The following is a 68,276-nucleotide window of genomic DNA, read 5'->3' on the forward strand; positions in this document are numbered from 1 at the left end:
AGTCTTATTGCTTCATTATAGGAGAAATGAGATAAGGGAAGTCCGCCAGAGTTCCAATATCCATCCGCTTGGCCTCGAAAGATGACGTCGGACCAAGCTCCGTTTACTCTGGGGAGTCTGATTACTCGGATTCGAAGCCATTAATTAATTTAAGAGGGGGCAGCGGGATTGACTTATCGCTCATTTTGTGCGTAAAGGACATTAAGTCTGTTTGTTCTGGTTATTCAGCTCAGGTAAAGTTGGGAGAGCGCGGAAATCTTTTCATTACCTTTGGAGACCGATCTGTGGTTCATGTTAATCTAGTAATGGATTGTCCCATCGTGACATGCCCGACCCAATTCTTTATTACAAAAAGGCTCATTGATTGCTTCCTTCTTCCAAATAAAAACTCGTATAACACAGCCGATGTATCTCTAGTGTACATACATTAATAACGCCCCCGTCAGTCAATCACTGAACGGAAAAAAAATGTCATTTTCATACAGAAATCATTATTGTTATTCGTATGTATTGCAGTGCTCCGAGGTATGTACTGCTGACTCGCCCATTCATCGAGAACAAAAAAAAATACACATATAGGCCAGTAAAAGTGAACGAAAAAAAAGCAGGCCTACACTGACTGTGGTTGATAGCAAACGACCTGTCTTGTGCATTCATATGGCACATATGCATTGCGGCAGTTGACTACTATTATGTCTGTATGTATGTACTATGTATGTATGTATGTATGTATGTATGTATGTATGCATGTATTTGTGTATGTGTGTGTATATACATAAAATTATGTATGTATACATGTGACTAGTCATGGATTGTTCATGCAATATTTAGTTGTTGATGCAATACTTTGGTGAGCTTTGGTCAAAAAGCGTTGATAGAAAGCTCAGGCAAAACATTTAAGCTGATATAAAATTGCCTGAGACCTATACGAGATCTTGATCTGATGTTATAGTCAGGTAAGGGAGTGTTCATTGTTGTAGCAGAGGTCGGCGAAAGAACAAAGGTTTTAACACTGAAATTACATTACGAAGGACGAAAATCGAAAGAACGAAACTTGTGCGATTATGGAAAAGACTGGCGGAAGCGAAATTGCAAAGATCAATAATATGAAACGAAACTGCACATTGCATTCAAGTCGAAAACTTTGCTTGCATTTATAGCGTCCACAATCCATCTCACAGAATCTATGTTGCATATTTTGTAAAGGATACCATGCACGATACAGCCATCAGAATGTTATGAAACCTATGCGCGATTACATCACATTATTCAAGACGGGGATATTGGTGGACAAAAGTGAACTTTTCACTGCTCACCTACTTCTTTCAACTCTACTTCAGTCGCCGGAATCTTGTTATTTATGTCCCGACATTCTTCAGGCATGTGCCTCGGGGACGCTTGAGAGTCGCCATGGATATATCTCGAAGATGGGAAGTATGCACTAAATAGGAATACATTGCACTAGTTTATTGACACTCTTATGCTTCTATTAAGTCTTTTTTGTCGTTGACGTTGTTACAGCTGTATCGCCATTTTTTTTTTTAACCAAAGTAACTTTACGAGGGTTTTGTTTATCGTTGCAATAGACACAGAGAAGAGTATTGTGGGCTATGACAACATTTCGCGCATCTTTTACCCATATGCTCACTTTGTAAGCACTGGCGCTACTCAGACAGATATCCATTCATGCAGGCCTTATTCGTTCCCCCAAACCATAGTACGTGTCATAATACATTACATAATGTGAAGTTCAAAACGCCAACTCATGGCGTGTAAAAGCTAAGACGTTGCAACACGCCATCTACGGCTGAAATTATTGTGAACGCCAGGGAGGATCACGGAAAGGGGCATCGAAGTACAAAATGTACACCTACCTAAGTATTCCAATCGATGTCAAATCTGCCTCTATGCATTTTGTCTGTATTAAAGCAGAGACTAAAAGAATACCTCCTTGCATCCTATGTTGATTGATGATAGTGACCTCAATTAATGGTCAATATGTGTATTTTGTATTTACAATTGCAGTTATTTCTTCCATAGCCAATTGTGTATCATTTCTATGTAATATGCCAAGGTTGCACTGTCCTCCGAATATCCTACATCCCGATTCAAAAATCACAACCGTCTCCGTTTTTCTTCCTTCCCCACCTTCCTCTAAGTTTCTCATCTCATTCCTTCCTTCCTTCTGAAATATATCATTTTCACGTACATTTGTATCTGCATTTAGTATTCTGTATATTTTTGGGATATACATGTACGTTGTTCAATAATCTGTGCTTTTGTCCCACGCAACATTCCATGTACATATAAACATGTTTCATTGTTTTAATTTGTATACATTATTTACATGTTCCAAAGACGTGTAAGTGTAAGCGATGATTATATTAACTTTTGTGAAAATTGCTTTGAATTGAATTGAATTGAATTGAATTATATTTCAGTAAAGGAAAGGGTTACAGTCGTTCACACGAAGGAAGAATTAAAATAACTCACATTATTGTACAAAAGTACCTAGAGAAGTAGCAAAAGGCACACAACCTTAGATGGCGAATTTTAGTGTTTTCATTCTGGTTTGTCATTGTACTACAGTATCAAAAAAACAAGAACAGTAAGTCAGTGGAGCAACTGTTATGTAGATTTCTGGATAATTATTGGCAGTCCTCTCTGCATACTACACATAAATAAGCATAACATTATCAAACCTCAGACACGTTTAAAGGAGATTAATATTACATTGTAATACACAACACCACGTTTTCAAAGATATAGTTTGTCCTTATTCCAAATGGTTATAACTTCGTGAGCATTCCCCTGTATAGGGGGTGTATTAAAATTTGAACGAATTTGCCATGTACATCTATTTGGTGCCCTTTTTAAACTTCTTCTGGCCAACGTTCATTCTTCAAAGATATAGCCTCATTCAATACTACGGCTGCAGACATCGAGTACAATTGGCTCTCATTTATTATTCCTGTTTTCTTTTTTTTTTCTTTTTTTAATAAATTCTTTCCACTGAAATAAATCTTTTCTCTCGACATCACCACAAGGGGGCGCAATGAGCGGCACTCATCTAATTATTTTATCCTCGGCCTCAAATCCGGCCAATCATTCGATGCTGTGTAGCATAAAATCGTTGAGAAAATCAGTTTTTCTCTCCTAACCGCGGAAGAACCCCTCCCCCCCCCCCCACACACACACACACCTCCATCCCATCTCGAGCTCTGTGTCGCAGGTCATCCACTATACAAATTGCGGAAGGAGGAATAATTATAGAGGGTGGAATCCGGCGAAAACTCACGACTGTGAGAAAATCAAATGTTTCCCCCCACCGTCTGGGGCTGCCTCGTCGATTATTCTCCCGCCGCCGCATCGCGAGATTTTCATTCCCGTTTTACACGTGGAAATCGATTCCATCACGATGGATTTACTCAAGCGAATACAGACGACGTGATGGAACCTCCATTTTTATTGCGTTCATCCATAATGATCGATATCTCGACGAAATTGTGAAATTCAATTGCACTGTCACCTTTCTTCTTTACTTTTACTTCCTTTTTTGCTCTTGTTGTTTCGGCTGAAATGTCAGCCGTGAAAACGTTTTCGAAATGGCACTGGACATAACTCTCGAATCACGCGTCTTCGAAGCGAGCTGCCAGAGATTACAATTGATGAACAACAACAACAACAACAACAACAACAACAACAACAAAGAAGTAATGATGACTTGTTTTCGATTTGTATACGAGCACAAATTTGTATTGCATACGAATACCATGCATACATGCAACACACACAGTTGATAGATGTGATAAGTTGTAAAAAGCTACGGTAGACATATCATATTCGAGATCACACGTCTATATCAAAATATCAGCGGCGAAGATGTGAATATAATTATGTCGGCCATTATAAATATGGTGGATTAAACAAAGTCAAAGGGTAAATACACACTGTATCAGAAGTTGATTACTATCGCAGAGGTACAAGTGTATATTGTACGTACAATGTACACTGTATAAGGCATACACGAACTGGCTGTACCCTTACCCTGAACAAAATTGGTGTGCCGCCCTCTCGAGACAATATACCACACAATCATTAAATCGCGTTACAATCATTGGCACGGTTTCGCTGCTACCGTACATGTACGACCCAGTTGATAACAAACTGGTGCAAGTCTCAGAGAAGCGTCAACCATGTAGAGAATCTGCCAGAGAATCTGCACACATGATACAATGTCCTATTGAATGAATAATCATGGCATCTATCGACGCATCCTCAGATAATTTTTGAGTACATGTACAACCGTATATCTATACGGCATGGAATAACCCTGTTGAACTACTGGAAAACTGAACTTTGTCAATGTATCCAGATGTGAAGATCGATATTATAATGGCTTCTGCTTCTTCACATTGTGGTTGAGAAGAGATAATATTGTTACATACACAAGTGTGCCTTTCGCAATGCACGCATACTTGAAAACCATGCTCTAATTCATTCAAGTCATACCATGACTTACACATAATATTAATTTGCCCAACTGATGTGGGTATCATCCATTTACAGTATATAATGTAGTTGTTTTTGCTGCCAGAAATTTACCAGCAACTTTCAAAGTTACCACCACTCATCACTTACGCCAATGAAAGTTCCATGTGTCCTCAATCTTCATACATTTCTGATTCTGTTCGAGCTTCAATTTCAGCTTGAAAATAATTATTTTGTGACTTACTGTCATTTGTTCTTTCAAGATCTCGATAAGATACTACTATAGTGCATGTATTTGCATAATGAGTATAAAAAAGTAAATATAACAATATATCTCTAAACCAATGAGACCAATAAATGGGTTTGATGGATGAGATTTCCAGTTTTCCTGAACTCTCCATCTACCTGAACTGAATGGATACATAATGATGGTATGGTAATTTGTATACAATGCCTCAACCATTTCCTCAAAAACATGCCCTATAACCCATGTTTTTTTTTTTCACCTAAAGTAAAGATAAAAATAGAATGCTGCATGGCTATTACAAGTCAGATGCTGGTTATTATTGCATATACACCTAGATTTATTTCTTCAATTCATTCATGATTTCAATACATTCAAAGCAGGGAAATTCTTTTCTCTTACAGGAAAAAAAAAAAGTTGCCTCAAAGATTTTGACTGACTGATGAGAATGGGATTGACACTGACAAGATTAAATCTCAGATTTAGCGCAGAGGTGAATTCACAACTAAACCCATTAAGATCATCATCATAGCGTACTTGGAGACAGAACACAATCATTTGTGTATCTCTCTTGTGAATATATGTCTCTACTGCAGCCAGTTCCATCCCGGAAAAGAAAGTCATAATTGTATCTGTAATATAATTTCAGTTGTAAAGTAATGAGTCAATGATCATTTGTGGGCTCACAGGAGCAACAAGTTTATGACTTTATAGTACATTCATTGCTTTTTGCAAGGATAAACTTCGGAAATTCTGAAGATGACTCAAGGCTGTATGGCTATAACAAATGAAACAAAACACAATAACAATGTTTCTTTTTTTCTTGTTGAATCTCTGCTGCTTAATAACAATATCATAATGATGTTTGCAGGCAACTGAAATTTACCCACGAGAGTGCACCATGCAGCTGTGTGTAACAATATCTTATATACAGCGTATACACATTTATTTGGTCTTGTCCCAGTGCAGTGTTTGTGCGAACTATAAATTGCACCAATATGGCACACATCTGTTTCTTACACACAATATACACCCTGAATATCACTGTTTGAATAAGAGGAGAAATTTCGAAACTTTGAGTGGAAGTTTTGTAAAATTCAGATGCAAAGTCTAACCTACTAAGGAAAAAGTAAAGGCATCTAACTCAGAGATACAGTTGTAGTTGACTTAAATATCAAACTGTTGAGTCAGAGTGAAGTCAGAACTTTTAAGCAAAGCCAACTTGAAAGCATGCGTGGTTGATTTGAAGTCACTTACACCACAATTGTAGAAGTGCAACCTGCCTGCAATAACATATCATCTTCATCCCTTGATACCCAACCAAAAAGCAAAACCAAAACAAAATAAAACAAAAACAGAACCAAAATGCAAACATGTACACACATATAGACAACTGGTTTGATGATGTCCTGCATATTGATTGACATCCCTCTAGATTTCCTGAACCATGATAACTCAACATCTTATGGAGAACCATTTCATCAGATGGACAAAAGTTCCACAAAATTAATTTCTAGCTCTAACAGAATCACTTTTGAAAATCATAAAAACTGCCTTCATCAAACAATGCATCTCATGGCAGGACATAGGCATTAAAAGCCCTGTTATGCTTTTTGACACACCCATAATCGAAAAGTTACAATTACACAGATAAAAAGTTTCACACTTCACCAGCATCACGTGGTATTCCTGAAGTGGCAATGAACAAAACCCTGACATGTTCTAGCAGTACCCTCAAAACAGACTTTACATCAAGAACGGACAGCATCATAATTTCCCTGTGGTTTGATTCTGTCCGTTTCCGTTGATGAGCCCCTTTTCTCTGAGTAGGGTCTGCAGCTGTCCCTCATCCTTCATCCTCTCGAGGTCCGTCCCCCCACCGAGGTACTCCTGGTCGACGAACACGCTTGGCACTGTCCTCACACCAGTCATGTCATTCAGCACATCCTTGAAATGGAGGCAAGATTGAGAGGACAAAGATGCTTTTTTTTCTCCTCCTATCTCTCTCTCTCTTTCAGACATGCATTCTAATCTTTGTTACAAGGTTAACTCAGTCTAAACAGTGCACGAAAATTCACAATGATCGTTTGAAATGACAAAGATGCTGATCTGAAACTTTTATCAAAGCCAAAGAATAACTGCAGAGCAATGATTTTTTTTTTTTATTTCATTAAGTGAAAAAATGAATTCAAGTGAAGAAGCTTAAGTCAGAAAAAAGTCCTGACCCAAGAATTTGACCATCTAATATTGACAAGAATATTTCCTAATTCAGATACAATTTGGGCCTACAGGGTTAAAAGTAAGTACATGTATATGTAATTCTACTTCATCTCAGGTAATGGAAGAACCATAGAGCACACATTACACACACACACAAAAAAATACATACAAGTGTATATATATATATATATATATATATATATATATATATTATATATATGAGAACTTATATAATAATCAACAATATTCTAAACAGAGCATATTTTCTTTCACAGTACCTTGCACTTGCCAAACATAGAATCTCTCTGCTAGAACTTTCATTTGGCATATGTTTACATTTCAGCATAGAACTCTACATACATATTATTTGTGACAGCATTAGAAAGTGTGCTCATAATATTTTGAAGTGAGCAGATGCGGAACATGACCAGTAATCACTATGTAATATTGCTAATCGTTATGTAGGACAGTCTGACAAAACCCTTGAAATAACCTGGATCTCTTGTTCATCAGACCGTTCCTCAATCTCCAAGACTTCTGCATTCTTAACTCCGACTTCTTGGAGGACTTCCTTGGCCTTGAGGCAGAATGGGCAGTACGACTTGGAGAAGACCATGATCCGATTGGCTTGAACAAGCCCTTGGACAAGGCTGAAAGAGTTTAACAGAAAACTAGTTCATCTCACAGAACGTACAATTAAAAGTCAATAGTACCACACAATCATCAATAAATTGTCATGTACATAAACAGAAATGTTTTTCACAGATACATGTACCTGGTAGACTAGATTGTGTATATAGCTTTGATTTCAGCTGTAAAGTCTTCAAATTAAAAAAAAAATTCCTTAGAGTAGTGATTTTACTGTTACATAATGTGCTTTCTTGAATATATTTGTGTTCATCATACTTCTAGTACTATCGCCGAAATAAGTGTTAATCATGATTATTTCAATTGAGACAAGGTACCTCATTTGATATCAAGCAACCAATGTCCAACTGCAAAGTAGGTTACCATCGGAAAGGGATGATCTGTGAAGTAAGACAGAACATATTCCATAGTGGTGGATCCAGGAGGGGGTTCACCGGGCGTGTCCCCCCCCCCCCCACCCCCTTATTTCATTTATTATTATTTTTGTTAAAACAAAAACAAAACAAAAAAGGTGGCATGTGCACCTCCTTTGACCTTGGCCCTTTAATTTTCCAAAATTAGAGTTACTTACTAGTAAAAGAAACTATGTGGAGGTTGCTTGTACAGTGTATTTATATGTCCGGTTTCAGCGAATATAGAGTGTCTAACTTAGGCCTAGCACTAGGCCCTACATCATACATGAATGATATTCTTGTATGTGCATATATGTCTACATCTCCACTCCCATTAAAATACATACGTGGGACTGTTATCACTACGTCGAGATCGTCAATGCAGTGTAACATAGGCACCCTAATAATGACTGCGAACAAATCATAATCTAGTTAACGAAACCGTATACATCGATCAGAAGTAGATTTAGTCACCTTTTTACAGCGGCCGTCATCCTGCAACAAAATTTAGCCTCGAGTGTGGCATCAAAGATGAACGAAACTTAGCGATGAGGCGGCGGAGCTTTCCTTTCTTCACACCGGCTTTTACTGGTTACGCAATATCTCGCCTGCCGCGCATGTGTAGTTCGCGGATCGCACTTGTGTATTGTGCATGCCCACATATTACCGTCGAACAAGGAGAGCTGGCAACTATCGCTAACTTTAGTCAAATCATGGCTCACAGAGGTCACGTCTGATGGACTAAAGATCAGAGGTAAGCACTAGAAGATCGTGGTAATGAAGAATCGGTAAGTTTTTAATTACCTCCCGGTTCACTCGACGTGTACGAGTCGCCTTTGCACCATCTTGCGCTTGTGATCTGGCAGGGCAGCTGGGTGTGTGTCGGTCTATACCCATGTGTGCTGATTTCTGCGCCAGCAGTCTGCCGACGAAAAGAAACTCGTTTCCGCTGTGGCGTTGGTCGGATGTAGCTGTTCGTTCCACTGAAGCCGTGATGCTCGTAAATAAATCATAGAAACTAATTGTTGTACTACAGTATACATGTAGTTAGGTACGCCCTATAGTTACCCTTAAAGGACAAGTTCACCTTCATAAACATAAGGATTGAGCGATTGTAGCAATATTAGTAGAACACGTACACATCATTGAAAGTTTGAGGAAAATCGGACAGTCCATTCAAAAGTTATGAATTTTTGAAGTTTTTGTGCAGTAACCGCTGGATGAGAAGACTACTGCAGCGTATGTATAACTCAGATGTCACATGCGTACAACAATATAAGGAAATTATAAAGAGACTTTCACAAAATTTCATCTTTTGAAAAAAAGTACACATTCCCTTGACTCGATCGTTACCGACATATGTTATGGGTAATATTATTCCCCCTGCCTCTAGAAAGAGACAAGTCAAGTGGTATTTTATTATGCGAAAAAAGTGAAAATATGTTGAATTTTCTTTACATTTTCTTTATACTGTTGTACGCATATGACTCACAAGCTGCAGTAGTCTCCTCATCCAGCGGTTCCAACACAAAAATTTTAAAAATTCATAACTTTTGCATCGATTGTCCAATTTCCCCCAAACTTTCACTGATGTGTTCTACTAATATTGTTGCATTCACACAATCCACATGTATATGAAGGTGGACTTGTCCTTTAAATGTTGTCCTAGATTCTACTACTGAATGTAAACTAATTTCTGTTTTTTAATCCTGATCCTGTGATATGCAGTTACTACTAATACTATGACGTAGTATGGTCATGGACATGCAGACTACACCATACAACCTTTGTATTCCAGTGGCAGGGTTATAGGCATGCACGGTTGGCGCCACGTTTTTAAAGCCGGGGGCGCCAGGGCCTAGTTTATGTTTCTGGTGCCACTTTTGGGTTTCATCAACTGACAAGCAAAAAAAAAAAAAAAAAAAAAAAAAAAAAAAAAAAAAAAAAAAAAAAAAGCCTTACCCATGCTCCCCACTTCAAGGTTTCATTGGCAAAAAACAAAACAAAAACATTGCTCTTAATACTATTATACAAATTTCATTTGGAGTGGTTTATACACCCTATGTATTCCCATGTATTGTGCAAAAAAGTACCCCCCCCCCCCCCCCCCAGTTCACCCAGCCCTGTTATGGTTCAAAGTAAAACAAGCTGCCCATGATTCGACCATGTTAAACATCACCGTCCAAAATTTGACCACCTGCTACATGTAAAACCTATGGGTTTGTGTGCGGTTGAATTTTAACACAAGGTCGAACCTTGGCATTTTTGCTTTATATGAAGGGATTGGAATGATTGTTTTCTCCATCTGTTGAAGTGAATATTCATTATGGATTTGTGGATTTAAATTTTGATATTTCATTTGTTATGAACTTATATAACTCGACTCTCTGCTGTGTGATTTTTAACCCGTTGAGGACGAGTCCCGAGTATACTCGGGCAAGCTAGTGTCTATGGGAAATGCATGTTGTAGCAAAATCAGCCCATCCTCAATGGGTTAAAAGTGAAAATGTTCTCTTGTTCATGATGGCAAAATCTTGTTCCTCCTGTACCAAGGTGAAAGATGATGTGAGCTGCCATCGTCTGCGAGATCACACCCTTGCTGGACCTTCACCGACAAATTTTCACAGAACTCACAAGTACACTGTACAGCAACAGCAACATGATTTGTATGTGGGACCATGGACTGAGGCTTTGTGGACGTCTTCTGGCCAATTCTGCACCAAGCTGGACTAGCCTTTCTCGAGAGCCTGTGTGCTCATTTGCAACAGTGGGGTCACATTGTCACCATACCCAAAAAATTCCACCTCACAGGAGAGTGCCTCACAACTTACAATATGCCAGAAAGCCTGGAAGTGAGACTATTACAGGTTCAGTGTGTGGACACATGTATTCAGATATTTTCCATGGAGGAGACTTTTTAATGCAAAGATGTTACCAGACATTATCAGTGGCATTACCTGATGCAAGGTACCCGATCTCTGGAAAGAGAGCACCCAGGACATATACAGGGCATGTACCAAGAAGGGACATCAGTCTGCGACCAGCTGCTATTGTGGAGGCAGCCCCCTCCAGAATCCAGCCGTACCTTCGTCTGATCAGACTGGACAAGCCTATTGGTAGGTAACTTGATTGCATTAACTATTACAGGGCTATAAGATTTGTGTGCTTTCTTTCAAGTTAAAGGTGATACAGTGCACTCCCGATATTACGAAAATCAAACAAACAAAATTTTCTTTACAACAAAGTACCCAAAAATGTACTTTACTGTTCAGCTATAATGAAATTTCAATATGATAGAAGAAAACTGATGATCTCAGGGACTTCATTGTAATGGGAGTCGCCTGTAATTATTATTCTTGAAAGGCCGCAATATTATTTTGATAAAAAAGGTGTAGTCTTAGTGATGTTGAATTATGAGAAGTCATAAATATCACAGACACATCCTACATTATGTATAAACAAAGACCTACAATGGTGTATCATTGAAGAGAGTGAACTGAAAAGAAACTGGTAAACAAAGAAATCAGAGAGTTTTATGCCAATCCATGGTAGAAGTTATTCCCAATTTGCCTCCCTTTTATAAGTTACACATTTGCACCAACACGTGTCATGATACATACATGTACCCCATACAGGGACGTGGCTGCTCTACCTCCCGTGTACATGGAGCATCGCCATGGCTGCCAGCCCAGGTCAGTTCCCCGATCTCTACATGCTGGGCATCTTTGGCCTTGGAGCCCTACTGATGAGAGGGGCGGGGTGCACCATCAATGACATGTGGGACAAAGACTTTGACAAGTCTGTACGTAAGCTTGTCATTCACGGTGATAATGGCTCTAGGGCAATTACCCCTGGACAATTACCCCAGACCCTTCCCCTGACCCTAACCCTAATGCTAATCCTGAACCTAATCCTTACCCTAACCCAAACTCTGACCCTAAACCTAACCCTAACCCTAATCTTTACTCTAACCTTATCACTAACCAGTATTTAACCTGGGGGTAATTATCCTCGAGGGGTAATTGTCCTGATACAATAACTGATTAGAATGTGATACTATACCAATTTGGAAAGCATTTCTTTTACTATTTTTTTTTAAGCTGCCCAATCGTGCAGATTCTGTGATCTCTGTTCAAGCTTTGTTTGCCTGATTAAAAACGTGTTTGTATAGACCAACAGAGATATTTCATTTAAGATTTATATACATGGACCTCAGATCATTTCTGAGATCTCCCCCACTATTTACTCAGATGGTACACGTATGGTACAGTACGTGCACTCTGCATATTAAATTGGTTGGTAGAGCCACATTTTCATCACTTGCTGGAAATCTGGAAAGGTAGCAAAATGGAACATACTCTTGGCTTACCTGTAAATAGCATGTGGCTTAATCTTGAGAATTGCATCCCCCTCCCCCCCCCCCCCCCCTTTTGCTATGAGCTTAATAGTTAGTTTCCCATTTTAGGAAGTAGGGAATGGCATTAATGTTGACATGAATTTGTGGTTTCCTAATGCTCACTTTTAGTTGCCACAGGTTACTGGTCAATGACTGACTTTTAGCCCCAAATTGCCATCATATGTGACCCGCTACAACAAAAAGGTCCTAAAGTCGCGCACGGTCTAAGCCGTGAAAATCGAGTTTGAAGTCAGAGCATGATAATTGGTCAAAACTTACGGTTTTCTGATTTTGACATATTATTGGACTCTGACATGACTTCTATCATCTGTCGAAATTTTGAAGGAAAATGATGAAAGGAAAGACCAAAAAATAGCGTTTTTCTGGGCCATGTTTTTGGCGTTTCAACCAAGCAGAAACCGGTTCGAAAATTTGGATTGAGCGCCACAGATAGGCTCCGCCCCTAACAACGACCGGAGTGATCTCATTGGTCAGTTTGCTGCTTGCCGCTAACTGAAGCGTGAAGCTCGCACACTGCCAAGTCGACTGGTGCGTGCGGGCGGGGTGCGCTATGCCCAGCCGCTTCTCCTGGCATCCTGGTCACTGATTGGTCGGTGAGGAGACCGCCGACGCTGTGCTTGAATGAGCATTTCGGGGGTTGCTAGGGTTTACCTTCTATTGTCCGGAGGTGCAAATTGACTAGCGTGACCCTTCATCGCGATTCTTCTTCTTCTTCTGATTAAGTCTGCCTCCTTCAATAGACTGAAGATTCTTGCAGACTGGTGCTATTTACATTATAATACAATTTATTTACAGATATTTACAAGCACATAGAAAATTTGACGAAAATACTAGCCACTGTGATCAACCGTTAGACGGTTTCGAAATGATCCCACAGATGGCGCTGAAACAATTTCTGACGACAGGGAATTCCAGTTCCTTACAGTTCTTGGGAAGAACGAATGGCGATGCGATTCAGTTCTCGAATATGGTACCTGATAGGAGTGTGGTTGCGAGGCTCTCGTTAACTGAGTAGCCTGTTTGATGATATAGTCCTGTGCTGAAAGAGGAGTGAGATTATTGTGTATTTTGTACATCATAATTAGCCTGTCATTTTCTCTGCGCTGTTCCAGAGTGGTCCAATTAAGTTCTTGTAGCATTTTGGTGACACTCGATTGCGTCGCAAGGAAAACTTTTAGGGTGCTTTTCTCGAAACAGTGATTTCTCATACGTCTCAACATGCTCTCTTTTAAACATCGATATCTCCGCAGCCGATTATTTTCATAAGATGTGTTATATATTAATTTAAAGCAGAAAGATTAGGGAATTTTGTCATGCAATTTTCAAATAATCGCCCTCATCCGACTTTAGGATCATTTTGTTGTAGCGGGTCACATATCTTATCTTTTCCTCCCTTTAATACAACACTCTCCTTCATGGGAAAACAAAAACAAAGCTGCCAATCTTTACTTTTCTTTTGTCATCTAGGTTGAAAGGACCAAAGTGCGCCCTATAGCGGCAGGGGAAATCACTCGTTTCCAGGCACTGGTGTTCTTAGGATGCCAGCTCTCTGCAGCTCTGGCCATCCTCCTCTCCTTTAACTGGTACAGGTAAGAAACTATTTCCAATCTACTGCATTACATATGTATTTTGAGAGAGAGGCAGGTATATGCATAGAGACTCCAAAGTCTTTGAAGGATGCTTAAAAGTACACAATTTAATTTCTTCTGCTACATGGCTGACAATATCGGTCCCACAGCTTTTGTGGTTACATGTTTGAAATGTGGATCAAGTGCCAGAAGTCCTCTGAAGGTAGGAGACATCTTTTTTAGTATCCCCTCACCCCACCCCAACCCCTCTGGCCACTACTATGACATTTCATCTGGAGAAGGGAATCAACAATGGTCCATCAGCTAACTACCAGCTTACACTGTAGATGCCATCTTCTTTTGTGACAAGAATTTTTAAATGTTCTATGGATTTCCTTTTTTTGTACTTGGAGAAGAGATTGCATAGATTATCATGCCAGAGAGAAATAGCCATGTCTCATGATTGTCCCACATACACTCTAAACATCATTGTTTGCTCCACTTTTAAACATCTATTTTCAGATCTGTTCATTCTGTGCCTTTATGTGCAATCGCAACTTAAATCATATTTTTCGATGTTGCAGATTATTTTATATGATACATGAGCTCATAATCAAAAATTATAACGTATTTATCAACATTATATTCATGATGAGTATTAATGTATTTATTGCTGTATACATATTTTTGAAACAGTTCACATAACATCACTTAAGTACAAGACTTTATTGTGTACTATGCTTCATTTTTTTATTTGGAGTATTCTCCTCATCTTTCCTTCACTCCTGATCTCTTCAGAAAGTGATAAACAAGTCAAGTCATATCGAATCACCTCGCATCAAATCAAATCAAATCAGTTTCTTTCCTTCCCTGTTGGTGGTATCACTGTGAGGGTACTTTGCATCTTTTGTGAAAGACTCTGCTCTTATAATCCTGCCTTGATATTTAATTTGAATTGAATCAAATTCATTTCTCTCCAACAATGCTCTCCTTCTGCTTGTTGACAGTGTTGCACTGGGAGCATCCTCCATGTTTCTGGTGGTCTCATATCCCCTCATGAAGAGAATCACATACTGGCCTCAGGCAGTCCTTGGTGAGAAATATGCTGTTGCCCTCCTATAAAGTAGCCATTAAAGCATAGGAGCACTATTACAATATCTTCATAAACCTCACTTTCATCATACATTGCAAGAAGTGTGACTGGTAAAATAGATTTGTGAGAAAACTGCAGTTTGCATATTGTAATGACAGACTTCAAACTCTTGAAAAGTCAGGTTTTTCCATGCTTTGTCAAAATTAATAGTACATTTTTCCAGTAAACAAATGATAAACACTGCTTTGGACATTTTGTATGTTGAAGTGTAACTACATAGAGACAAAATCTGTATGTCTAAATCTGTGGCAAGCGGAAATAATGCTATCATAACATTTAGGCCCACAGGGTTTCACTTTTATAGTGTTTTGGTGTATATTCATTTCATGATTACACTGAATCTTGTTGCTGAAAATAAACTGATACTTATTTCCTAATGTGCAGGAGGTGAAGCTTTTTTCTTCTGAACCCTTCCAGGACCATCACTGTAGACTGCCATCTACTTGTACAGCTTACATGTATTTATGCAGTACAGTTGCTAGTGGTAGTGACCGTGTTAAGATATGATGCAGGTTACGATTGACATAGGATATGGTATGATTGGAAGCCATGGATATTCCAGATTGTAAGAGTCCTACGATATCTGCAGAGTGTGTCTGTCCTGTTATTGCATTGCCTCATCTGCGTCTTGTGCACAGGGCTGACGTTTAACTGGGGAGCCATGCTAGGGTGGTCAGCGGTCCAGGGTTCCTGCGATTGGAGCGTGGTCTTGCCCCTCTACCTGGCGGGCGTCTCCTGGACACTGGTTTATGACACCATCTATGGACATCAGGTGATTTTCCCGTGGAACTGAACTCGGCACAATGCTTTGATAATTTTTTGTGCAACTTCCCATAAATGCCTTCTCCCCAAAAACTGCCGAGTTTACTCAAAATTTGATGTACTGTATATAGGTGACTTTTCTCTGTCTCTGAAAATGGTACAATATCTGCCTGTTTGCACTTTTTACGCATCTTCCTCTATTTCCTCTCATCAGAAAACGTCCATGTTCTTACCCACTGATGTTAATTTTCAAAAAGCAGATATTAAGAACTTTCACCTGTTGCTTAGCTCAGTGTTTTTTTTTTCTCCCTGACTGAACTCATTTGGAGACTTTTTTTAAAACTTTGTAAGACATTCAGCTTTTATTTGCATCCCATTAGGTCATGAAGCAATCTTCATTATGAGCCCTTTTAGTATGATTACAGTTTCAACTGGTAATGGTAATTTGTACCTGACTTGTAACTATAATAATTTGGACTCATTCTACCTCTAATGTTGATAGTTATCACTGTGTATCAAATATTGACTTCTTCGATCATTACCAGCCTGTCCCAGATACAGCAGACCTTGCAATTGCTAAATGCTTGTCCTGGACTTATGAACGAAGAAATTGCAGTAAGCAGCCTTAACTTTAAAAACAGTATCAGGAAAAACAGGATAGTAGTGCTGTGTCTGCAGTTTATCGTGTTTCTGATTTATGAAAAATCAACAAAATAATTAATGTGCATGCCATCTGATTGCCTAGTGATTTACGAATGATTTAAAACAATTATTTTTTTGTAGAGTGGCCTTTGTTTGGGATTGAGTAGTAGTATTACATTCAAAATTGTATGATCAGGATAAAAAAGATGACATGATCCTGGGCTTGAAGTCGACGTCCATCTACATGGGTGAGAGGACCAAGCCGTGGCTGACTGGATTCGGGGTGGCGATGATCTGTGGACTGGTGACGGCGGGGCTCAACGCAGACCAGACTCTCCCCTACTACCTGGCTGTATCTCTGGTAGCGGCGCAGCTTGGCAGTCAGGTCTGTTCTGCTCCGTTTCTTCTTATTGTGATCTGCTCGTTAGATTTGAACCACTACAGGATTGTTATGATTGTAACAATTATGAGAAAGACAAAAAATGACAACAGACTTTTTTTTTTTGGTATTAAAGAATGAGGTAATGTATTTTAACAGAAATGATTTTTAATTGTATTTGTTGGATCTGGCCCCATCATCAAGTAACTGATCACTTTCCCAGATGATCAATACCTGAAAGCAGTTTTGATCAGTAATGAATATCTCTATTAAAAGAGATCATGTGAAAGCAATGCTTCTGAACTTCTCATAGTCAATTTGACATCATCAGCTGAATTCAATTTAGTAGTTTATTTCCAGTTAGAATAAAACATCATGCTTACCACATTATAACCTGTAACACTATTATATAACAAAAGTTATACATATGTCAGGGCTCGACACTAACGGTGGCCCGGTGGCCCGGGGCCATCAAAAACGCATATCGGGCCACCAAAATTTCAGAAATGAAGACTTTGGTGGCCTGATCGGGCCACCAAAAAAGGACGGATGTTTGCCTTTGGGCCACCAAAAATAAAAGTTAGTGTGGAGCCCTGCATATGTATAAAGTAGTCATACAAAGTGTAAGATGCTTTTGTAACAGAGATACTGTGAGAAAGAACGAAAAAAAATGAAATCAATGGTAACTAATGGCAACATCATTCTACAGCCAATCAAAGCCAAGAAATCACTGATGGTTACCATACTACTGATTACAAAGTTACCCGTGATTGTAAAGGTACCGTAGTTTCATGCAATGGGCGCCAGTTGTGACACCTTCGTGATCAGGTTTTCAGTAGATCCCTCAGTAATGTCTCCTTCTAGTGTGATATCCTTCGAAACAACCAGTGACTCACCCCTGTAACATCCTCCCCTGAACTTTGAACTCTGACCTTTGTGCATCAGATCTGGACCGTTGACATCAACAACCCGGAGGACTGCTGGAACAAGTTCCGGTCGAACAAGCGTCTTGGACTGATCATTCTGGCCGGTATTGTCACTGGAACTCTTGCCAAGACAGCACACAAGCCAGATTCAGAGGAACATATAGACAATATGAGCAAATAGTACAGTTTATTTTATGTGAGGTGGATATATTTTGCAAATGCAATGAACACTGTATTGTCACACTTTGATGTACTGCAGTGTATAAGATTTTTTACTCCTTCCATCAGATGGATTTTATCTATTTTTGTGCAAGTGAAAACAAAAACATCTGAAATTTTAGACATTGATATTCTGTAGCATGTTTTTAATGCAGACACGGGCATCTGACACTCAAAGGAGAGGTGAACTGTACATTTAGGGGTACATTTTTCTTCTAAAAGGCAGAATACTGTATTGACAAAATGCATCCGATGGTATTAGTTTTTGAAGAATATTGCATCCTACCCATGACAGGGACAATGTGAGAAAAAGAAAGAAAGATATAATTGGTGTGGGATGACATAGCCCTTCCCAAATTACAATAATATCTGCAATCCAATTTAACTTATTATATTCAGGTCGCAGATTTTCTCGGAGATTTTTTTTTTTTATCGACACTGCAAAAGTGGACAATGACTTTGTCTGGAAATTGTGTCAGACCTTACTGAGTCATCATAATTATGAGAACCTGTGGTGTTTTTACATATAAAACCCATCTTTTGTATACTACATGTACTTTGTGTGAAATGCACTTATGATGCTTCTGGTGTACGCTTGTACTGTATGTGGTAAATGGTTCTGTATCTAGTGCTCTGTTTCTGTCTCGGGGGGGGGGGGGGGGGGGGGGGGGGGCCTACCAGCTACCATGGCAAAACAAGTCAATATCTACTAATCAGCCCTGCAGTCGCTACAGTGGTTGTCCTCTCATCTGCATTTAACGCACTGTGCCAAATTTGGCATTAAGTGAGCAGTGCAAAAATTCAGCATGTTTAGTGTAGACGGGGTTCCAATGACGTCATCAAGCCATAGCTCAACTTGCCGAGGGGGAAAACTGCCTATGGGGACCCTAATACGCGTTAGCAAGCGCATAAGCGTTACATCCAATGTCTTATCATCATGTGCGATAGGTACGCATACTGTGCACTAGAGCTATGCACTTGATACGCACGCGATTTCTTTTTGCCCCTTGGGCACTGCCCTTTTTTGACATCATATAACCTTGACTATACAAAAGTTGAATACCCCTGCAATTTGCACTTGCAAGTGCAATTTTGATGCAGGTTGTGATCTTTTTGGTGCATATGAACAAAACTTCCTCTTTGATAAACTGTATAGGTTGTATATCTGTGCTCATGTTCCTAATTTCATTAACCCGTTGAGGACGAGTCCAGAGTACACTTGGGCAAGCGTCTATGGGAAATGTGTGTTATAGCAAAATCAAACCGTCCTCAACAGGTTAAGTGTGGGAAGGAAACAGCAGGCACGGGAAGATTAGTTTGGCTATGTTTGTTTTTGAATGTCAACTCATGTTTGTTACATCCATGGTATATTCAGGATAGATTCTACGTACAACATGTACTGCAGCAAAATAAAATTCCCTCAAATAGATAGATGTTTCATAATGTTGAAAATGAAATGGTGTGAGGTCCATATAAGCGTATAACAGTTTGTTTGTTTGTTTGTTTATATGTTGTTGTTTGTGTTTGTAAATCATGATGCTAGGTGTGTTAGTTTATATGACTATGATTGAAGTGAAGTCTTGTATCCAGAAATGCAAAACAAGATGCCCTGTTGATATAGTGTTGAAGGATATACATGTACTTATATCTCCACACTCCACTCTGGTATGAAATACAATGTACTACTCAATACGGACACTATCCAAATTATGTTCACTGAAGAAAATACAAAGGAATTCATGAGATTAGAGTTTGATTTTCATGAATAATTTCTGTTTAATTGATGCCCTTTGCATACAATCCAGAAATCAGTTAGTACACTGATAAATGAGAGAATACACAAGCATAATTTTTCATGTTAGACACATGATGATATCGTTTGTACACAAATAAAATTTAAAAATCCATTCACGCACAAAAATACAAAATTAGACTTACAAATATTTGAATACATGATAAAAAAAAAAGAAATGATTGAAAATCTGCTTGCTCTTGTTCCATCACACCTGAATATAAACTCCATTCATTTCTTCCATCAATTCACCTTTAAGCTCATCAAAGTCAGTCACTGTAGTTATGTATGTTCGTTCTTTCTAACAAGTATTGTCAAACTCGCCACTGTCAACCTCGCACAAGTCAAAAAATTTGCTAAGTCTAAAAGAATTCTAGCCAAGATGGACATAAACATCTATTTGTTGTATTGTTTAAGTTGAAATTCATGTAAATCAAAGGATTTTCCTAGGTCCCTTCTGATTCGACTTGGGCGAGGTTGACTGTAAGTAAGCTTTCCCTTTTGTCACTGACCATCCCCTTCTGAATGGATCAAATAGAAATTAATCGTCGAAAAAGGCATGCAACATTCACAGTCACATGCAACGGTCACAATATGCAGCAAGTTAGTTACCACGGATACGCCAGGAAGAGGACAAAATCATGTTCACGTGAACACGCAAGCTCATCGTTTAAACATTTCACAAACATATGAACATGCAGTTACACACAATCCCCCATTTTATACAGTACTCTCTCTAGACAGATGGAGGATTTTACATGGATAGTATGCGTGCAGGTTAGAGATGACTATGTAAAAAAAAAATGTGAGCTTAACACATAACTGGAAAGACTGTAGATGAAAACAATTATTACAGTGGAATCTGCAGGAATTCAGTGGAAACCTACAGAAATTTACAAAATGGAAAAACAGAGAAATATTAAGATAGATACCATGTGTCACAAATTCCATGTAACAGTACACCATCACAAGTCCCAAGAGAATATAAAAAAAAAAAAATGATTCCCAGGGGATTTGGCACTCGCTGATTTGGAAAAAAAAAGAAACAAAACATCAGTACAATAATAATTTTCATGTAAAAAAACTACTCTAGCAAAGAATAAAACAAGATCAAAATTACTTGACAATAATTTTAAGAGTACAAACTAACAGTGTACAAGTTTATTATCTCTCCGATATGAAACCTAATAAAGCTTCTGGTATACACCAGCGTCTTGTTTTAGAGAACACTGGTGTGACAGACTCCCGATATACGTAATAACACAAGTATCCCTTTTCTCAAATTTCTTCAATTTACCCTGTGTTGCCTAGAGTTCAAACTTCCCTTTTATTTTACAGGGAAAACCCCTTCTAAGGGCTCGCTCATGAGGAGGTACATTATACAGTATCAATTCATGTTCAATTAGCATCTGTAAGAGAGACCTTCGGACACATTTAATGTGAGTTGTACGTACAGCATCCATACATTTTTGTTTTGGGTGTTTTTGTTTGTTTTTCTCCAATGAAACAAAAACAAGTGTGCCAAGTGCTTCATCTCAGCAGACAAGTTTTCAGGTCCCCCCCCCCCCCCCAACTCTAGATCTAATCTCGCACTTTATTCCAAGATGGGTATTCAACTTTCAGAAATATAAAACAAAACAAAACAAGCACAGTGACATAATCACAATTGGTCTACAGTGAATTTTGGAGTAAAGATCGTGCACATTTAACCTTGGTGTGCAAGTGAGAAAATGATTAACCCATTGTCTACTAAAAACTTATGGACACCAGATGACGACTTGGGGATTTCTTACCTTTGGAGGGAGTGGGTTTACCTCTCTATTAAAGCTAGATATATGTCTCACAGAATGGGGGCAGAATATACTGCTGGTGCTAGCAAAAGTGAAGCATGGATGATGCCAAATTTACCACTAAGTATCATACTGTATTTGAAACAAGACTTGCCAAATGTGACAATTAAATCCAATCACCTAAAAGCAATTAACACATACAAAACAGTCCACAGATGTAAACCCACCACCAGATACAGTTACCAGGACAGTTACAACAGTAACCACTTATAAACCACAGAAGTTATCACGCTACTCTACCAACTAGACCGATTTTCGTCACAAAAACAATAACAACATACAATACATGTACCATTACTACTTCAGCCATTATAACACTGAATAGGGGCGTTCAAAATCACATCTTGACACGCAGAAAAATGGACAGTATCGGCTGCAGTTCCAAGGAGCCTGCATTCATGACTGTTCTGAATGGCATATGCTCCACACAAACACAATTTCCCTTAAAACATTCCTACATGTTAAGTTATCCTCTAATGAAAAGGTCTTAAAACTGTTAACACAATAAACTTTTCCTTTTTTTTTAAACTATCCCTTCTGAAGTAACTGTTTGTGAATGTTTTTTTCCCTTTAGCTATAGCACTCTGCCTAATTTTACACTTCTGCTGCTCTGCTTTATCTTTGAATGTGGTTGGATTTAGCCCACACACACCAACAAATCTTGACAACTCTCAAACAAAAGTCTACCCTATTATACATATACGTGAATGGCAGTTCAAAATATTGATTTAAAAAAAAAACATTACACAGTCATACAAAAAGCAGGACAAACTGGGGGACATTAAAAAAAAAAGAAAATAAAAAACATGAGAGAAAGATGCTAAACAAGTGGCAAGAAATGCATATCACGGCGTGTTTGCATCATTCCTGAAAACATTTTACTGCTACTGCTGACGTCTGGTTCCACAGCCACTGCCCCGTACAGGTACAAACTGTAGCTGCATGCTGTGGGTGTGGAAATCCCCCAGACTATTAAAGCGTTTTTGTTTTGTTTTGTTTTTTCTTAGAGGTAGTGGATCTAACTTGCCAATCATCGTGTTGGGACTAAGGAGGCATTAAAATGCAGTGAATGAAAAATCACAATGTCGCCCAACGTCTTGCAAAGTCGCTGTATCATCACCTAACAATGTCCACAAATCTATCCCTGTGTGCAATATTTCACAATTAATATGTAATCGCTTTTTACTTCCTGCATAGGTGACATCTCTCTCTAAGACAGCTCCCTTTCACACCCTCTTGATTTCAACAATGCATCTAATTTGTGGTCAAACGACAACAAGTCAAACTTCAGCTCAAACTTTTGAAGGGTTCAGCTCTAAAGAAATGAAACCCTTCCACAAAACTGTCCTCCATGTTCTTTTGACATGTCAGATATATTGGACATATCTCCTTCTAGCAGCGTCGGGATAAGGGTATAATCATGTAATGACCAAATGCAATGTCGGGATGACCTTTCACAAAGTATTTGGAATGGTAACGCCTCGGTGGAAAACAATGTATTGCAATTTTGTGACCTGTCACTGCACTGTTCTGATGAAATTGCAGAAAAACTGCTAGATAGGGGGATTTAGTTGCAATAATATTGAGTGAAATCTTTTAAATTTCTTTGAAAATAAAAGTTTTGATATCTTTCATCCAAATGCCATGTTTCTTGATTCTTCTTTTTCTCTCATTTCTTGATTTAACTTTAGTGTTTCATTTGTGATCTGGATTTAGAATGAAATGACAGGGCAGTTTAGTTAAAAAGAAGAGAGGTTCCATAAATATTCAGTATATTTTAGCCATGTACATGGGCAGTCACAAATATATTAGTATCTGTTATCACACCTAGACCTGAATACCACGCTGCTGAATACTACAAAAAGAAAATATACCCTTTACTATAAATATTACAAAAAGAACTATATTTACACTAACTACAACTAGTGACATAAAATTTCTTTGATGGTTTGAAAGCTATAACACACTTATATTGGCATGAACTTCAGGCTGCTTTTGCCCAAGCACAGTGACTTAATTCTGATCAACAGAAAGGCATACAGATACACAAATGTATTCAACGTGTTCATGACACCATCGTCTAAGTCTGCAAAATTTCAACATCTTTCTTTCTGGATGACAGCAATATAATATCGAATGTGAATACAGAACTAACAAAGCACCGAAAAAAGCATGAGACTCAAAATACGAACAAGTCACAATCAATACGTCTCAGGTACGAAAAACACAAGAATCAAACATTGACGACGTCTCGTGAGCAAACCATGAACTGACCACGATGCAGACAGAGCAATCACACATTACAAACGTAGTATCACCAATAATTGTATCTGGTAATTCGTATGACTGAAAAATATATCAAGTGATAAAAAGGTTTCAATCATTCTCAAAGGTACTTGCAGCACAAGAAAACTGACATCGACGAATAACTGGCATGTTGCAGTCACGAGACTGATGGTACAAATAATCAAAACGGCAAATACCATCTTAACTATTTAATACATGTATTCACATTTCACACTAAACATACACACATATTCCAAGAAAAGTGTATGATGATTGACAAGGTGCCATTATTTGAATGAGGTGACATTAATTTGAATACAAACCCTCCCTACCAATAAATATTGATTAACACGCTATGGGCAAGGTGTTATTATCACGAACAATTCATTTCATGAACACCTTGAGCCACTCGTCTCGCATTGCCCGACAATAGAATATCATTATGTCCTATGAAAGGTGTGTGTGTGTGTGTGTGTGTGTGTGTGAGATAACAAAAAGGAAACACATAGAGGATATCCATGCCAGGTACATGATCATACAGAGAATGTCCCAGTTGTGAAATAAGAACGTACTGTCAGTTGATTTTGACCAGTTTATAAATTGTTCTCTTTCCTAACAGAAAATGTATCTTATTATCATTGATAATAATGATATTGATTCATAGTAGCCTTTGCAAAATCTTTATTATCATTGATAATAATGAGATAGATTCAAAGTAGCCTTTGCAAAATCTTTTAAACAGAACCATCAACTTTCCTGTAATATCACTTAATATTACATAACCCACTTGTTTTCATGACTCAACGACAAATATGGATTCAACAACAAAGACGATCACATACATGTGAACATCAAACACACGGACAACAATAGATGGGACTACAATACCCAAGTAATGCAACCAACTTTTCATCTGCATACACTTTGCAGAAACTATTCCATAGCTCTACATAAGCACTCTTCAGTTTACCCCCGGCAAGTGAATTTTGGTTCAGGCAAGTCATTTGAGGAGACCTCAAAACTTGCTGGGCTGACGAGAGCCCGCCAACTATCAAACTCCAAGAAAGAAACAGATAAACAGACCTTCATATTAGAATAAAGACCAGTTATTACAACTCTATAGCATTAGTATTTAACCAATTTTTGACGACTTGATAGCATTTAGAAATACTATTTAAACGACAAGTCTCACAGGGCATCTTTCATTTCCTATTTTGCTCAAGCCGACAGATGGTTTACATCAGTTAAAATTCACCCGCGCGAGTCCGCAAATTCTTCTTCAAGTTATGTAGAGCTATTTAATTACTTATTTACTTTTGTATTATTCCTTGCATTGTGAGATTGCCCTTCTGTTCTATACCATTTTGGGTTCCACAGTACCCTCCCATAATTTCCCAATGGAAACAAAACTCCCCTTGTTCATCCCGTCTCTGCTTGACCGAAAGTTGATTTGCACTGCCCGATAGAAGACGGGAAGAACAGCCACTACCTAGGGGACTGTACGAATATAACACTCATCACATGTATGAAACTGGTTCACATATACATGTATATATATATATATATATATATACACAACATTAAAAAGAAAAAAACAAAAACATGCATCTTTGGTGTCGTAAACACATGGTCACTGCACACATAAGTCAACCTTCGTGTATTCATGTTAAGTAGTCGCTACGGCAGCATTGAACTTGTTCGTACCTACACATTATAAATGTCACTCATCTCAAGCACAGTGACAGTATTCCTTCCATCATTTCAGAACTACTTTGAACAGACATACTGTATTTGTTTTCTATGATTGTTCACAACATACAGGCCCTCTGACCTCCAAAGGATTGATGGCAGTTTTAGTACTTGAGTTCGTATCATTTCGATGACGTCTGAGTGACACAATAGATTCTGCTGATTGTAAAAAAAAAAGAAAAAAAATGATAGGAAGACACAAGAAGGATACACTACTTTTTTATTTCCATCTGTTTTGCTGTCAGCAATAAATGCTGTCAGCAAAGTGTATTGAAAAAAAGCTGACACACACATATTGGTAAGATAGTAAATTTGCAAGGGGGTGTAGCAGTCCTTTGGTAGTCTTGCACCCTGTAATGACTAATAAACATTCAAACACCCCTGCCCTTCCTTCTCATTAGATAATTTGAGTAACAGCCAGTCGTGTATCACCAGAAAGCTGCCAAGTTAAAGATACATCTACGTCACTGGAGAAAGGAGATTACAAAGCAACATTCCAGACATACAAATGGGACTAATGGAAACAGATCTGTGGTACATTTCAATTACAAGGGGAAAATGATTTGTGGATACAAAAACCCTAAAAGGGTGAGATTGTCTGAGTTTTGGCCTTACCTCGGTTCTCGCCTGTAAACATTACCATAATTCATCTCCTGCTATCCTTATTCAATATGGTAAAGTGGGAATAAATCACTTCATTAGTACCTCGGTTCACGCCTGTAAACATTACCATAATTCATCTTCTGCTATCCTTATTCAATATGGTAAAGTGGGAATAAATCACTTCATTAGTTTTAATCTTTTTGCCCATTTCTCTCTTCTCTATTTTCAAGGGGGTTTCTTCTTTTTTTCTTATTAATAACAAAAAGCAAAACTATGCTGGTACTATAGTAAATGAACAGGGAGATACAGTGTGGCATACAACCCACAGTCCTTGAAGTGTCATAGAGCTGCAAGTCTGATTACATATTTCCATGCTCGTCCCATCTCCTACTTATCCTGGATCCATGGTATATTCCCATCTCCTATCTACAGTGTCATCAATTCAAAGTTCACCTCTTCACAAACAACTTGTCTGTATCTCCAAACGACCGCTTCCCCACTGAAACGACATAATCATGACCTTTCTCTCTTTCTGAAAATTACATCATTGGACATTGTGCATTAAGAAGATTTTTTTTTTTCCTATTGATTTGAACACATAAACAGGAACTGACAGTATTCTCATACCTACTTGAGAGGAGTAACACAGATTGGTATTTATCTAGTCCGGTACCCACACCATTACTTTGGCACTTTCATCAGCACAGCATATACAGTACAGCGTATATACTGCCAACACCACACAGGCTGAACTTTTCGACACCCTGAAAATAAAGATTGCTATAAATCGTTTCTGATTATCATGGCAAAAACAAAAAAACAAAACAAAAAAACGATAATTAAATCTGCAATGGAAAAAGTCATAACTGTCACATCAATGCAATAACGTCCCTAATCATAATTCCCACAATTGGCCAATCGGCCAATATTTTGTCCCTTGCCCACAGTCTATTAAAGATGCTTCGTTCAAGGAGTGTCTCATGAAGTATCTTTCCGTAGCATTTTATATCTTTTCAATGTGCAGTCTTGCATCATCACACTTTGGCTACGGGGGGACAAATTTTAACCCTCAAATAAATTGCCCCTTTTCCACAAACACCGCACATTCTAGCTAGTCTCTTGCAGCACAAAGACTTGAGGAGCAGTATCAGGATATCCTGTTCTTTGGTCTAACATCTTTCAGGCACAGGTCTTACCATTGCATATCGAATCGCATATTCGCAGTTGCTTTCCAAAAAAATAACTCTGCACTGCCTTGACGGAGGTAGCCTCCATCTCTAAATCAGCGACTACGCTTGCTCTACTACCAAACATCAATCTTTGATATAATCTTTTGATTCTTCCTGGTAAAATAGCATCAAATCAGCATTTCTCTATTTGTTAAGGCATTGATCGTGATGACAATAAACAGGAACCTAGAAATTGTTCAATATTGGTTTTTCCTTTTTGGTGGCATTTGTTTTGTGTGTGCGTGTGTGTTGAACATTTCTCCCTTGCCTCTCATCTACAATGCACACTTATTCTCACATGCTACGTTGTGATCCTGTGACATTGTTCTGAGATGGCACGGCTTTTTTATCCTCACTTTCCCCTACACACAATGGCAATAGAAACCATCAACCAGTTTATATCGGCTAGCATGCAAAAATGTGCTGCATTTTTCCTGCCACAGCATATTACTCAAATTCCTTCTTTCTTTTGAGATGTATGAACAAAACTTACATGATACATAACCATTATCACTTTGATGTTTTCCATGAAATAAAAAATTACAAAATTTCTCATGATTCTGTAGGAAAAAAAAACCCAACAAAAACTGTGGAGAACTTTTCCCCTGTGCACTTTCACTTTGATTTATACCACTCATTGCCATGCTCAAGTACTGTCAGTTTACTCATGAAACTGACCTGAATGCTCCAGTCACAAAATGAAATGATTATCCATAAATTGTCGATGCCACAGAAATACATACAGAGCATATGCCACTGAATAACACTCTTTTTCCAAGGTTGCAGTTGCATCGGTCAGAGTACGAAGACAAAAAAATACACATATGAAGACTTGAATGTGAGCATATTAACAATGAGTATTATAAATAACGGCTTGTCTCTACTATAAGAAACTTCTGAAAAGTTCACTGAGCACATCACATGATGTACCAATATTTCTTTGGACAAAAAAACAACAAAAACAACAACAACAACAAAACTCTTAGGTAGTGCAGTTGCCATGGTCAGAGAGGAGGTGATGCCCCATATTCGGCAAGCAGACAGTCTGCATGCGTGTGGCAGCCAAGCATTTGCAGACAGCACACAACACCTAACAACAATTTTGCACTCGGCACTTGAGTTCCTTTGCACTCGGCACAGCTTCGTTTCTGCGGTGAGCATTACATACTCCTCTTGGCAAAGAAGCAAGAAGGGATTCATCCTGTCTATCCTCGCATCTGGCAGTGCTTTGCACATAACACTAGCAATTCTCTTTTTGGACTTGGCACTCTAGATTCTTTGCACTCGGCACTGTCGAGAGCCTGCAAGGCCCACTCAGTATTTCTCAGCAAAGCTGCCTGGGAATAGTCCCGTCTTTCCCGTCCTCTGTAGCGTGCCCTTGAACCAGCCGTCTTCCCTCTTCTTGTGGACAAATACCGTGTCTCCAACTTTGAGCTCCAGTTCGGCGTCAGTCGTCGGTGGGTAAGGGACTATCACGCGATATCTGCAAAGGATGGGATAGTTCAGACACACGTGAATTGCTAATAACAAGTTTTAAAACTTGGAAAGTATATTTAGTAGACTAGACTGCTTGTTCAGTCCCGAGATCATTACTGGTTAACTGGGATGCTTTGTCGATCCTGCGTAACTTGATAAGTGATTACAGCAAAAACGTGTTGCTCTACACACAGCACATGCACCATAAGTATAAATGCATCGATTACACTAAAATACAACAAATCTGGGCCCCATATCACAAAAGATGTGAGGATGGCAACTCTTGCTGGAATGGCAACTTCCAATAGCAACAGCCAATCAGGAAGCTGGATTCTTGTCATTACTATGACAATTGCCATTCCAGCAAGAGTTGCGATCATATCAACTTTTTATGAAATGGGGCCCAGATGTCCGATGACATTGAAAACCTTACCAGTCATTAGCCAGAATGACAGACCTACCTTTCACGCAATAATGGAGTTGTTTGCGGTGGGAGCTGTTCGGCACTACTTGCATCGGGCCTTTCGCTGCCCCCGGCTGCCCTGGCTTCCCCTCCCGTTGCGTTGCTAAGAGACGCCTCCCCAAGAGGCCCCTGCTGCTGGGTCTCTGGCGACGATGACTTGGATGAGCTCGGCGACTGCGACGCGGAGACCGACGTCCGCACATTTGATGCCTGAAACTGGCTCGAGCGTGTGCTGAGCTCGGGCGCCTCGTTGGATATGTGCTTCGTGGAGGGTTTCTTAGATTTCCTCTCCTTCTTCTCTTTCTACACGAGTCAGAAAATGAGACATGTAATGCCAATTAAGACTAATGGAAAAAGTGATTAAAAAACCCCAAAATGATTCAATACTAATCTAAACAAAAATGTATCTTACTGTGTATTAAATTAAATCATCATATTTGTATGCTGGGGAGCACAATGTCTCTTGATCTCAAGAATCCATGCTGACTATCACACATGAATTTGCAGATTTATTCTTTGACTTGAAAACAAATTAAAAAAAAAAACTTCCCTTTTGTTCATTTAGAACCATATCTGACCTTCAAAACATTGTCAGATCCTTGAAAGGCATTTATAAGACACAGAATATGTCCATATATCAGCACAAAATTTGGAACTAGTTTGTAACAATTCACGCACACATTTTTGGTTTCTCAAAGACATTATAAACACAGTATACTGACACTTTGGTCATGTATTCATATACTTACCACAATCAAAACATGAATCTGCATTGTTTTGTTGGCTAATTATAAGCAATGAATGCAACCACATGGAGACTGTTAAAATTTAGCTAGAACGTGCAAAATTGTGGTAACGCTACAAGTGCAAGACACTACAAACAACACACAACACAGCACTGCAAATCAATTTCTTCACAGGTCAAAATGATAGAAAAAAACAGACAAACATAATATATAAATATATGAACTTCATACAGGATGATTTCATGGTTATGATTTTTGAGGGACTTTGAAATGAACAAATACCACCATCTGACTTTTGAAGAAGCATTTTCCAAAATGAAATACACATTAAAAAATGAATGCATTTGAAAGAGTACCACAAAGATCATTCCAAATGAAAGGGTAGAGTGCTGAGAAAAAAAAACCAAACAAACATGAAATTGTGCATATGAGAAAGTAGAGGGCAGTGTACTAAAACTTGTAAGATTTCAGATTTAAGAGTTTCTTTCTGCAGATTGTCAACAGTTATGCTGTAATTGCAATCCCCTATGCATGCAGTTAACTTTTTTTTTTAATCTTTTTTGTTGTTGGTCTAACTACCAAAGAGGTAGGACCTGCCAGAACATGGCAACCTTGATAGGGTTAGAATTTCAAGGCTCTAAACTAAAGAATATGAATGAAGGAAAATGAAAACTGATGCTACGCTAAATGTAGTTTTTTTTTCATTATTATGTTTATTGCTTGTTGCTCAGGAAAAATGAAGATTAGCTTTTTTTTGTTGCATTGTTATTCTTCATTTTTTTTTGGCTACCTAGATTTCATCTACTACAGTTAGAAGTTATTAAAGAGGTTTTACTATTCTAAGCAGCTGGAGTAAGCATTATTATTTTTTTTAGTCTTTGATTTTGTTTGCTTTTACTTAATGGTCGAGTTTGAAAGCTTCTTGTTTACATGCACTATTTACTGAAAGAGGTTCTGTAATTTCAGAAAAGGAACACCCTTGGTAGAGTTGGAAGAAATTTAAAAGAAATTGGAGTTAATTCATGGAGTTTTGATAGATCAGCGTGGGACATCCCTACATCAAACTCATATTGGTTTTTGAAGTTGACAGTAAAATGACTTGTGTCGTATCCTTACAATTTAAGGTCATGGTATTTAACATTTGTGTTCATGCACTTGGTTAGCACTCTACCTTATCTGCCTTGTGTGCTAGAGTGAATTGTGACGGCATACTGCCACTGCGCCTACGATGACCCCTGACCTGGGGAGGGCTGTGGTGGAGGGTGGGTGGTGGTGTCCGACAGCCAGTGTCGGCCCCTACCTGAGCATGCACACTGTCACTGGACATGAGGGTGGCATGCTTGGAGAAAGAGAAGGTGCTGTGCAGGAGCGGTGAGAGCGGTGACTGTGCATGCAAACCAGACTTTGAGACGTGTGCGTTCTGCAGTGCGGCATGGTTAGCGACTTGTCTGCCACTCGGGCCCGCCCTGCCGGTCGCGGGCTGGTCGCTCTCGCTGAACCGGCGGGGCTTGTCGACGGGCTGCCGGGTGGCCAGCATGGCCCCGCCCGACGGGCCCGAGTTAGGCACACGTTTGCTTTTAGCAGGTGCGGCATTGACACTGTGAAACGGATCAGCGGGATGGCTGAGGTGCCAGACTACCTGGTGGGGAACCATCTGGCTGCAGGCTTGCCTGACGGGCACCCCGGGTTGGATGGTTCCGTCTGCCGTCGTGATGACCCCTTGAGTCCTAACACCGCCCACCATCGGGGGTGAGCCTGGCACTAGCTGGGCTCCGACAGGATGGAAAGAAGCAGAAACATTTGAAGTCCGTGGACGCACCGTCTGCCCTACTTGACTGGCATTTGATGTTTGAACGGCAGTGTGCACCTGGCACGCCCTGTTGGGATTCGCCATCTGGATGGGGGCAGCGTTTCCTGGCCAGCTACCGCCCGATGCACTCCCTCCCTGAAGCACAGCGCTGGGCGGGCTTCCCCTCGGGTGCCTCTCACTGAGTCTCGCTGCGGGCGTCTGGATGGGCCTGCTGGCCGCAACCTGACCGGTGGTCTGGAGTGCCCGGTACTGCATCTGCTGCTGGGCACGCTCACTCTGCAGCTGTGCAACAGTCTTTTGTCCATCGGGCATACCAATGGCGGGTTTCCTCTCACTGCCTTGTCCGGCTGCTGCCGTAGAAGCTGCTACTAAATTTGATGTTGTCGTCGTCTGCCTTGAGGACGACGCAGACGATGTTGAAGTTGTTGATGATGCCGCCATCTTCTTCTGCTTTTCTGACCTGCAGAACAAGACATTCACAATCATTGAGGAGAGTGAAAGAAAATGAAATCATAGCTCTATTTCTAAAACTTTCTGAAGATTGCTTTCAACAAAAACAAATGTTTATGCCAGTAAATCTATGCATTAAAGATGGAAGTCCAGTAAAGATACCATGGTAATCTGAGAATACAATCTCAAAAAATTGTGTCTGGCTCTAATAGAAATCAATAAGAGATTATTTAAAACATTGCTATACATTATTGCTACAAGGAAAGATATTCTAACCTTTGAAGAACTGAGGTATGATTTTTGAAATATTCTGGTTTTGCACACAGGAATGTAGTGTGAACAGACACTTTTGCTTAAATTTGGCCCAGAGGACAACCGCTGATTCATCATTCACACACTTACATCATAGAAACAAGTCCTTAGGCTGTTCAAACCAGAAAAATTACTCCCCCCCCCCCCCCCCCGAATAATGAAAAAAAAAAAAAAAAAAATCTCCCAGTGATAAATAACTGCAGTTCTTTTAAGAATTGGACTTTCCTCATCTGTGACGCTAAACCCACCTGTACGGCTGCATGTAGTTCCCAGGGAAGACACCGATCTGACCGGTGAGGATGGACATGCCCTTGAACCAGCCGTCCTTGCACTTCTCCGTCACCGTGTAGAACTCGCCCTTGCGCAGCTCCACCTCGTCGGGGTGGGCGGGGCTGAAGTTGTACATGGCCATGAAGCTGCGGTGTGACAGGTAAGGAGGGACAGGTGAATGAGTATTGGTGCAGAAATTAAACACATGAGAAAGAGGCATAGGTATAGCAGGGCTCGACATTTGATTCTTTAACTGCTGGCCTGTATGGGCCATCAGATTTTGGTGGGCCCCCCCCCCCCAAAAAAAAAGAAATGCAGTGGCCCTAAATAAGAGAAAATACAAAAATAAATTTTGAATTTTAGCTGCCCGACTGGGCCGTGATAACCTTACTGGAATATTGGAGGCCAGACATCCGTTTTTAGCAGCCCTGGGCCATTAGGCCACTGGGCCACCACTGATGTCTGAGGAAAGAGAATGGCAGTCAGACAGGTATCAAATATATTCCAACAAAGTTGGCATGAACAATAGTTTCTACACATCAACCACTTGTTATCATACAAAACTCACAGGTATTCCCTGTGCAGTGTTTCTATTCTTTTTGAGATTGAACTGGAAGAAGAAATAACTTCAATATTTCCCTCTTCACACAACCATAAATGGTAAGCTAACAACACTTATGCTCTTTTCTGGTCAAACAAGTTACTATTTGCAGTGAAGTAAAAGTTAAGTTCCCTTTAAAAAATATAACATTATCCTCCTTGTTTTTCAAATTATATGTATATAATGTATATGTGTACAATGCATATATTGTATATTATATCTACAGTGAATTTCTACTTTTAGCAAAAAAAAAAAGAGGTAGTTTGATTGTAAATAAAATCAAATAATCAGGTCATTGTACACTATAATACATTAAACAAAATGGAAATTAATAAACACATGATCACTTTTAACATATTCATTGCAGGCAGGGATGGGAATTAGTTTAGCTTCCCACACAACCACAACTTACACTTCCACCTTGGGCTTGGGAGATGAGGGTGGGTCCTGCGTAAGGATCATATTGGGCGTGGCGGGACCCCCTGAGCCCACCACTGTGGGAGAGTGGGGTGGTAAGACTCCAGGACCAGTCTGCCAGGGAGAAGAGTCATTGAACAACATACCGTTATGCATTTAAACACTAGCATTCTCATTTTTTTTTTGTCGACACATCTAACTTGGATTGTCATCTTATGTATAATATCTCCCGCACTAGGTCAGAAACAGAAGGACACTGCTGCAATCAATTTTGCTTTTAGTATCAGCACCTTTCTGTCTGTGAAGGAATGAGAAATCTTGCAAAATAAAAATGTAGAGATACTTTGCCTTCAGGGAAGCGGATGTTTTTGTATCAGCAAATGTAAGGCATGAATACGATGGCAGTTCATGATATGGTGCAAAAAATATCTTATGACCTCATAAAATGTTAATTCAATTCAGATCGTGGCTATCATTCCACCCTTAGAAGTTACTATGCAAATAAAACAACAGAAAATACATGACATAACTAAACTAGAGATATCAATCCAGAGATACTCGCAGGCCTTCGTTACACCTTGTGAAAAGTTTTTCTACCAGCTGGTGTGGAAATGCTCAGTCAAAGTGTATCGACCTCTGCTGGGTCAAATGCCTTTTGGAAAGAGCTAAGCCCACAGCCAGGTCATGGCAAGGGAATACTTCGGAGAGATGAGCGCACCTGGTTGAGTAGCGTGAGAGGAGCCGGCTTCTTCCTGCCACTGCCACCAGCTGACCCAGCTTGAGGATTCAGGCTTGCCCCAGCAACGGGAGACGGGGAGGCAGATGGAGATGGGGAGGAGGCCGGAGACTGCCCGGCCGTCGCCATGGCACTCGCAGCTGATGCCATGGCATCGATCAGGGTGGCGGCCGCGGGGTTGCTGGACCGGACGAGGATCGGGGAAGAGATCTCCATGGAGTGGCGGTTGCCGGGGCTACTCCCGCCTCCTCCGCCGCTCCCAGCGTTCCCTTTCTCCTGTGAGTCCTTGGATCGCAGCTGCACTCCCAGCATTGATGTGAACGAGTGTCTCTTTGTGGAGGACTTGTTTCTGCTGTAGGTGAAGCGAAAAGAAAGAGCAAAACTTCACTATAAAAACAATCAATCATATGAATTATGAATGCTTGTGCCAATAAGATAAGCAGCAGACTGCTGCTAAAATGGATTACATGAAACTGCTGGTAATATACAGGGTATAAAGATGTTACACTGCTTCGTCACAGAGTGACACTCATAAGGATGGTAATTATTCTCAATATTCTGTTGTTGACCAGACCCCGTTTGCATACTAGGAGGACACTGGCCCGTCAGTATCTCACAGAAGTGAGATTGTGTCAATATGTTTTGATTGAAAAGACAGACGGTGAAATCACATTTCTGTTCAGATATCTCTAGCACAAAATTTTTAAAATAATTTTTTAAGAATTACTATTCTCTAACCGTGTTTGTCAAAAAATCGGAACGTTCATATCCAAAGTCCATGTAAATTTTACATATGTTATCTTAAATTTTACAAATTTTAGGCAGATAGAGAGGCAAACAATCATCACTATTAAACCACGTCAACCAAACCAACTAATTTCAAACTGTTGCAAGTACTACACAAATACGAGGGACAAAGGGAGAAGTGTACATCAAAGCAAGAGGTGCCTGCACCTCCAAAATCACTGTCAGCTGACTGCTCGAGTAACGTCTAATCAGAAATGAAATTATATAAACAAAAGAGGTGCCCATGAAAATTAGCTCCACTTTGGTCATCTTTGCCCATTGCTTGTTCCCTCTCATTCCCCCCCCCCCCTTCCCCCTGATTCTCTCACCTGCTGCTGGATTCATGTCCAGAGCTGGTCCCCTGGGAGGCATCTCCCCCACTGCCGCTGGCTCCCTCGCCCCCTGCCGACCTGGAGCTGTCCCCCGAGGCGCCCGCATGGGCCTCCACGAGGCTCTTTGCCGTCTCATTCAGCTGCAAAGAATGATGAAAGTTGAACACTTATTGCAGCAGGAAGAGCAGAGCAGGCAATAGTAACAGTAATTATGCTACCACAATGGTGATAATCAATTTATTCATTCCTTTGGACTACATAATGCCTTGGATTGATACCATTTCATTAGTAACTAAGAAACAGTTGGCCATCAACAATGTAGGTGAAACTTTGCAAAACAGGAGTGAAATTTGAAATTTCAATAAAACAGTATTCGGCATTGGTGCGCATCAAGCATTTATGTCATAATCCTATGAAAGAACTAAGGCACATCACACTGCCTTAAAATAAAAGTATTCATTAAATGCTAGATTTGCATATAACAGCATATTCAATTACTCACTAGCTTTCATATGTAAAAAAAAAAAAAAGAACATATGTGGTCATAGTCTTTGAAAACTCCTTCCTACACTTTTGCTGTGGTACACATCACACACATCATCTCTTGGAAGTCATTTTGACAGACATGAGCACTCATCGCGGCACAACCGTACCTCAACAAATGAGAGAGGAAAGATTCCAATCTTGTCGCCCTTCTGCCCTTCGATCCAGTTTTCATCCACTCTCCGGATTACGTTCAGTACCTCATCCTGTATAGAGTCAGTGAGACAGTGGGAGGCGAGACGTCACATTAAATGGCATGCAAACAATTTGTGTGATCAATGCCATTTTAAATGTATCAACAAAGATGTCTCGGTCACATTTCTTGTATCACATAGGAGATTCCTGGCAAAATGGAACATTCAATAAAATGATGAATTGAAACTTGTGAAGTATGTTTCCACCTTCTAAGGGGAAACATACAAGTAAATTGAATGGAGCTGCAAAAGCCAAGAAGTTACAAGAATCTATTAAAATTCTAGCTGGAAATAAATTTTCGTTATTTGTAGGACATACCAATATCAAAAACAATGTTTACCCTAGTAAAACACAGTCAACATTTTAACTCTTTTAACAAAATAGGCTGACATTGAATTTGTGATGCATTTTGTGTTCTTAAGATATCTGAAAAGCAAATTTTGACAAATCCCTGCTCAATAGGATCACAGCAAAACATAGATAATTCCTCTCACAAAAAGAAATACTTTCCATACTCTTAACAATCATGAGAACATGTGATGATTACTTGATTGCATTAACCAATGACAACATGGCTGCCTACAGCTGTACTGCAAAAACGTGCCTACCTTCAAAAACGTGAGGCAGTCCTTCTCCTCCTGCTCATTGACGTCAAAGTCGTAGAGGGCCTTGCACTGGGGCGGATCCGGTGGGAGGGGTGTCAGGACCTCCACGTAGCTGGCGGGAAAGAACCCCCGGCCGCCGTCCAGCTCCCCGTGGTACCAGTTGTCGTCGATCCTCTTGAGCAGCGTCACGATAGCACCTTTACTGAAAGACAAATCACTGAGTGCGGGGAGAGGAGGAGGAGGAGGAGAGAGAAGGGGAAGGAAAGGGTGTTAAATCCCTTGTGAGATGTGTGACGTAACCGTAAAGATTTGTACATCCAACGAATACAAATCATGTCTTGCATGGAAAAACAGGCAGAGATATGAAGGAAATGGCTGTTTTCACAAGCCACTGTCAATATGGTATACATGAAGGGCAACTCCCAGACGAGCTTTAAAAAATCTTGTGAGCAGGGATGTGATAGAATCTTGATTGACAGGTAGACGAAATCGCTACACATGAGTGAAGATTAGAGGGGAAAGGAAGTATAATGCAGTGAGAGTTGAGTGAAAGTGGATAAAGGATGAAAGTGAGCAGCAGATGATATACACTTGAAACATCCTTGTCATATATCCTAGATAACATATATATGACACATGCCAATCATTAATGTTTTCACACACACTTTATACAATCCGTGATTGTTGTGTAGGCCTTCAATAGACATACATTGTAGCAGCGGTGTACGATCATGGAGGCAGCTCCATGGTAAGGTTTGTTTGCAATAATAGAGCTCTATGATTACACTGTCTTCTCTGTACACAGTGTACACATATATCTTCTTCTGGTACGCTTGTAGTATCCTATCCCAAAGGTTGCATAATGACGTGGCTGAATTTGTATGAATTCATATTTAATTCAATCCAGAAGAGCTGTTTTTCACTGGCATTTTCCATTTGAGGGCACCCAGAAAGGCTTCAACGTTCTTGATAGGCTGACCTTCCATGTGTTAATTACTGTATACGCTATAATTTTCGCGTACATAAATTTTCGCGAATTGCCGCTGTCACACATTTTCGCGAGTGGTTAAATTCGCGATTGGGGGACCAGAGAAAATATGAAGTGGCAAAGAAAGTGTGAATTTTCAACTTACTAGCAAATAAGAATGATACTAGTTATACACTGCATGAAAAAAACTTACCAAACCCTGCGAACTAGTAAGTTAGAATTCAACATTTTTGAAGTGGTTAAGTCCATCGCGCTAGATTTCTGACGAATGGTCCCCTTGCGATAATGGATTGGCTCTCTACAGTATTCGTAAGTAGACGTGGACGTGCGTAAACAAGCTTAGCCAGTATGGTCTGTTCGGTAAGCCGTGACATGCTATACTAGTACTGAAATGTTCGTATCATCATGGCAAGGGATTCATTTTGGAAGGTATTATTTTCGCGTGTTGTTAATTTCGCGAATAGCTCCCGACTCGCGAAATTCGCGAAAATAAACCCCCCGCGAAATATATAGCGTATACAGTAGATGATCAATGGAGATTGAATGATGTTCCCTCATCATATGAGCCCTGATACACACCTGTCTGGTCATGGATTGACCACAGAGATGTTTAATCATCATCTATAGAGGGCAGAATTCATGAAATCACTGTGGCATCAATTCATGCCAGATACTGTATCATGACTACAATGTAAGTTGGACAACAGCAAAACCTTATTAAGAAGACTTTGAACACAAAACATGATATAGGAATGCACATTCAGGGCATGTATAGGTAAAAAAGCTAATTTCGTACAAAATTGATTTGTACATGGGTGCACTATCATTACATACTTGTGTATTTTGATCAAACAATAACTTTTATATTGCATAAATAATATAGAATAAAAAAAGGACAGCACAGTAGTCTTTACTTAATAATGGTGGACCATGTTCCACACAGAGTATTTGTATGGGAGTGTACGGTATTGAGAGTTGACAAGGCCCTTTCTATTCTCATACAATTCTCTACTATGGGAACTAACTTCACTACTGTTGCCATAGTGTGGAAAAGTCACTTTCAAGTTTCATTTGACATCTGACAATATGCAAATATGTTTTATTTTCAATGTTGAACTCAGGATAGCCAAATCTTTCTTTGAAATTGCTTTACATGTATTTCACTCAATAAATAGTTCAACTAAAAAAAAGGAGAAAAAAAATGAAATGACACATCCTACGCTCAAAATTGAGATAACATACAAGCTTTTGACAGCTGAATAGTGAAAACACCTTGAGTCACATTGTGCATACTTAACAATGCATGCACTCTGTGAATCATACTGTAACCCGCAGCCCAAGAGCACCACACAAGACTAACACACCCACCCAATGGCGAGTGAAGTCTTCTGTCTGAAAGGTCACGCATGTCCATCAGGCTGGAGTCATAAAGCCCTCTTATGGGTGGGAAAAACGGGGACATTTACACCGTGTATGTTTGTCCAGACTCAATGGCAATTCATATATCTAGTAGACCTGAAAGATCTACATCAGTACTGTGTCCGTCCTTGGCTTGCCACCGTCTCTCTAGTTTTGCAGTAATTCAAGTTTTACTGCATGACTTCTAACAAATACACGCAAACTAGACGGGGAAAGTGTCTGAAATTTACAGCAGCGCTCTAAGACAGACACGGAAAAGAAGGATAGGGAGATTTGAGCCGGCAGCAATGTGCTTTTACACATGCATGACGTACATTTGGCCCAATTCAGATTCATAAAATAAGCAATCTTCATACATTTTGTAGCAAGATTGCACAACAGAGAGCCCCCGAGACGTGCAGTGGGAAACTGCGCATCTATACCACGTTTTCCAGAACGGTTGAGATTATTCATCTTAACAGTCTGTCAGCTATACAACAATTATCTATACGCTGTTTCTTTAGAAATCAAGTTTTGGTACAAACTGGTTTGTGTCTGAACAGGGGGACATTGATGTGAACTACATTGTAACACTACAGATAAAAACAAAACACATAATGATGCAAACTACTTCATGCCGCTAAGGTGGACAGCAGACTTTTTTAAAGTGTCTTCAGGACGATTCTTACGCACTCTCATTTCACAAATGTGAAAGGGGGTCTATACATGGACATGACTTTGCATGACTCACACGTAATTCCTTAATGGTTGACACATTACATATGACGCTGAATGCATGCATAAAGTGACACGCTGACACTCACCTTGGTTCCTGTGCATCATAGTTGTACAGAGCTCTTGCACAGGCCTGGTTTTGGCCAGAAATCTGCATTTTAAATCAAGAGAGGAAATCAGAGATATTGCTGTTAGCTCATTCAGACTGTGACATTTCTGAGGCTGTAAGGTTGAAATTTGGGCTGAAAATGGAAAATAAATTCCATGGCACACTCCATAGAAATCATTAATTATTTCTACTATATTGTATCTATGACTTACGTACATGTATTATGGCTACGGTATGATACTTTCGGTACAGATTTAACATAATGGATGAGAAGCACTACCACATGATACAATATTAATTTTTTAGATTAAAAAAAAGAAAACTTTTTTGTTAAGTTTTTAGTTCCTGTTACTGAAGTATTATCATCATTTCACAGCTCCAAATGTACAGTAACATGATTTCCAGGTAATATAATCCATTACTCTCAAGTTTATGTGACAAATAAAAACATATGTACACTACAATGATTTTCAGAATTATGGGTCAAATGAACAAGATTATGTAAGAACGAAGTTAATGATTTGTAACAATTGGATCAGACAACGCACAAGTTTCCATCTAAAGACAGAGAGAGTTAAAACCCACCAAGAAGTACTGTACTTTGATTCTCAAATTGTAACTGACACAATGTTTATAATGTACAGGTGACTTTATCTTTAGAAGTGCAAATTTATTGTTCTGTGTTTTGTATGTATCTGATAAATTCCTCACTTGTAAATTGCTATTTGCAATCCGATACACATGATTACTGTAAGAGGAAGTATGGGGTGGGGTATGGGCTGTTTTTGTACTCTCAACTAAAGAGGAAGTTATACACCTTTTGTGACTTCACACAACTTCTCATCTTCTACATCTTGCTGCCAAGTAGGGCACATACAAATATACAGTGTTTTGACTGAACTGTGAATTTGACAATCTTGAGTTTGCAGCTAGTCGGGCTCATACTGACAAGCAGGTGCAGTCAGTGTGTGCGTTTTGCTGAGCAAACAGCCACCAAGAACAGGAACTGGACAATAAAAGGTTTTAAAAAGAATGCAAAGCCTGGCTGCTTTGACGTAACTTTTCAATGCCATTGTTACCAGGCTGCAATATTGACACTCCTACACACGTGGCACTGACTGGGAAGAGAGTGCATTCATGTACATCACGACATGTTTAGCTTTCGGTAGGAGTTTCCTGTATGTTGCATTCATGCTTCTCCCACACACATGCACCACCCCCCCCTACACACTCACACACACACACACATACACACACTTAAACACACACACATACAAATGTACATGTGTACATGTACACACAAACACACCCTGACAAAAAGTGCAATGTCTTACAATAATAACTAGATGTACATTTCTGTACAAATGTACATTTGTCATAATGTACTACATGTAGTTTTACTTGATTTAAATTTACACTGTATTTAGCACTGTACCATCTAACCACAGACTGTATTAAATAGAACCCCTCCCCCTCCCCCACACAGTAGAAATTGTGAATGTGAACATCTGACTTTTTCAGAGAAATTCATACAACCGAATTCACAGTGAGGTCGTTTCTGTGACCTCATTCAGTTAAAATGAAAACAAAACAAAATCGAATCCAACTAACAATGCCACTATTGGGTCATAAAACATGTCAATCAATTTGAGATACATGTATTTTCCACACTACTGTGTATCTTAATTCTCAACCTTGAAGACATGTGTTATACAAGGGAGAAAAAAAATCACTCGTTACTGGAGGTCGAAGTGTTTAACACATCACATCCAATATCCATTATGTACAATTGAACATGTACACTGTACCTCCCTAAAGATGCTGTCAAAACTGTCAGATTTTATTCTTTACAATGTTATATAGGCCTACAGTTTAAACTTAGCAAAGTGGATAAAATGTCAAAACTTAGCAAGGAAGATAAAAGTCACAAACTACTTTGTGGCTGATGATACTATTCATTGATATACAAATGCAGAGTCATTGAAAATACTCAATGTATTATATTTGATCACTTGAATTACTTTTTTTTGGGGGGGTGGTTTTAAAATACACTGTAGTTTGGTTAGGGTTGGGTTAGTTTTCACTTGTAAATCATATCATTCTTATACAGTTGTACCATATCTGTACTATTTGCCCTGTACAAATGTACATATAAAATGTGAGAAAGTAAACACTTTTGTGCAAGTCACATTATTCAAGACGTACAATGTACATGTACAAATTGTAGGGAATAATGGTCGACAAAATACATTCTATTACGGTGATTCACTTCAGTCTTGCATACGTCATACATTGTACATTGCTCAAAGGGGTCAACATGTCTCATTCCGCAAACTTTTCCAGTTGATGCTTGAGGGTTACCATAGCAACAATGATGTCATAATCGTTTATGCACTTTATATCAAAACCTGTTTTCAACAAGAGGACACACAGCCCAGCACGATCATTCTCATGATAAAATACATGTCAAATGTGTGTAATATTAGTCATAAAACACTCAGATCATTTTGCCCTGTTTGGCAGTTGCGTTAAATGCCATGCTTTCTAACATTACGGTGCAAATCAGCACTTTATGGATACGTGCAGTTGTGCATACAATTTCTTGGCAATGTTGAACTTCGGATCAAAGAATAACCCCTGAGTCAAGTCCTTTATAGATAACACTTTTTACAATTTGACGGCAGCAGTTATCAATTCTGTTTTGATGAGTCAGTGCTGACTGGGGGTTTCCGCAATCTGTTTATATTCATGATACCGGTAATTCTGCCTCTTTGTCAGGTTAAACACACACACACACACACACACACACACACACACACACACACACACGTCGTTCAATGCCATAATTATATTACTGCAGGGATCTCGCCAGCGTATATCACCCTTGTCGGCCCCGACAAGCGTGCGGTTTGAAGAAACAATTGCCGACAAGGGTAAAACTTGCCGACAAGGGTAACACCACGCGTGAACTTGCCGACAAGGGTAACTTGCTTGACGAGCTAAGTTCGGACCAAGTTCTCGCCTTTTTCAGTCTTTATTATCTGGCTAGAAAAGAAGCTAGATGTTGAAAGCAGCAGCAGTTTACATACTTATACAAGCACAAAAATTTACCCACGCAGTCACCGCACCGATCACAACAACGCGGCTCAACAGAGCGACGTACTACCTCCCTGCAGATACACACCACATCACACACTTGCTCACCACATGCGCTCTGATTTGGGATCCACACACACATAAAAGCACAAGCACCCAGCCGGCCACTTATCCAGCCGCGTGCGTGTACAACGCTACAGTCTATTGTGAGAGGGAGAGAGAGGACGGGAAGAGAGGGTCGGAGGCCGAGGGAGGCTGAGGAAGGCTGACACGTGCTCGCTTGTTGTCACGCTTGTTGTCGGGTTACGCAAAAACAAACGATATGAAATGCATGCCCCCCTCCGCCAAAGGTTGTATTTTTTTTTTTTTTTTTTGCTGCTTGGGTTTGTTTGTTAGTTTGTCTGCCTGTCTGTCTCTCTATTCGCAAAATAAGTCAAAATTTGGGAACAGATTAGGATGAAATTTTCAGGAACAGTTGGTTGGTAAAAAAAATATGGTGCAAGGAACAGATGATTAAATTTTGATAGTGAGCAGGATTTATAATACCACCGAAATTCACCGCCAGGATCCAGGATCTTTAGACTTTGTTTCGTATATTTGAAAGGATTCGTATCAATTCTTTAGGAAGCTGGCCATCGGCAATGACGCAAAATTAGATGCGTTCAAAGCATTGCCGCAGAGAGAAAATTAACTCCATTTTTCGTTAAAAAAAGAAAAGAAAAAAGAACGTGCGATGGAGTAAGCAAATGCAAATTGTTATTTAGGTTTTGGTAGTTTCAGTGGGATATTTTTTTTTAAATCTAAAAAGCCATGCGTTCCATTTTAGCCTTTTCAATTTCTATGGATTTGTAAACGTCATTCGTGAATATTCCATTTTCCTTCTCCGGGCCGAAATTTATAGTAATTCTGTCATGATGGTCTTTCAAGTTCAACGTATACGTAATGCTCCACGTGCTTCTGGCTTGGTTTGTTAAAAGGTGGGTTAGGGGGCCTTCATGGGCAGAAAATAAATGATGATCATTCATCAATGTTCCCAGTTGGTTTACATGCTATGTACACGCTGTTTACGACCACTGAAGCAAGGTGGCAGTACGCACGACATTCTTTATCTGACACCTGGCTTTCGTGGAAATATCGTGGAAATTTCCACAAGCCATGATATCAAGTTTCCCCACTGCTTGAGGTCGTGCTTTTTTTTTTTATTCTTCATTACGAACATCAATTTGTTCAACTTGAAAAGTGTATATAGATAATTTGCTTTGAGGACGTGTTTCTTTCTTTCTTTTTTTTCATTGCAGCATCGGTAACATTTTGTTTTGTTCATCGTCCCTGCATGGCAGGGGTTCATGGGAGGAGAACGATAGGAATGACTGGGGAGAAAATAAACTGAAAGAAGGAAGCATCTTTTGAGCGAGCTGTCTTTGTTTTTCTCTACACCAGCATCAGTTTAAAATCGCCACCAAGATTCATTTTTTTTTTCGTTACTCCGACAGATTAATGATAAAATGATGCTAGATTCTTTATTCTGAAGGTTCGTTAATCCAAAAATGATTAAGAAAAAATGTCCGTTCATTTCACGACGAAATCAGTTTTGTTATTTCGAACGTTCTGCCAGTGAAATTTCGGAATAGAACGACGGTACAAAACAGCGTGTTTTCGTACTCTAAGGGTCTCTTATTCCGACAGAAGTAGTAATGATGAAATAATAAATTGTAGATTCTTTATTCTGAAGGTTCGTTAACCGAAAATTGAATAAAGAAAAATGTCCGTAAATTTCAAAACGAAATCAGTGCGTCATTTCAAACGTTTTGCCAGTGAAATTTTGGAATAAAACGACTGCCCCAAAATAGTTGCAGTTTTCTTACTCTGAGGGTTCGTTACTCCGACAGATTAATGATAAAATAATGCTAGATTCCCTATTCTGAAGGTTCGTTAATCCAAAAAAATGATTAAGAAAAAATGTCCGTTCATTTCACAACGAAATCAGTTTTGTTATTTCGAACGTTTCTGTCAGTGAAATTTCGGAATAAAACGACGGCACAAAACAGCGTGTTTTCGTACTCTATAAGGGTCTGTTATTCCGACAGAAGTAGTAATGATGTAATAACAATAGATTCTTTATTCTGAGGGTTCGTTAACCGAAAATTGAATAAAGAAAAATGTCCGTAAATTTCAAAACGAAATCAGTGCGTCATTTCGAACGTTTTGCCAGTGAAATTTGGAATAAAACTGCCCCAAAAACAGTTGCACTTTTCTTACTCTTAGGGTTCGTTACTCCGACAGATTAATGAAAAAATAATGCTCTATTCCTTAGACTGAAGGTTCGTTAATCCAAAAATGATTTTAAAAAAATGTACGTTCATTTCACAACGAAATCAGTTTTGTTATTTCGAAATTTCAGAATAAAACGACGGCCCCAAACGGTTACAGTTTTCTTTTACTCTGAAGGTTCGTTACTGCGAAAGAATAACGATATAATATACTTTAGATTCTTAATTCTGAACGATCGTTAATCGGAAAACGATAAAGAAGAAATGAAAACGGTTACAGTTTTCTTACCCTCAGGGTTCGTTACTCCGAAAGAATAATGGCAAAATAATACTCTACATTCTTAATTCTGAATGATCGTTAATAGAAAAATTATAAAGGAGAAAATATTCGTTTATATCCAAACGAAATCAGTTTTGTTATTTCGAATGTTCTGCCAGTATAATTTCGGAATACAACAACGGCCCCAAAAGGGTGTTTTCTTATTCAGAAGGTTTGTTTTTCTGAAGCAATAACGATGATAGATGATAGATTCCTTTCTGAAGGTTCGTTGATCGGAAAATAATAAAGAAAAAATGCTTGTTAATCTTCGAACGAAATCAGTTTCATTTTGAACATTCATCTGTAGTACCGACGTTTGGTGTTGTTGTTGTTTCCGATTACAAACCTTCGAAGTACTCAGTAATGAATCGTTTCATTTTATGATTAAACAAACCTTCGGAATAATGACCATCATTACATTTTTGTATGATATCTCTTTGATGTCACGGCCAAACTACCGCAGTATACCCAGAAAGGAAAGTGCAACGATGTCCCGAAAGTTCTCGATCGCTTCTCGCGCATCTGCATGCAATAGGCCTACCACGTGGTTGAGCAGACGGCGAGAAAGCAACACGGCGCGCGTTGTTGCGATGCATGCAGAGGCGGCTAATTATTGCAACAGTGAAACAGGAAAGGCCTAAAAGAAATCGGAACCTCCACTATCGGCACCTACTTCTCTTTCATTTATTATTTAGGAACTGCCGCTAACAAAAGGTATGGAGTTTCTGCATTGTTTCTGTGAGAATATGCCCCTCACAACGTTCATTACATCTCCGTGAAAATGTCGCATTTAGTGGCATTTTAGCGGCGATTTATCTGTGTTGTATTGAGCATTAGCGAAGGCTTCCGCGCTTCGCGTGGGAGGGGGAACCCCCCTCCCGTACCCACCCCCAGAACAGCGCGCATAAATGCCGACAAGCGTGAAGAAATTCCTGGCGAGAACCCTGTACTGTACATACATGTACACTATACATGTATTCATTGCTAGTATTTCATTTTAAGGTAGAATGCACACTTCTGTTCATTTGAGCCCTATTCTGGTCATGTATCATTGTTTACTGTGGCCACGGAAGAACAGCAAAACAGCAAGAACACAACTCTTTCTTTTGGATTTCTAATCAAAAATAGAATTTAGTTTACTTGTCATGCTGTACAAAAAGGTCAATGATAGACATACGTACATGTACATCTCATCTAATGTTCATATTAGAGCATGTACAGAGTATACAGCTGCAGGTGGTTGTCAAACTTTAAACTTTTAACATTTTCTTTAATGTATACTTTAGGCACTATTATAAGATGGCTAAGTAATTTCCAGCTTGCTGATTGGTCAAAGCGTACTACGTGATCATTCGCGAAAAGTGTCTATCCCTGCACGCCCATGGGATTTTCTAATCCACCCAAATTGTCTAATCCACGGTTGAAATTTTCGCGCATTTCGCGCAACCAGAAACTAGCGCGAAAATAAAAGCATGCGAATATTTTTGCTTGCCATATGTGCCTGTGCGTGATGTCTTGATTCCGCAGAATTAAAAGCACGCGAACTCTTCCGACTCGGCCAAGCGCGAAAAATTAGTCAGGCGAAAATATCCACTTTTACAGTATTCAACACAAGCTGGGATAATCTCGGAGAAAGCCTACTCTGGACCATTTTCCAACGGTAAGTACAATTTCAAAATCTTTGATATTTGATTTATTTCATTATTTCTTTCTCATACAAGGTATATACACCTCGCGTTTGAAATTACTTAGCCATCTTATAAAAGGAATAACGCATTTTCCCGTAGTTGTTCAGCGATATGCAGTGCACTCGAGGTTTCTTCTTCGCATGCACACTCCACACTCGCCTCCGGCTCGTGTGGAGTGCGCATGCGAAGAAGAAACCTCGAGTGCACTGCATACTCGCTAAACAACTCCGCGGAATGCGTTATTCCTATACCGTTCCATTCATTTGACTTTTATACTTGATTCGCTGAAGCCAAGAAGGTTGAGGTTACACTCTCCAGACAGATGTCAATCATGGAAAATATTCTGTGGCACTCCTACAATAAAAGCTACAGCCTGCACATAAACATACATTGTGAAACCTTGTGTGCCAAACATCACCCAAATCCTCTTCATGCAACTGGCTTATTTTTGTTGCCCCACTCTACAATGTACTGTATGTATGACTCCATCATTGACATAACAGCGGAATTACAAGACCATTTCTATTGCATTCATAAATCTTTAATTGTGTAAAACCATTCATGCCTTGTCAAAATGATTATTATACTTGTACTTGTTTGTATATACCAGTAAGTGAATGGACAAACAAAAACATCTGCAAGATGCTTTCATATAGAATGTGGCTATACTGTAAAACATGATATTTTCGCAGCATGAAATTTTCGCAAATGGGAGCCAACGGCCTGATGTGCAGCATGAAACTTTCGCGAGTTGACTCTAATATTCAATGCATATAGTGTACACAAGATCTTTTAATGTGCATTTTAATGTCACGAAACTCAGCTCTCTTGAAATTCGTGAAATTAAAATGCGCACGAACATTCCTTGTTTTATAGTAGACCTGATTAAAATGTGCTTTAAATATGACTTATCCTTCTAAATGTAATATGCATTGTACCTGACATTAGACTAGGATTTGTAGCCTCTTGGAGCAGGTTGAATGCATAATACATGTACATACAATCCAACAGCATAGGTGGCAACCTCATAAGATCTATTGAACAGCGAATTAACTAACAACCCCTGCATAAACTTCATTTTATACACTATACAGCTTGTACCATTTTCACTGACTAGGTCATGTACCCTTTGTGTATTTCCTCTGATGAAATGGATAAAGAGGCGCACTGTAATGATAATTTGCAATATACAATTGTACCATAAGTTGCCACAATGAAAGAAGAGTTAGAATTATCGCACAATTCATCAAATTCACAACAGTCCGTACTCAGATGCTCGGAAGCCTTCAAAAGAAGGTCTGAAGTAAAAGACTAGGTGAGACCAAACAAATAGGTCATGCTCACTCTCACACCACCGCACATCCATCTCCACATAAATAATTACATGGATGTTATCTGCAGGAATGTTTATTATGGGTGGCTGGGCGAAGATGCACATGGACATCGGGCGAGTGATAAGAACTCTGCGCACCTCCCTAATTGGACTTCGAGGAGGGAAGGCTAGGGTCAGCTCAATTAGCGGAACGGGAGGAGGAGGCGCAGGGGGAAGGGAGTGGCCTTTCTAAAAGCGTGTGTCTATCTGTTTGGACGGAGGACAAAGAGGGAAGCCTAAGTGCATGCAACACAAGCGCACACACACACACATACACACACACACACAGAGCAGTTGGAAGCTGCTTTCTGAACTGTGACCAAAATCCCTCAAAATGCACCCATTACAAGGTCTCCCCAATGTCTGAAGAACACAAAGAACGTGTTTCACTTCATGTGTCGCGCACATTGTTGACTGATAATTACTTGTTTTTCTGCGGTTAAGAACAGGAATTTCCACTCACAACAACATACTGGAGTTTTCACACGCAAAACTGCGGTTTACACGTGTATAAGCAAATTCCTCCTTTGCAAACATTAAAAAAACTAGAAATGTCGCTATGGCGACTGGTATGCCTCCGCCAGCCATAATGCATGATTCTCCTATATAGGTCTATAGTACATGTGGACAATGTGTGGTTACATTTTCACAAAATTGGCAAAATATTAAAATGACATGTTTGTCACAAATGTATTGAATGTTTACCTTATACACTCCTTGACCTATGTTTAATTGGATGAATAGGAGAGCATGTATTTGGGGATTTAAGAACTTTAACTTGACTTTGACCATTTCATAAGTTTATGCACTGAGTAATTTTCAAGGTATGGAGAAAAAGCGCAATTTCTGTATTGAACAGTAAATTGTTATCATTTTCATCTGGCCTTTGATTTATAAGAGAATCACTGTCAGGCAGAACATACATAAATTCAGCATGTACTAAGTTTCAAGATAACTTGAGCCACTTCCGAGATATGGAGAAAGAAGTAAGTTCAGCACTTTCACTTGATCTTTGACCTTTTGACCTTTGACCTTCTTGGCAAAAAAAAAAAAATCCCAGAGAATCTCTATTGGGTTATACATGCATACATCAAGTTAAACCAAAAAAAAATTGTGCTGGCATTGCATAAATATAAGGAAAATAGTAAAATTTTGAAGTATTGCCCTTGACCTTTGACCCCTGACCTTTGACCCCATGAACCCTAAATTCCCTAGATACCCACTGCCAGTCAGTAGATGCATATATACTATGTTCCATGAAGATACCTTGAACAATTTCCAAGATACAGAGAAAAAAGTGAAATTTTAACATTTTACTTGACCTTTTGACCTTTGACCTTTTGACCTCATGACCCCAAACTTTCACCAGAGAATCTTAATTGGGTAGTATATGTATACACTACGTTTCAAGAAAATATCTTCACGCATTGCATAGATATGGGGGAAATAGTAAAATTTTAAGCATTTGACCTTGACCTTTTGACCTTTGACCTTGAACATGTGCACCTAAAAGTTGATAGGCACAACTTCACCCCCTAATACACATACATGCCAAGTTTCATTAGGATACCTCAAAAGGTTTTGGTAGTTACCCTGTTCACAAAATTCATTACGGACGGACGGAAGGACGGACGGACGGACGGAAAGACGGACGGACGGACGGACGGACGGACGGACGGACGGACGGACGGACAACCCGAAAACATAATGCCTCCGGCACCACTTCGTGACGGAGGCATAAAAAGTAATACAAATCACTTGTTTATCAGTCTGTGGCCATGGACTATTTAGGCTAAATCTCAAATGACTATCCACTATAATAGTTTCAGCACCTCTCTATGAACTTTGCATGTCTCAGGTATCATAAGGCTAAACTTTCTCTATATTCATCCGTCTCTGTAAGGAATACAGTGGTTAGTCACCAAAAACATCTTCACACAAAAATGTTAAACACTGTTAGGAATTAGAACAGAAGGCTTAAAAAAACAGCAAATTGAAATTCTTTTCAAAAGAAAAAGAAACAAATTATGTCATACCAGCAAATAATATCTCCTAGTCAAAGTTGTTTATAACTGCCTTTAAACTTTTCTTTCCCAAATAATACAAGGCCACAAAATATGCACATGAAAATTCTGATGAATGTTGAAACTAGAGAAGATACAGTAAGCCCTGATGGAGTCGGCCTTGTGCAAATCGAAAAATAGGTGAAGTCAAAGAAGAATTCTTACCTGACATATATTCCAACAGACTTGTTCTTACAATGTAGTATGAAATACAATTGTAAGATTAATACATTTTTGCATTGTTATCCTCCTTAGCGATAAATTCTGTCTGTGCCCAAATATTTGGGGAAAAAATGAAATCATGACATTTTGTGTGACTATTTGGAGGGCTGCTCAACACCTAAATGTACATACAGTACATCGTAGATCACAGAGTGACACATTTTTCTAAATCTCTACAATTTTACAGTTCGTAATTTTTTTCGTATAAAATATGTTCATTTTTTTCGGGGGAGGGGGGCAAATTTCTCACTGATCTTTGCATTTTCAGTTTACATACAGAGTTGTATACTTGTACGTGTATACACAGTGGATATGTTGCATTGTCAGGATGGATTTTCTTAAGTTAATTAAAGGGGAAATCCAGTCCAAATATACAGATGTAAGTTATCCTGATAAGATAGAGTAACATAATACCAGTTCAATGGTATGATTTTGATTGAAATTGGATGAAAAATAAGGAAGTTATGACATTTTGAAGTTTTCATTATTTTTCGGGAAATAATTCTTGAACAGTCAATTGACGCAAATGACAAAGTGAGCATGTCATCCCCTCATAACTTGCCATTATACACTATTAAATGTAGTTTGTACATTGTACATATACAATTTTTGAAATTTCTAGTTTTTCATTCAAACGCAAAATTTTATGTCAGAGACTCAAATCCTGATATACAATGTACATTGTATGTATCTAACTGATCACTATTCTGAAGTTATTCAACCAGGTATAACATGTTTTAGACTTCAGTGACAGAAACATTGAATTTTCCGCATTTCTTGTACACGATCTATGGAAAATTGTGAGGTTATGACATGGTCAACTCACTCATTTTCATATATTCATATCCACTGTACAAGAATTGTTTTGCAGAAATTCACAGAACTTCAAAATTTCATAACTTCCTTATTTTTCATCTGATTTCAGTCAAATCTTTTACCGTTGAACTCTTAAGATTATACTCTTTTTTATCAGACTAACTTATTTTTGGACTGAATTTCCCCTTTTAGACTGTACCTCCTTCTAGTCATCCTTACACTCTTGTCTCACACATAGCCCACGATACTCAATTCTCAATTCTCGGAGTGGGTCAACTTGTCAGTCAATCCCACGGACATAAAAAAATGTTGATTGCTCTTGCCCACTGTGCACAGTTCATCTCTCTTCACAGTACACTGTACGCCCCAGAAAGGTCAGACTGGCTCTAGCAGCACCAATGCCTACAAATGTATCACAAACTATCCACGGTTAATGTTACATACATACAAGATGTACTTACAGTATTAATCAACACCCACAGCATGGCACTGACAAGTGTAAAGAATGTTTGCTTCATACATGAGAAACACCTACAATTGTACGTACAGTAGAAAAGATCACAAATGACACTATTGATGAACATACACATATGTAGCATATTCCTGTCAGGTGCCCAGTGAGAGCAAGCTTGACCATCAAATAGTAACCATTCAACTGCCAACAGTTTAGCATTACAATCTCTATGACCTACAGTAACAAAGGCCAGTGTAATGATTGTGAAGTGTCTTACATCCTTTTACTGCTAACTACGAGGTACAATGTAAGAATAAAAATGAAAACTCCTTTTACGATGAACACTGCAACTGCAGCAGAAAAGTTTTTTTTTTTTTTTTTTTTTTTGGGGGGGGGGGTTGTTGTTATTGTTGTTCTTGCTATGTTCTCTGAAGTATCTAAATTCAGAAGACTGATGTATCAAAGATTGACTTACATGTTGTAATAGTTTGATACTTGCAGCCTCATAGTCCTGTGTCCTGGGCATAACCCTTGGTTTAACTGAAACAGTAATTCTGCAAAGGCCTGTTCATGCATTCAACATCTTGATCCCCATCCCCCCCCCCTTCCACTCACGAAAAAGAAAGTATCAACAATGAAAGAGAAAGTATTAACATAAAAAGAAAGTATTAACACCAACAAAGACAAATCTGTGCCCTGCGGTTGTTGATCCATCATAATATTGAAAACGAAAGAAGTCTTTGTTTCTCCCCCATGTATTATTATATTGACTCTGCCCGACTCGGGTTTCACCCTAATCCCTTCGCAATTTACCTGGAAGCCCCGACACGGGGTCTAAGAAAGCACAATGCATTTCGCAAGTCACCTTCACAGATTGTTAACTCGCACACACACGCACAAAGAAGGAAACATCAGTGGTTTTGCCTTAACGCACCTCTTGGCTACAGACACTACTTTGCATGTCAAATGTTCACACAGAGGGCAATAGCTTCTTTGAATATGGTCAGAACCAAGGAGCTTCGCCAGAACAGGACTGCTCCGGAGTGATTTCACCAGTCAACATATCACTCCATCCAAACATACATTGTACAGCTTTACGAAAGTAGCTGGAGTACAGAAGGTACCATACTTGAATGTACAGTAGCTCACAAACAAAAATTTGTAGTACAGTCTGTACTATAATCACAATATTTGCAACTTTTCTGTAATTCTTGTTAAAAGGGCTGACCACAAACTGTCAAAGGAAACCAAAGCCTGAATACAGTGTAAAAAATGTGGATTGGGTGAAAGCAGCAATGTTTGAATAGTAGAACGCATCAGTGAAAGTTTGAGGAAAATTTGTAGTACAGTACAGTCTGTACTATTAATCAAATTTGCAACTTTTCTGTAATTCTTGTTAAAAGGGCTGACCACAAACTGTCAAAGGAAACCAAAGCCTAAATACGGTGTAAAAAATGTGGATTGGGTGAAAGCAGCAATGTTAGTACAACGCATCAGTATTAGAAGTTTGAGGAAAATGTTTTAATCGATTCAAAAGTTATGAATTTCTTAAGTTTCAGTGCTGTCATTGCCAAATAAGGAGATTACTACAGGTCAGACATGACATCATTTTGGATGATAAAATACAGTGCAAGATAAAGGAGAATTCTACAAAATGTAATTTTTCATGAAAAGTACACATTCCATCCACTTGTTGCTGACATAACAGACCCCTGCTTTCTGAAAGCGGTAAGTCAGGTACTCTTTCATTATGCTAGAAAAGCAAAAATATGGGGAAGTTTCTTTTATACATTTTCTCTATATTGTTATCCACAATGACATCATGAAGTGTAACAATCTCCTTATCCAGCAATGACAGCACCAAAACTTCGAAAATTCATTACTTTTGAATTGATTGTCTGCTTTTCCTTAAACTTTCACTTATGTCTTCTACTACAGTAATATTGCAGTTTTCACTCAATCCACATGATAGAATTTGGGCTTTGGATTCCTCAAAGCATATAAAAAGAGTTTGTTAAAAATCCACTATCACATTTTCACAAAAGGTCAATATGTGATTCCACTAGTCTACACGTACTACCGGGTATGTATCATGGACATTTAACAAGATAACATATCCACACAAAGTCAATATAGCATTCACGAAAAACTAATACCATGTAGTACGGTGTATGTACAGTACAACAAGCACTACACATATTTTGGAAGTTTATACTGCTGTATTTACACAGAGCAAATTCTACCAAGTTTCCACAAATTTTGTGCACTCTCTCCTGCGTCAAAGTGCATTTCAGACAATTCTAATTTTCTAGTGTTTGCCTATGACACAGAAGTTCTCAAAAGAAAATGCAAACATTTCAGACTGTCTTCAAAGAACAGGCACACATGCAAGTTTAATATGCATTTGGCCTGGAGAATTATGAATTTGAGGAAATATGATGAAATAAATTACATGATTTCAAAAAAAAAGGAATTTAACAGAAAAGAAAAAAAAATCCCTTATATACAGTGCAGGTTGCATTCTCTTTATGCACGCAAATTGTATCAAAAAGTGGCCAAGTTTGTGCGAGTAGCATCACACATCATCTTTTTTTTTTTTTTCTTAAAGACATTTACCTTAGAGACACCGATCCTGCCTCCTCCCGTGGAATCTCCCACACCGTTGGTCTTGGTGCCTCCTCCAGACCCGCCCGGCGACGACCCGCTCCCCTTGCCCGCCATTGACGAAGGGGAGGATGAGGACAAAGAAGACATACCCTGGGGCCTCTTCATCCCATCCAGCAGCCGAACGAGCAGGATGTTGGTGGGTAGGTCGGTGACCTTCTGGCGCGGCACCAGCTCCCGGCACTCCGGGCACCGGAGCTCGCCACGCGTGTGGAGGATCTGCTGGAGGCATCTCATGCAGAAGGTGTGCTGGCAAGGGAGCACGCGACTGGTGGCGTCCAGCCGCTCCAGGCACACCGAGCACTCCAAGATGTCGAATATGGACTGCTCGTCCATCTTTCCTGGACAAGGTTCAGCAGTCCAACATCATCATGCATGTATCAGCACTGGAGAGTCTCCCCATACAGGGGTTGTGTTCTCGCAAACTGCAATTTTTCCGGAAGCAAAACTGTCCGCTGCATCGTAAAGAGTCGTCCACCATGAGCACTCTGCAAAATGTTCACATCACTGTTCCCTGGCCATTTTTAAAGTCAGGTTGACCTGAAAGGTAAACAACAAAAATTGTAGAAATACACACTACAGATCAAGCATATTAAATTCAAATTGGCTGAATTCATACGCAAGAATTTTGGATGCCATTATGGTCAAATTATGGGCAGCTTGCTTTATAGTGTATGTTCTATTGCTAATTCAATGTCGTGTAGAAAAGACACAAAAATTTAGCATTTGTCATACAAAATGTACAAACCTGACTCAATTTTACTTTATTAATGTAGTCCTACCTTCAGTTTAGCTTTTACATACATGTACTTTGCATGGCTACTAAGGAAGCACCATAACAACCACATGACCAACGGCTTGCGCAGGTCACCTCTACAAATGTACAGGGCTTGGCAATGAAGATTAAAATCTTAGATGCTTTGCCATTCAATGGTAGAGTCTAGCGTTAATTCAACGTCTAGAACATAGAGTTCCAACTACATAAATCTAGAAAACTCTACTATTGCTGCTGACAGTCTCAAACTAGAGTAAATTATACAACACCTATTCAGAATGTAACTATCCGATTGGTCGATTGCCCATCACATGACATTTAGTGAAAGGTTCTATTGCACGCTCTGGCTGTCTCAGCGTGCAATTTTGGTTCGACCAAAATGTTCTACTCCACGCGCTCAGATGTCACAATAAACAAACATGTGCCGCACGCATTCAACAATTACAAGTTCGCTTACAAGCACGTACTTTTGTCACTCATTTTTTGTAAACAACTTCGTTTCGCATACGTACGTACATACACATGTAAATACACGGTGACTGCGACTGTAAGGTTACTCATTCGTCTTTCACGGAAAATGGTTGCCATTTCTGTGCAAATTCAAGAATCTGTGAGTACTAAATCCGTTGACGTTCGAGGTGTTGTATAAAACAAATAGTGTATGGTCCTTACTTGTGCAATGGAACGTGATTTCGCACTCGGTGAAAAATGAGGCCCACTATTCAACTCGGCTTCGCCTCGTTGAATAGAGCGCCTCGATCTTTCACCTCGTGCGAAATCTCGAAACATTGCACTCGTGACCATTCACTATTTGTATACTAACTATAGAACTGTACAGTAGAGATCCATAGTAGGCACCGCCAATGGCACTAGCTAGTTCTGCCACGTATACATGTGCACTGAAATTCGATGTGCGCTGTGCATCATTGTATCCCCATAGGCATATGTGTTGTATGCCAGCTATCGTTGTTCTATCGCTGCGAATTTTTAGTGCATGTGTCAATGGAAATGTGGAAGGATATTAGTTTTCACTTTGTGTAAACAGACATTTTTCGGTATGTATCGAGAATACAGGATTTTCACTTTATGGCCCAGTCACAATGTCGGCGATCTGTCGGGGATTAGTTTTGGCCGGGGGTCGTCGTAGAAAATAAAGAATCCTTGAACAATCCTAGCAATAATCCTAATAAAAGTGGAGCAGTCACATTGTCTGAGATTTTTTCAAGGATTTTGACCCGGCTTTGTCAAAAAATCGTGGGATTAGCCTCCGATCGCCTCCGATTGCATCGGAGGCGATCGGAGACGATATCTGCGATCGTCTTTTGGTGCTCCCCTTGGCATCTTCAAAATCTTCTGTCACAGCCTCCTGCAGCAAGAGCGTCTCAAACTTTTAGCGATCCGGTCGGAGGTGCCCTTATATACACGGCGATTTACTACGATTCCACCGTACGAATCGTCAGAGACGATCACAGAAAGCGTACGAATCGTCGCAGGGCGCCTCCGATTCAGTCGGAGGGCACCGGAGACTACTCGCAGACATTGAATCTCAACCTGAATTTCCAATCCCACACAGAATCTTGCGACTAGTCTCAGATTATTCGGAGGACGCCTCCGATTAAAATGGGAGGGCATCGTAGGTCATCGGATATTGTGTCTGGGATGCCAAAAATGGGTGAAAAATCTTGCGAGCAATCTTGCAATTTTAAGTTCAAAGTTAGGGACCGCGACGGGTGTGGCGATGCCTAAAAAATCTGCGACAAGCCGCAGGCGTCCGGAGAGCGCCTCCGACGGGTGCAAAATCGTGAGATCTGTCTCAAGATTTTGTTAAAATTTCCCGGTTTTACCCATCGCCGACGCATCGCAACTGATTTGTGACTGGCCCATTTCCAACGAAGGTGACAGTTCCTACGGAAAGCTGGAATTTCAGCGCAAATTGTGATGATTCATAACGTTATGTACTTGGTACCAAATTTGCAGCTAAAGTTCATTAAGTTTTGTCTTTGTTTGTTTATCTACCTATATTAAAAGCAAACTTCATTATTTTGTTTGACATTTTTGGAAAGCTTAGGTGATGAACGATTTCTTTAATGCACAACATAAGCTGCCCCAGCCAGCGCAACAGGTCTGTGGTAGCTGGAAGTAGGGCACTGCAAGACCATTTTCAGACGGTCTCGAGTCAAAGTTTGCGTGTTGTTGCATTTTCTTTGCGCGCGCGGGAACAAACCCGTGCGTGCGTCTATAGGAGTTGTATACGTTGAAGTTTGCATTCAAACAAGTACAATAGACATAATTACTGTCAATGTTATTGTGAATTACGGACGCGCAAAAGGTTCGATCACAGCTATCGCGCGATATCGGCAATGGTTTGTGGTAAAAAAATAAACACGTAATTTCTTGCATATTGTAATCAAATTTCGGGGTCAGGTTTTACTGATTAAACTAAAAGCATATTTTTGAAGTCCCAAGGCACAAGGTAAGATTTTGTGGTTTTTTACTTTGCAATGAGTATTCTTTTGAAGAACGGAATGCAGAAAATTTTTTGGTTTCTATTGAATGAGCCTGACAGTAGGGACCTAAAATTAGGGCTTAACAGTTAGAGCATCTACCATCTTGCATTTGTACATACAAACTGTAACAGTATAATATTTACCGTAGTTATGGGTAAACTCGGCCTAGCGGGTAAAGTCGGTCCCCAGCGCGCGCATTACAGGTAGTTGTACTGCGCGCGCTAGGGGCCGACTTTACCCGCTCAGCCGAGTTTTATACCCATAACTACCGTATAGCTTAAATTTACTTGACTTTTCCATCGAGTGAGGTGATGAGCCATAATGCCCAATGGGGATGTAAAACTTAAATGATAAATACACATATTCTAGATCTACAGTACTGTAGCTCCTGAATCTAAAGACAAAACACAATTGTGCAACGTGTGAACAGGATATTTGTTTCTACAGGCATGTGACAGACTTTTAGTTTACTCCTTGTTGACGCAGATAGAGAGATGGAGCATAAGAAAGGGTCTGCTGGTTCCTCAGACTTTCCTGATGAGACGCCCGGGTCTCTCGCTTAAAGCCGTATGCGGTACGTGTGCCTTGCCCCGCGCCTCTCCCCTTGGCCAAGCACGGAAACGGTGCAGCCGCCCAAGACTAATACCCCGAAATCGCCATGTTGGTTCGAAGATGAATGCAAAATACACCCTATATTCCAGCCAAGCTACACTTCCCGACCGTACGACATTAACCAAAGACTTTTCAATACTTCAAGTAAGTAAGTCCTACAATGTAAACTTGCCAAGAATCTCAGAAGAATTGCGGATTTATGACGGCGGGTTTGACAACTTACATGTACGTGTCTGCTCCGATCATCTTCTCGCTGTGATATCACTGGCTTCAATATCACACGCACACACACGATGAAGGCGTTTGTACGAACTGTGCATGGTCAGCTAGCTTCACACATACACACAGACCCATACAAAAGCGAGAACGAGAATCAAAGAGCGAGATCGCGAGACGGACGTGCGGCTAGGCCGTGGAAGATTACGGTAGCTGAAAAAAGAAAATGATGAATCACGACAAAATAATGTCTCAAAGTTCACGTCCTTCAATACTGAGAAAAACATGACAGCCGAAAAAAAAAAAATCAGTGATTTATCGAACCCCTGCAAACATGATAGTGTGGGTTACTTTCACTGAACACTGAAAAAACACGAATTTTGCCCAATACGAAGGAAGTGAGTGTGTAGAAAAAACTAAAAGTATAACTTTGTGAAAGATAGTACTTTCTCCTGTTTACCGGTCTCTCTGCATTTACATGGCTCCGTTTCAACCGTGTTTTACCATGAATAGCATCACACAATTCAAACATAATGATTAGATGCGTAGGCCTGATCTGTGGGCCAAAACTTGTTGATAATGCATGGAAGTAGAAAAGATTTACTGATCGCTATCTCGTCATTCATCCATTAAGTACATAATCATACTTACCTACTGTGTGTTATTACGTTAATAGAGCATTCAAGGTCAAGTAATACTTTAGGAATGAGAGAAAAAAAATACCGACAGACTATAATAACCATGTGTAATCGAATTCAGTTTCGATACTTTGATTTCTCCCGTGAATGAAAGAAAGAAGGAAAACAAAATCACTATAAGAGTTCAAAGTACTGTACTTCGACTCAATACAGAATATTTTTTGTAGGTGCTGCTGTTATTGTTGTTGTTGTTGTTTTTGTGTGTGTGCTTTTTTCGGGGGGGGGGGTAACTTTCGTTCCATGAAGTGCCATTAATTCACACTGTGTCTAAAGTCGACTTCAACAGATAAAGTGTAATTAAACGAGCTGGATGGCAGGAGTTTAATCAAAATTGGAAATAAAAGCATATTTAGAACGGAATTTGAATTAGTTTTTCCCGAATTGTGATATTGATCACATCTACACAGACAGCCTAAGGGGTACCATATCTTGTAGTAATGAGATCAGTATATATAAGATTTCGCACATTGATTTGTGCGCAAAAAAAAAATATATGAATAGGCCCTATCACTTTTTTCATCATGTATAGCAACTATCTCTTTGGTTTGGTTTGGTTTGGTTTGGTTTTATTTCCCGTCATAAAAAGCATACAAATGAAATAACTTTACAAATATACAGAGTTTACAGAAATGCAATGTTATACAAACTATACAAACAAGAGAAAATTAATATCATTAAACAGTACGAGTATGAGTTTACAAACAGAGAACCTAAGCAATAATAACAAAGACAAAGTGATAGATGAGATAGTGGAAAACGGCTGGAAAACCCATATTCAGCGACACTGTTGTAGAGTCACTGGGCTTCCATGGGGACCAGAAGAAGAAGAAGAAAAAAAGAAGAAGAAGAAGAAAAAAAAATATATAAAAAAAAGTGGGAGGAAAGGGGGTAATATCGTCTTGTAATAACAATAATGATATTCAATATTATCTTCTTATTCAAATTAAAAATCGATATACAGATCGATACATAAACATCATACATGAAAAATCTTTGAATTGTTCATACAGTAGACACCATTGAGTCTTATTCAGTCTAATTGTTTAACAATAATTGCTTAAATGTTACAATTGTTGGGCAGTTACGAATACAAATGGGAAGACTATTATGCAACTTTATACTCTATAAAAAATGTGCGTTTACAACTATTTGTTCGAGGTTTTGGTAAAGGAAGATTGTTGTATCGAAAATGATAGGGTTTATCAACATATGATATATTTTCTTGCAAATAACTGGGTGTTAAATTGTTCAAAACTTTGAACATCATAATTTGAACGTGACGAATTTGACGAGATTTCAGAATTTCCCACTATAATATTTCATGCATCTCTTTCTAAACTGGTCGTGAAAATCGTTTGGTTTCTCGCAACACAACAACAGTAAATAATGCGAAAGATACAATTTTTGTTTCCGTTTGATTTCATTTCGTCTATATTAATTCCTCCTATGCCAGCTGTGGTTGTTTAATATATTATAAGTTTAAAGAAAAGTTTTAAAAAGTAGGTTTTTCATCATTTGTTTGTTTATTCCGATTTTGACGAAACCGCTATTTATACCATTGTTTTTGTTTCAATTTTACTCCATTTCTCAAAGCAAATTTGATCATGGGGTTAGTATTTCAAGTTTTAACTGAAGCCCATGCAGGTATAGGGTCCCTAAACAGGAAAATAAGGCCTATGAAATCAGATTTGCATCACCCATTGTCATGTGTATAGCGATAACATACATATTTGTCATCTACCTAGATAAGAATAAAAACATGATATACCAACTGACGAATACATACAAATCTGGTGCCCCTGGCATATAGATTTATACTATGCCATTATTTGCCATGACTGGCTTCCATTGCTGTAATGTGTACTAGAGGAAAGCAAAATTAGAAGAGTGATCTATGACAGATCAGAAAATTGATCCTGTCATGAAACCATGAAATGACACAACATTAAGGGACATTTATTTGTGTGCGATTTTAACAACACACTTCATTTTATTGTAGTTTTAGTTTATCTGATACCAATTGCAAACTGTTGGTATACAATATCAATTACATTTTGAGATCGATATGCATTGAGAAGACCTTTTTTTTCACTTGAAATAAGGAGAGTTAAGTATGTAGAACTGTGATACTGTGGTACAACAAGAGTATATGAAATTCTGTGATTTCTTTAAGAAATAAGGAAAACTCAAAGCAGGCTCTGTAATTTGTTTGTATTTTTTTATTACAACAGTGATACAACTAAGATGGTTACAGTTCGTTGTTCCGAAGGATTATTCTGACGGTTCGTTATTTCTGAAAAGAAAAAGAAAAGTGGCTCGTTCTTCCGAAGGTTCGGGAATTCGAAAACGAAACAAGGTTCGTAAATCCAAAGGTTCGTCAGTACGCACCTTGTTATCCTTTTTTCTCCATTTTCTGATTAACGACCATCCACCACCAAACAAGTGGTATTGCAAAATGTAATTTCAAAACATGTTCATGTTTGCTTTAATGAATAGAAAAATAAAATAAGGTGAAACTATACGTATTTAGTGATAGGCTATACCTGTAAGTGGATTCTTTTTTTTTAAAGCGCAACAGCACAACATTGATCACAAAACGAGGTAGGCGTCATTTTTTAGCATTTTAAAGATAGTCCATCATCTGATTCGTATAGAGCAAACTAAAACCTTTTAAGTGATAGCTCACTTGTCACATAACAAGGTAATTTCTTGAAGTTATGAATGAGAACACCCCGTTTTTCCTTTAAATTTCTTGGTCGTTTAGTATTATGATTAATCGCAAATAATTCCCTCAAATTAACAAGAATGGAGTTAACTCCTTTTGCCATCAAACTCTTCATGTGAACTCAAGTTCGGTTCATGAATAGTATACTCCTTAATAAATTCATAGGATAACAATAGATGAACAGAATTACATAATTTTCAAAATCTGGCTTTAAGAAGTCTCATAAAAAAAAATGTTCTGCAGATGAATATCACTCGCAACCTCATTATTCGAAATGGCAAAGACAATGATTCTATACCTCCTTACAAATCTTCCACTTTTAAATTATTGTATACAGATTTTCACTGCTTTTATGTGAATAAGAAATATCTATCATCAATTTGCTGGGTATAGGGGAAAATATGTTGAACTCGCTATATTATCGACCAAAAAACATTATTTTCATAATAATTTTGAGTGTCTATATAAATAGATGGGAAAGCTGTATGGTAATGACGTCATTGCCTCTTACAATTAAATTGCTTGTATTGGGTTAAAAACGATTTTTAATAAATAGCCTTTTTATGGAATACCTATCATTCTGCATGCTCGTCTGATACATGTATAGTCTATAATATAGGCCTATATACTCAAATGAACTTTTATCATGGTATCTGGAATTGCAGTGTGTACCGACAGTCCACATTTACGTTGACTGTTCAAATATAATGAAATCTTTCAAACACATTTTTAAGAACTCTATTAAAGTTCGAATGTATACTAATGCGAAAGTTACGGGTCTAACATGTTCACGTGTTTGTTTTTTTCCCTCCCCTGGCAGACTATGTCAGACTCGTTTCCCATTCAATCTATATATATTCACAATGAAAGTGATACCAGGAATTCCCACCTCCCTGCTGATACCTTTTCTCTATCGTAATCGGTACGCAAAAAAAGAGAGGGAAGTTGCAACATTTTAACAAAAGGTGGCGCTCTTTGTTACTACACACAGCGAGCATTGTACTAGTATCTGCATTAAGATCGGGCAAAGGTTTCAAAACGTCTCAATTATTATGATCGACTTTTACCAGAATATACCACGTATATTTATATAAGTTGCATGCATCACTCTCCATTTAAAAAGAAAGATACTAACGGTCTCGTAACTGTAATAGACGAACCCCATTCCCATGCTTTGTGGTACTAGAGACACTATAATAAATAAAACAAATAAATGAATAATATATCATAAAATGAAAAATAAGCAGCTAAAAAAATAGTAATAATTGCCTGCGATTGATAAAGGTGATTTCCTGTGCAGAATGCATTCATTATTATTTCAGTTTCAAGGGGACTTCATTTCTTTTTGCGTACTTTCAGAATATACAATACGATACAATTTATTTTTGTGTGCAGAAATCTTTGTCCTCTCTTTAGAACCACTGAGGAGAGTTTGAGAAGGGGAAAGCCCCCTTGCAAATTTTAGGACTGGAGAGTGAAAACTTCGTTTGCTTCGACAAATATGCCAAGACATTGAATCGTCTGTTACCTGTACATATTATACAGATTTCTCTTTAAGGGGCATCGGCGGAATTTGCTGACGTTAGAGTCATAATAATGACAGGTACTCATCATGGCCGGCGCCACGTTTTCAAAAGTGGGGGGGGGGGGGGGGGGGGTGGGGCACTTTGGTTTTGTGGTGCCACTTCCGAGTTTCATCAGATTTGACTACAGCGAACTCCACACGTCATGTTCTGCGTTACACCGCTTTAGACGTGTCAACATTTTGCCAGAACCTTCCCAAGATAGCGCCCTTTACGTCCGCTCACGCATCGCAGACGACATAAAATTCGACTCGGTGTATTCTGTTTTATATAGGCCTACTTCAGAAGTACATAAAATAGATGGCGTTGGGTTGGAGTTTATGTTTTCTGTTTGCCCCACATATAGAGTCATAATTATTAATGATATCAGAAATGTAGACAAGACTGCATGACAGAGCGAAATACTCTATTATGATTAAATCCGAACGTTTATTCATGAAAGCATTAATTTTCATTCTATACTATGCATCGTGTTAGTTGCTTCCAGTCCAAGCTTGGTAATTATGTGTAAAGCAGTAAATTGGAAACTTCTCTGAATCCTTGACTACGATGAGAAATATACATAGAGCAGCTTGGCTAACATCAGCAAGTCGTTATACATGAAGACGGTAATTATGAACACTGGCATCACATTTGCTGCAAAAAAAAAAAGAAAAAAAAAGTCGTCTATTGGTGTGATACTCTACATGACAGTGTTAGGGAATTTCTGCCGCTTTGTTCTAGTAAGATATTGACAGACAGACAGACAGACGGAAAGAGAGAGAATGCATGAAACAGTTATAGAGAGGAAGAGATAGAGATAGAGATCGAGATAGAGATAGAGATAGAGAGAGAGAGAGAGATAGAGATAGGGATAGAGATAGAGATAGAGATAGAGATAGAGATAGAGATAGAGATAGAGATAGAGATAGATTATAGAGATAGAGATAGAGAGAGAGAGAGAGATAGAGATAGAGAGGGAGAGATGGGGGGGGGGGTGGAGGTGACGTGGTGGGGTGGGAGAGGACAATTTGATTTTTGGTATACTATTTTCTCCCACCGAACTCAGTCCACTTTCCTAAGAAGAAACACAAGATCCTGGTGCATTTTTTTTTGTCAAGATGTATTACTCACAGTGATCATCAATTGATTATTCTGGTTTCTCCAAAGACCCACTTAGCCATAAAAACAACACCATTACCATCTCGAAAACCCCAGAATCATTTTAGCTCAAAAATCATTAAAGCACAATGGACCAGATATTTGGCATTCTTTACCCCCTAATTTAAAACAACGTACGTCGTTAAACATTTTCAAACGAGAACTAAAAAACACCCTCATAATCCAGTATACTTCTGACACATAAATATTCATACCACCTGGTCAACAAACACCCTAAACAATGAGTTCACGGCCATAACTGAAGTAACATTCACCTCATCACACTGATACACAAAATAACACTCAACGTACAAACCAAGATTCATCCCAACACAATGCACACCGCACTGCACCGCACGCCCTTCGCACAATTACTTCCCACTCAGTGAGTGGCAAGATTTTCTTTATGTATCTCTTCGTTGTGCCCTTTGCACAATTACCCCCCACTCAGTGAGTGGAAAGATTTTCTTTATGTATCTCTTTACCTGGGGCCATCTTCCTCGTCAAGCTTAGCTTATGATGATGGTCCCCTGCATTTCATTTTTATCATTTCCTATTGCTTCCTTTCATATATGATATTCGTTCTTGAAAAAAAAGAAAAGAAAATGTATGTAAGATCCAAACGTTACGAATATTAGCTGTGTAAATGACTATGTAAGTATTTTGTTGATTTGTTGATTTGTATTGATTTTGAAATGCAGAAATAAAAACTGAACTGAGCTGAACTGAACACAATCTTTTAATCCCTTTTGTTATATGACAGGACATTCATATTCCTGCTGTATCCACCCCCCCCCCTCTCTCTCTCTCTCTCTCTCTCGTTGATCAGAAATGTGTCTTCGTATCGCGAAATTGGCCAAGACATTAATTTTCCCCTGTTGGCCTTCGCATTAGTTTTTTTTTTCCATTTCATGTATAGTTTCATATTAATATAATATATATCTCTCCCATCCCCTTCTCTCTCTATCTCTGTCTATTGGCATAGACATCCTTATATAATGAAGTGTTTAGGTACAAGTTTAAAACGCTTTGCATATAGGCGACAGTTGCTTTGTAGACGTAGCTAAATCATATCGAAACAATATTCACATTCAAGAAAAACTGTAATCCGGCCTCCGATATACTAATTTCCATAGCGATGCTACGAATTATCAACACTGTGCATATTGTATAAGCCGGTTCGTAGTTCGCTTTGCGCATGAGCAGAAAAGGGTCATTATGACAATGTGACAACAGGAATGTTGATAACAGAAATGTTGATAACAGAAATGTTGATAAGTATCTGTGATGTAATGGTAATTCATGACGTGATCCCTATAAATGGTGCTTGCCAGCACGTCCACCTGACGGGCACAATGTGGTTTATTAACCTGACACTTGGCAATATTGATAGAAAAGGTTTGTTAATGCATTCATTGCAAAACGATGAAATTAATGCTTTCCCATAAAACTAAGTTGAAGGATCATTCTATAGTCACCTATTAGTCAACAGTGTGCTTTTGACTGGTATGATTATACCCAGGGTCATTTTTAAACATAATTTCCAATTGTTACTTCGGGCAATAAGGTTATGCATTATTTGACAGCGAGTGAAGTGCCTAACCAACTGAGAAAAAAAAAGAAAGGTCACCTGTCCAAATGTGCACATGAGGCAATTACGAGCTGGCATATATTGTAATAATCATTTAGACTTTCGTTCTGATAGCATGCCATTTCATCTTCTACATATTTCTGTTTGTTTGTCTTGTAATTCTGCAATGCCGGTATATGACAATTTTAAATCGAATGACGATTCTCTTTTTGAGCCCTTTCACAAGTTCTTACAAGTACCGACAGACTTTTTGATAGCTTTGCTATAGCAGGGAAACTTACAGGGAATTGAAGTGGGACAGGTACTTAAGGAGTCCACACTGAAAAGATGATGGAATCATGGCAGGGCCCTCTGGTAGAGCAGAGGCAACACTGAAGAGGCTACCATGGACAAAGAAAGACATTATAATGATGATGACGACGATGATGATGATGATGATGACGATGATGACGATGATGATGATGATACGTCCTTGGAAAAGATGTTTTTACCCACCATGTCCCTCTCGACCCAGGTGTATAAATGGGTACCTGGCAAAGCTACGGCTAGGGTAATAATAATGGCAGGGCCCTCTGGTAGCGCAGTGACAACACTAAAAAGGTTATACCCTGGATAAAGAAGACTTTATTATCATCATTATTGTTATTTTCGGATTAACGAACCATTGGAATAAAGAGCATTACCCATTCTGAGAGCCTTACGCAATAAAATGTGGGCATGCGGTCATCATCAATAACATTTTGATTTCTCTGGCATTTGTAGAAATTGAAAATTCTCCGCATGGATAAATCATATCATAGCAAAGTACGATGTTTCTCTTTGTTTCTGTGATAACAACTAAAATCCATTTGATGCCCGTATACTTTCTCTAAATAAAAGCAGACCAGAAACAATGACGACAAAATAGGCAGCATATAGCAGCA

At 39.1% G+C, this 68,276-nt stretch overlaps 3 protein-coding genes across 3 annotated transcripts; 1 reads left to right on the forward strand and 2 right to left on the reverse strand.

Annotated features, from left to right (window-relative positions):
• Positions 1 to 6,502: 6,502 nt before the first annotated feature.
• On the reverse strand, positions 6,503 to 8,489 carry LOC139745459 (uncharacterized). The gene is made up of 3 exons (XM_071655849.1): positions 8,470 to 8,489; positions 7,449 to 7,605; positions 6,503 to 6,682 (listed from the first exon to the last, which is right to left on the reverse strand). The coding sequence occupies exons 1-3, from the start codon at positions 8,487 to 8,489 to the stop codon at positions 6,503 to 6,505; spliced, it is 357 nt and encodes a 118-aa protein (XP_071511950.1).
• Positions 8,490 to 11,656: 3,167 nt separating this feature from the next.
• On the forward strand, positions 11,657 to 18,037 carry LOC139745460 (4-hydroxybenzoate polyprenyltransferase, mitochondrial-like). Its single transcript, XM_071655850.1, has 6 exons — positions 11,657 to 11,797; positions 13,880 to 14,001; positions 14,988 to 15,073; positions 15,772 to 15,905; positions 16,734 to 16,922; positions 17,862 to 18,037. Exons 1-6 carry the CDS (start codon positions 11,672 to 11,674, stop codon positions 18,021 to 18,023), a joined length of 819 nt encoding a protein of 272 aa, XP_071511951.1. The 5' UTR covers positions 11,657 to 11,671; the 3' UTR covers positions 18,024 to 18,037.
• Positions 18,038 to 28,884: 10,847 nt separating this feature from the next.
• On the reverse strand, positions 28,885 to 59,648 carry LOC139745465 (E3 ubiquitin-protein ligase SH3RF1-like). The gene is made up of 13 exons (XM_071655854.1): positions 59,624 to 59,648; positions 55,459 to 56,046; positions 40,523 to 40,584; positions 37,316 to 37,529; positions 36,623 to 36,718; positions 35,967 to 36,109; positions 34,834 to 35,203; positions 34,111 to 34,229; positions 33,072 to 33,243; positions 32,929 to 32,933; positions 31,427 to 32,525; positions 29,508 to 29,812; positions 28,885 to 29,053 (listed from the first exon to the last, which is right to left on the reverse strand). The coding sequence occupies exons 2-13, from the start codon at positions 55,840 to 55,842 to the stop codon at positions 28,885 to 28,887; spliced, it is 3,138 nt and encodes a 1,045-aa protein (XP_071511955.1). The 5' UTR covers positions 55,843 to 56,046; positions 59,624 to 59,648.
• Between the last annotated feature and the right edge of the window lie 8,628 nt (positions 59,649 to 68,276).

The sequence above is a fragment of the Diadema antillarum genome, unplaced genomic scaffold, assembly GCF_040938485.1.
Source record: "Diadema antillarum isolate AM-2024a unplaced genomic scaffold, OU_Dant_1.0 seq00001268_RagTag, whole genome shotgun sequence".
NCBI lineage: Eukaryota > Metazoa > Echinodermata > Echinoidea > Diadematoida > Diadematidae > Diadema > Diadema antillarum.

Coding starts and splice junctions, on each gene's coding strand:
- LOC139745459 (XM_071655849.1), bottom strand. CDS start 8,489: ATGACGGCCGCTGTAAAAAG. Junction 7,606..8,469: donor ATGACGGCCGCTGTAAAAAG/GTGACTAAATCT, acceptor AAACTCTTTCAG/CCTTGTCCAAGGGCTTGTTC. Junction 6,683..7,448: donor CTGATGAACAAGAGATCCAG/GTTATTTCAAGG, acceptor CTCCATTTCAAG/GATGTGCTGAATGACATGAC.
- LOC139745460 (XM_071655850.1), top strand. CDS start 11,672: ATGGCTGCCAGCCCAGGTCAGTTCCCCGATCTCTACATGCTGGGCATC. Junction 11,798..13,879: donor ACAAAGACTTTGACAAGTCT/GTACGTAAGCTT, acceptor TTTGTCATCTAG/GTTGAAAGGACCAAAGTGCG. Junction 15,074..15,771: donor CTGGCCTCAGGCAGTCCTTG/GTGAGAAATATG, acceptor TCTTGTGCACAG/GGCTGACGTTTAACTGGGGA.
- LOC139745465 (XM_071655854.1), bottom strand. CDS start 55,842: ATGGACGAGCAGTCCATATTCGACATCTTGGAGTGCTCGGTGTGCCTG. Junction 33,244..34,110: donor CCCAAGCCCAAGGTGGAAGT/GTAAGTTGTGGT, acceptor GTCACACCGCAG/CTTCATGGCCATGTACAACT. Junction 29,813..31,426: donor TAGCACACAAGGCAGATAAG/GTAGAGTGCTAA, acceptor TGACTCGTGTAG/AAAGAGAAGAAGGAGAGGAA.